At 44.9% G+C, this 72089-nt stretch overlaps 1 long non-coding RNA gene and 2 pseudogenes across 2 annotated transcripts; 2 read left to right on the forward strand and 1 right to left on the reverse strand.

The window, feature by feature from the left end:
* Positions 1 to 19010: 19010 nt before the first annotated feature.
* Positions 19011 to 21482, forward strand: LOC147000542 (DNA-binding protein SATB1 pseudogene; annotated as a pseudogene).
* Positions 21483 to 26905: 5423 nt separating this feature from the next.
* On the reverse strand, positions 26906 to 40706 carry LOC147000543 (uncharacterized). 2 transcript variants are annotated; one of them, XR_015045909.1, is made up of 3 exons: positions 40639 to 40706; positions 28644 to 28820; positions 26906 to 27302 (listed from the first exon to the last, which is right to left on the reverse strand). It is a non-coding gene; the product is annotated as an uncharacterized LOC147000543 (long non-coding RNA). The 2 variants fall into 2 exon arrangements; XR_015045910.1 differs by lacking the exon at positions 40639 to 40706 and adding an exon at positions 40479 to 40585.
* Positions 40707 to 42109: 1403 nt separating this feature from the next.
* On the forward strand, positions 42110 to 42650 carry LOC147000544 (calcipressin-3 pseudogene; annotated as a pseudogene).
* The last annotated feature ends 29439 nt before the right edge of the window (positions 42651 to 72089 follow it).

A 72089-nucleotide genomic window follows, 5' to 3' on the forward strand; every position in this document is an offset into this window, starting at 1 on the left:
CCAACACAGACACAAAAAACATCCTGATACAAGCAGACACAGACACACAGACACAGATAGTCCAGTAGAAAACATCAGGCTAAATCACTGTTGTAGGGTGGTAAAGGTCATGTATTAATTAGCTCTTACCATTTCCATGTCAGTCACCTAAAAGCTTTGTCTACACAGTCCCAATGTTATTCTTCCATTAATCATGACTCAAAGAAACAAGTTATTTCATACATTCATGCATTAATAGAGAAAGATTCTTTTGCTAAAATAATTTTGTTAGCCACTTCCTACAAATCACCAATAGGTTCCACTTTAACAATTATGTAATATGATAACCACCCAAAATGTTAAGAAATTCCACTTTCTCCCCAGATGTGGGTTGGACTTGCACATCTGCCTATCCTGAGTCCAGTCTCCGTTGGGAGCTGTTATAAACAGCCTACTTTTACTTGGGAGTGGTTTAAAAGACTGAGGCTCCTCCTCTTTCAGCAATTTTGTTTCCTCTATATGTCAATGGACTCAGGGAGTCTCTTTCTAACTGGACATGACCTAAGACTTACACTTTAGAGTTGGGACTCATTATTGCTCATTTCTGAATATCACACATGGGGACCACTGCTAACTCCCCTACACAGGACAAACTGCTGTATGTGACAGCTGGTTTAAAAGTTTATATGAGGTCCCAAATCCATCAGTTGATGCTTGTCTATTTCTGATCATTAAGTTCTACCTTTCTGAAACAACAAAAGATGCAACACCTTCCCTTTCCAATGACCAACACTACCAGCCACCTTCAACTGCCAGTGAAGTGCTTCTCCTTGTTTGTTGTGACTCCTTGAACCTTCTGACCATATTCCTCAGCATCATGAGTTCTAAGGTAGGATAAAGACTCCCCTTTATCCATGCTGGCCTGCAGCTATGTCTTTTGTTTTGTCACAGACTGTTGTGACTCTGAAATGCTGCACAAGAGCTGCTCTGAGCAGAAAAACACCAGCACTGTGATATATCACCTTGAGGACTGACTCAAACTCTCCATAATTTGAATCCTAAAATTATACTGCTAATGTCTAGCTACTGTAGAATCTCTCTATAATAAAGAGATTCTTGTGAGATGCAGTTCAAGTACCATAAAATCACCAGGTTGCCTACACAGTGTTTATAGAAAAACTATTTAAAATTCTGAACTTAGATTGTACGTGTATGCTTTTAAAAAAATCACACACACTAAATCTAAAATTTTATTCCTTATTTTCAATGAAATAAAACACTAGCTCAGCAGTTAAGAGCCCTGGCTGCTCTTCTAAAGGGTCCAGGGTTGATTCTCACAGAAATCGAGATCATCTATAACTCCAGTCTAAGGGGATCTGATGCCCTCTTCCAGATGCAGAGAGCACCAGGAACAGTCATATATGTTGGCAATATGATCAAACACATCAAATAAAACATGAGAAACTCTACTATATCCAGTAGGAAAGAATAAATTAGCCTGTTATGTTTGGGTTATTGGTGTCAGCAAATAATAAAACATCCCAGGAAAAAATGCTCTTCTCAAAAAGACAAATGAAGTTAACTTCTTTTTTTTAACAAAGTAGGTGCAAGTCTAAAGAGAAGTTGGGATTTTGAGTGGATTTTATAGCAGGCATAGACACTGGTTATGAAAAACCAAGGTTCAAAGAGACAGGAAAACCAAGGTCTTCACTGAGAACTTCAATGAGGGGGCTACAGCAAACTTTGCACACCCCAGAGGAGCCAATGTCAAAACGTAAGAATTTGGTGGTTAGGAAAAACTGGGGGAAACAGAACCACACAAGAGCAACAAAATCCAACAGCCCAGAAACCATCAAATGCTCAGAGAAGGCAACTGTACTGGCTGGTTTTGTCAACATGACACAGGCTGGAGTTATGACAGAGAAAGGAGCTTCAGGTGAGAAAATGCCTCCATGAGATCCAGCTGTAAGGCATTTGCTCAATTGGTGATCAAGCAGGGAGGGCCCATTGTGGGTGGTGCCATCCCTGGGCTGGTAGTCTTGGATTCTATAAGAGAGCAAGCTAAGCGAGGCAGGGGAAGCAAGCCAGTAAGGAACACCCTTCCATGGACTCTGCATCAGCTCCTGCTTCCTGACCTGCTTGAGTTCCAGTCCTGACTTCCTTTGGTGATGAACAGCAACATGGAAGTGTAAGCCGAATAAACCCTTTTCTTGCAAACTTGCTTCTTGGTCATGATGTTTGTGCAGGAAGAGAAACACTGACAAAGGCAGCAATGTAGGAGCAAAACCAAATCTACACTTGCCCTTCTCCCCAACTGAGCTCCTTCTGTTACCCAGCTGGAGAAGCACTGCACAATGGTTTAGCTAACAAGTTCAGTCACAGAGCTCAAATTCTAAGTGCAGGCTCACAAATATGGCAAGAGACACATTCTCTAAAACACATGGTTCTACATTCTCCTAGCTGGTGAAGTAGTTGTCCACCTTGACATCAGTCTCACTGTCCTGTAGTGCACTGACAAGCTGCCTAATGCAGTGAAACTGGGTATCTGACAGCTGTCATCTAATCAAGGCCAGCAGAAAAGCCTGGCAGACTCTGTACTAGTCTGTATTTCTCAAAGGTGCTTTCAGGTCAAACAAGTACTGCAGGTTGAGATTTGTGTGTATGTAGCTTCACAAAAGCATACAAAGGATGCTATTGTTAGTAAATTGTCAGCCATGCAAAACAAAATCACGACAGCCTTTACTTTTTGACATCTGACTCTGCTAGAGTCTATAGTATTTTTCAAAATAGTTTTCCAGTATAGGTATTTCTTTCTACAATTCAATCCCAATTTTAAGATAAAGGTATAAAACCTTGAAAGCATTAGATTCTTAAGAAAGATGTTTTGAACTGTTTATAGTCAGTCTTCTAGTAATCTAAGACCTGGGTTTAGAGCCCAGATTTGCAAAGGACCAGCTATTCCTGTCTAAGGAAAAAGCTCTATGTGTAGCATCAGAGCTCATTAGAAAACAATGATCCCTCTAACAGTGCCAAAGGACATGTTAAATAAAGGAACAACAGCACACAGTAATTCCTCTTAACAGTTTTTTTAAAAATTTGAATTCTAAGCTCGATTCCTAACACAGGGGCCCCAACATGGGCAGAAAGACTAAGAGGTCCAACACACATCTGAATGCTTTCTCTGAGGACTAATACTCTAATTAGGCTGGAGGTACTTAAGACAGCTCTTGATTCAACCCTTCCTCACCTTGGAGAACCAAAGTGTTATGCCTGAGCAGGCACTTCCTGTATAAAGGTCAATACAGCAGTGTAGCCTTGAGGGAGGCTTAACAGTGTTCTAAGTACAAGACAGAAGTGTAGCTGTGAGGGAGGCCTAACAGTGTTCTGACAATGGACAAAAGCCCCTGGAGTCTTTGGAAACATCTTTCCATGTGTATCACCCCATGGAGAAGCTCATTCCTGTGAAAATATATGTTTCCCAGGGAACACTGTGGCCCATTCATATGTGGTGAGAGGACACAGCTCAGACATGCTTTTGAGGGACAAACAGGCCAAGGGAGTATCTATCTATCTGATGGCCCAGAATGTCATTAATACACAGGAAGTGCTTTTGATGAAGCAGATAATGTGACAGGAAATGCTGTTCAGAAAGCAAACTCATGTTGGCTCACACATTGGGTCTGGATTTTTCCTTGATAATGGAAGATTTGTTATGAAGAAATATAAACAAGAGGCCTAAATATTTTATTTAATTTTAAGAGTTACATATTGAGCTCAATATCTTAGTCTCCAAATAAACACTATGGAAAACTTTGGTATTTTTGATATTTTTTGATAAGAAAACTCAAAATATTAGTGCCAAGTGGACACTTCTATACTTATGAATGCTGTGTATACTTATGAAGTTACTGTGGCTGCACTAGCAGAAGTCCTCAGGATATTGTTAGAGCACTGGGACCACATCCCACATAGGAACAGCAAGCTTACTCACCTGCTCCAGGATTGCATCAGTTTGTCTCTCTAGGAGACCCCAAGCAGAGGGGACAGAGAACCAGACTTGAGGGAGCTATCACAGCCATGCTTGTCCTCTTGCCCAGACCATACAAATTTGGCAAAGCTAGAGCTATGCCAGGCCCCTGTCATGTTCTGTCCACAGGGTCAGTGTGAGTCAGTGCAGCTTACACTATGTATTAACTGTGCTGCAGGTTGGTGCATATGGTGGGCTTTCCTTTAGCCTTTCCAGCCAGACTATGAAGTTCTTTTGGGGAGACTGTCATGGCTGTCTACATTCTGGCAGACACAGTCTGTGGATGAGTCTCTAAGCTATTGTAGAGGGGACCCCACTGAGGAATTAGTGACTTTGAGTCATTTGAAGACCCACTGCCTATGCCACTTGTTTGGTAGCATGTAGTACCTGCTCAAAGTGTAAGCAGGCACTCTCCATCCCTGTAGTTCCATCCTGGAGTGTGGGCAGACTCTCTCCATGCCAAGAGCTGTCTGCACTCACAAATGTCATTTCCATGCTTTACACCTGGCAGTTTTAATTTTTCTTTTAAAAGGCAGTGATACAAATTTACTAATTACTCTGTATGCATCCCCTGGGCTCACATATGGCTGAGACTCTATGAGGCCTAAAATTTGAGCTAGAGCTCGACAACTTGAGAGAAGACCATCTAAAAAGAGTCCTCAGCTCTCAGATGGGGAAGCCAGGGATGGGCCTTGCATGGGAATTGGATCTTCAGTGAAATATGCTTATTGTCATTGCTTTAATGTGTGTGCCTCTGCATGTGCACGCGTACGCGCACGTGTGTGTGTGTGTGTGTGTGTGTGTGTGTGTGTGTGTGTGCTCAGCAACACTTCAGACATAACCAGGTTTCTTTTCTACCTGAGTAGGCTGTTTGCTCTCCGAGGTTGGTGGTGGGCCTGGATGGGGCCTTATCACAGCTTTTCCCCACATCCCGTGAATCTAAGCTGATAGGGGAGGCAGTTGTCTGGTGGGGATACTCCTCCTGGATCAGGAGCTTGCCTGGGCCCACTCCTGAAAGAGTAGCTGAATTGTTGGTCAGAGGACAGGGAGGACAAGGTTGAACTTGTCACCTCAGGAGACATAATGAGGTCCAGGATCTACACATATATTGCAGAGCCATACATAAGCCCTGTCTGTTCCCAGCTCAATGTCCCAGTCAGGTTAAGGCTCCATTCCCATTCTTCCAACTGTGTAGGGATGGAGGCCATAGGGTTAACACAGGTCATGAGTGGCTTGCAAGAGTCAGATGGTGCCAGGCCCACAGGACAAAAGATGTGTTTATAGTACTAATCCTCTTTAGGAAGCAGGTGTTCCAAGCTGGGCATAAGTGACAAGAAGCCTCATATCCCAGAGAAATGGTGGCCAGCCCCGAGACTCCTCTCTGTAGAACTATGAGTAGCTATTACAGCTAAGTGAGCCTAGACAATAAAGAGGGCAATCTATTTCACCTGTCTCAGAGTCCAGCCTGTGTGCATTTCCAACATGGATGCCAGGGCCATTAAGGCCAGCTTCATTGTGACAGGCCTGGAAGAGGTCCAGTAGATCTACCTGCAGTGGGTATTCTGTATAGCTGAAGAGACCACAATGACAGGAAACAGTTTTGGCATCATAACTCCAATTCTGGTTCTCAGGTGGTCTGGGTTGTACCTTAGCTTTACCAAGCTGACACAGAACCCCGGATACACATCCTCCAGACCTGTGGAGAAAGCAGTGAACTGGCTGCCTATCATTAGCTGAGGGTTTGAATTTCCCTGTATCCTATCACTCAGGATGATTTCAAAGAGATGCAAACCAGCAGCATTGAGCCTGAGACAAAAGGGGAATCTGGAGTGGGACGACCTGAATGAGAGATGGTAGGACAACCAGAACTTTCAGGAAGTCTCCCACATGATCATGAATACCTTCCCTGGCAGGGACATTAGGAGCTAGTAAAGGATCAGGACCAGGGATTCAGCTTAGGACCCCAAGTACCCTCATGGATGGAACCAGGGTACCGGTGGACATCACCAGATGCTGACCCCTGTGTCTGACCAGTGGTACTGGCTTAACAACACATCAGTGTGATGCAGGAGAAGGGGTAAGAGGAAGATAAGACTATTGACAGGGTGGCTCCCTGCTCCTTAATTGTCTCTTTTCCTGATGGGCCCTGACCATGGTCAAGATGAAGCCCCCAGGTATTGGATCTGTGAAAAGATCCATGTGTTAATTTAGCCTTCCTTCATCAGACACTGAACACAGGGCAGGAAAGGTAGAGCTTAGGTCTCTGCCATTGTGCCTTATGTCCAGAGCATAGTCAGAGTGCCCAGAGCAACAAAGCACGCTAGATTATGACTGTGTCTCCCAGCTCTGCTCCCAATGTGTGGCACAGCTGTGTTCCTCCACATCACCAGGAAAGCAAGCAGCATTCAAGTGGTGATCTACGAACAGAGTGGTGCATGTTCCTGTGACTGGAGGATGATCCTTGGCTAGGTGGCAGAAGCTTAGATAGCTAGCAACCGGCCCCAATGGGCTCTAAATCTGACAGGGCCTAAACCCTAAATAGCAAGCCTATCAATGAGTCTGCATGCATGGATGTGGTGGATAATGGCACTTTACAATGCCTTCTGGCTAGAGCACGGCCAGCCTGCTCCTTGCTTTCATTGCTGTATCTTTCCTAAACTTCATAGTTAGGTCATAGGAAAAGGAATTGAGGTATTGAGAAAAGGAGACAGTTTGGGAAATTGAGAGGAGCAGTTTTCTGAGAGGAGTCCCAGCTGCTGGCTTTGGGGAACATTTGGTATGAATCTCTGGAAAATGCTTCTGGCACCCTAACCTGTTCCAGAGAGAGGAGGTATGTGTTCTAGGAATTAATGCAAGTCTGTGTCCTGTGTGTGGATGAAGGGAGGTGTGTGACATGGGATATCTACTCCTTCCTGATGTCTGCAGGAGCCAGAGTCAAAATAGCAGATGTTAGATATGGAGAGATAAACAACCAATAAGTCAGTCGGTAAGTGATAATAAGCAGCTGGATCATAGACAGATAACAGATGAGAGCCCCATTGGTTCTGTAGTTTCTACATTATTGTTCTTACACAGCTAATAGGCTGATCAATAAGTGGATCTGATCCAACCTCACACATCAAAACATTATAGTTTCAATAGGCAATCAACAGATAAAAAATATAGAAATGTTAGACACTTTGTGCTCTCTCACTGAGGTCTTCTGCATCAGTGTGCCATCACACCCACAACACTCACACACAGCACTCATACCCACCACACCTACCACACCCACACACACATTCCTCACACCCACAACACTCACACACAGCCCTCACACCACAGCCCTCACACCCACAGGATAGGTGCTTAATAGACAAATTTCACTGAGAGGAGAGGTGGATTGTAGGTATGTCACTCTGGAACTGTCCACACCTCCCTGACCAGGATGACCAGTATGCCCTAGGCCCTAAACTTCCAATCCCAAGCTGAGTGGCCTTAAATTTGCACACCTCTCCTGCCCTCCCAGCCCCTTCCCATAACTCTCCATGGCCTTTCCCAAGACACAGCTGTATCAGAGGAGTCATGTTGCCTTCAGTGGCCCCTAGGCTTGATCCTCTTGGAAAAGATGTAGAGGTTTAGCTGGTGAGCAGCTGGCCCCCTGCCCACTGACATTCACATGCTACAAAAGGGGTGTCTTCTTTCTCCTATCTTAGTGTTACTGCCTTAGGCCCTGTTCACAGCCCCCCACCCTGCCCACAGGCTGGGACTTGAAGCCCAGATGCCTAAAGGACAAAGGTCCCTGCCTCAGGGAATTACATTGGAACAAAGTCTGTTTAGCAGGCCTTCAGTACTCTGAAACCTTGACTTCTGGGTACCGCTTAGAGGCCTGAACCATTGGCCAACCCTACCCTGAGTGTCTGCTGATGACTCCAGAAGAAAACAATGGGATGCAACTAGATCCAGCTGCATAGGACACTAGTTCCATAGGTATAGACAAACTAGTAGGTCAGGACAGAGACTTTGAGCCAAGGCCAAGAATGTTGCAGAGAGCCACATGGAGGGTGAGCAGGTGAGGATCAAAGAAGAGCCAATAGCCCACAGCCTTGTACCTGGTAGCTAGAATCTGCTTCTGTATGCTGGTTGGGGCTTTGTGCAGACAAATGATTCAGGGGACTTGGTCACATGTCCCTGAAAGTCAGCTTCTCCACATAGCACTTGAGGCTCCAAGATTAGTGCTCATCTTCAACCTGATTTTGAGCCTTGAACCCTTCATAGATGGTCCCAGGGTAGTGCTCTTTTTGCAAGAAAGAATTAATAGGACAAATGCTATCTTTCAGAAGATAAATGAAGGCAAGATTAAACACCACCAAGCCCCAGCCTCTAAAATGTGGGTAAATAGGAACCAGACTCAGAGTGACCATGTCTTCTGTTTCATGTTTCTGGCGATCAAATGCTGGACCATACCTGTGCTGAGCAAGTAGTGTCACTGAGCTACTTGCCAAGCCTGACAACACCCTTATGATGGTCAGCAGCTCATAAGCAATGGCTTAATTTATTGCTCATTTCTGTGCTGCCTTTTGACCCTAGTTTCCTCTTGGTGTGGCCAATGTAGTTTCTTTCTAGAAAGTTTTAAAGTTTCCTTTTCCCTAAATCTTGTTGATTTGGAGGCTGGTACTTTTGTGTCCTGACCCTATATGGCCCCAATACCATATGTTCTGGCTTAGGGGCAGTTGACACATTGCCATCATGACTTGAGGTCTACACTCGTCTATCCATTCCAGAGTGGACTGATCCAAGGTGCCAAGTTCCAGCAAGCTTGCTGCCCTCAGTGAGCCAGAACACATCCAGCTGATGACCATCTCTCATATCCCTGAACTAAAGACATCTCCATCACAGGTCCAGAGATGGATCCTATCTGTGGCGGTCCCATAGAGCCACTGATCTCCAGACATGTGATGCTATAAAGTGAAAGCGAAGATCTTAATGACACCTGGCAAAAGTCTTAGTCAGCATGTTTTCAAAAGTACAACCATGACAATGTACTATTGGAACCCCAAAGCTTCATCTCCAGTGGTGCTCTGTTGTCCTGACTGTTCCCAGCCTCATGGCTTTGGTGTGGACAGCTCTATGAAACCTCAGGTCAGAGACATTCATAAGGCAAAGGAACTCCCATCAGAAGTGTAAAGTGGAGCAGTGTTCTGGCTTCCACTGACTAATGGGAGGGGGGGAGTCATCGCTTCTCTGTAGTCACTCTTCTCCGATGACCATGTCACAAAAACAGCCACCATTGCCTGCATACCCCATCCAGAGTTCCACATCCCCCTTACCCAGTGGGTACCAGGACCTAACAGTAGACTTTGGGGCTCTAGTCCCTGTGAATTCTGCAGAAATACTCCATGGCTGTAGCTGGACAATTGTGCTCCCAGGGGGTGTCTCTTTGCTGGACACCTAACTGTATCTTCAGCCTGATTCTATCATAGGACAAGCAGGCCAGTCTGTATGAGAGACCTATTAACAGAGTTCAAGCCTCTGTTCAGGGAACAGAGAGACTGTGAGTGGTGGCTTTCTCTCACCTGTCTCATCGACAAATATAGTAAGGAGACTCTGGGATTCTGCCTGTGCCCATCTTATGCCCACACCGTGCCCCCATTGCACCCTCTTGAGAAGAGGCTTGAGGAGAGCCTGATCTCTAATATTCCTCTCCATTCCCTAAGGATCATGACCACAGTCTGCAGCTCTCCAAAGTCTCACGGCCAGAGAAACTTGGCATAGTTCCCATGCCTCTCCACAGGCCCAGAGGAAGGACAGAAATAGGAATTTTTGGAGGACCCACATGACTTCTCATGGTCAGCCAATGGTCTTGGTTCCTTCTTGTCTATGAAGACACAGGACACAGGTCCTGACCTCCATTCAGCCTTAGCTGATGCACACACACTAAACTTGAGCTGAGTTGGCGTCTGGTGCTCTGGAAAGTATTGAAAACCACAATTCTAGGCAATTCCTGGATCTAGTGGGGGACAACTGAGCACAAGACCCCTGCCTGCTCCCTGAAGACCAGAGGCACCAGCTGGGTTCTTACTGCTCTATTCCCAAAGAAAATGAAGAGCAGCTGTAACAGCCAGCCATGCTCTGGTGGGAAGGGCTGAAAGGCATATCCAGGCCAAGAGAAGAATGTACAATGGCTTCTTGGGCCTATCTGTTCCTCACAGGCATACTTAGCTATGCTACACAGCACTTACCCAGCTCTGTCTGGAGTACTTTGGTCCCACAGGAGCTCTGTGGTGGTGAAGACACTGACAAAGCCAAGGACCTAGATTCTTGCCAAACACCTGTCCACACTTGACACCTGCTGCGTGTCAGCACTATGTGCAGCCATGTAAAACTGGGGACATGGATGACTTTATTCCTTGGGATCACCTGTGAAACCCAGGGCCAGGTGACATGCTTGAGGTCAGACAAGGATAAAGAGGAGCAGAGTGACCTTACCTGAGATTGTGGGGTAGGGGTCCCAGTGAAGGGAGGGACTAGCCCTGGCTCACACTCTTCAGGAACATATGTGGTAAGGGTAGGCATGCTGGACACATGGTAACCTTCCAACATACTAATCAGTGTATGTCTACATTTGTGTACGATTGTGGTGTGTATGTGTGTGTGTGTGTGTGATTGTGTGTGTGTGTACATGGTGTCTGTATATGCAACTGCATGTTTTCCTGTGTGGGTAGGACATATCCTGACTCCAGTGCTGACACATGCAGGGCCACCACAATTGGTACAGACCATACTTAACACCAGGGTTTTTTTTTTTTTCAAAGGTTTTCTAATGGAATATATTATGCCTCTCAGTCAGGTCAGGTTCACATCATGTTGTACCAATGAGGAACACTGATCTTTTGGGATTACAGGTGGAGCCAGGCATGAGGGGTATGGTGCCTTTCCCTTCCTACAGTTCCCAGTCTGTTCTATATCATACTGTCCAGGGAACAGAACCCTCAACTCAACCAGCGCCCCCGTGTGTTTCCTTGCACTAGCTGAAATCCTGACTGACTATCCCAAATTCACCAGTTCTGACTGAGTTGAGTATAACACAGAAGGCCGAGATGTGCTTCCACACACAGCCAGCCAGTCTTGAGCTCCACTCTGACAAATGTTAAAGGGTGTCCAGATGTGGCCATCCTACCAATGGGTGCAAGTTTGTCACAACTACCAAGAAACTGTGACAAGCAGTGGCATACAAGCCTCCTCTTGTCCAAGTAAACTGACATCAAGTACTTCTTGTATCTTAGGCAGTAAGGAATCCTGAGGGCTCCCTGGAAAGATAACCGATCCTATACCTTCCCAGAGCTCATGATCTGTTCTTGCTTAATGGACCCTGGACCTTATTGACTAAGGTGAGGAGAGGAGACCCCCAAACAGCCCTATCCTCTGTACCAGCAACACTGTCCTGCCAGGTGGAGGCAAACTCCACAGACAGAGGAGTGGGGTAAGTTCTTTCCCATTGCATACAATGGGGTCTTGTTTGCATAGCCAGTGGCAGTGTCTCCTGTGGAACTGAGCAATGCTGCTAGGGAGACCTCTGTGTTGTTTACAGGACTTATAAGCTAGACATGGGAAGAGGAACTAGAGACTTGTGATTTGGAGATCCTGCAGTAGCCTGCTCTGGGTCTGTGGAGCCTAGGCTAGCTTTGCAGTCATAGGGCTCCCTCTAATGCCCAAGACCCACCATGACACATTCTCTTGAAAATAAGACAGGAGTCCAAGTGGCTTCAGGGCTAACATTAACTCTTGTTTCTCTCAGATACTTTTGCTCCTGAGAATCCCAGGAGCTGGGAGCCCGGAACAGGAAGAATTGCACCTTCCCCATGCCCAGACTAGTGTCAGAGCTGGTTCCTCATCTCCTACCAGTGGGCAGACAAAACAGAATGATATGGTGGGAAGATGGGTTGAGGGCCAAGAACTGCCTTGCCCAGACATGGACAAAGGCTGGTGGTGCTGGAATGATAGCAAGCCACCTTCAAGGCTCACTAGCACAAACAGGACAGCTGTACAGATCTTCCCTACACCACAATGTCCTGCAGGGGTGGGTCTTCACCTGGCCAGTACAGGGAGAGGAAGCTTAGGAACTTCATTCCATTGAGAGGAGTTAACTTCTTGAAAACCAGCAGCTCCACCAGTGTGCAGCCTCAGGGGTTGCTGTGTGAGCTAGTCATGAGCTGTCTGGATGACTAGGCAGACATACTGGTCACCTATATGGTTATCCTCTGCCTCCCCAACATGCAGAGGGATATAAGAGTGTGGTGGTAGTCCTCCTGCATATGTGCTTTCAGTACTCCTACAGCCACAGAATCCAGCTCTACCCAGACAGTTCAAATTCTTGCATAGGCTATCTATGCTGGGTCTGATAGTCCATCCTGTTGGTTTGCCCTGTCTTAGCTCTCACAACACACTTTCCTGAAGGTGACCTCATGCTGTTTCCTGAGACCATCCCAGCATTCATCAGCTCTATATCCCACCCTACCTTAAAATCCCTAATAATCCCTGATACTTTAGGGTTTTTTCCAGGCTGGTCCGTGGGCCCTCGTGTAGCTCTGAAACATCCTAGATGTTCTAGGCAGCCTCCATGCCTTGGTATATGACCTCTTTGGGTCCCCACTGGAACGAAGGGATGCTGGCCAGAGAAGAATTCTCTCCCCATTGTCATCTATTTGCACTTATATCTTTCAAAAATGGCTCTGGATGTGATCACCATACACTACCCTGGAAACATCTGAGAATTTAAGGAGGGCCACCTTTCACTTAAACTTCTCCACTGACTGTCTGGGTTCCATCAGCTGACAGTTGTTCCACATTGATGGGCAAACTTATGCTTTTCAGCCATAAGAGAATTAGCCATGACAGGCTTTAGGTTCTGCTCTGAAGACCCTACACATACCACAGATAGTAGAGTCACCCACATTGTACTCTACCTGGGTTTCACAGGGCCTCTTGTGTAGTCTCTCTGGTGCCCTATGGTGGTAGTAACACAAGTTTCATAGGTCCTGAGGTGTCTGGTAGCAGCCCTTTATAATAAGAGTTAAAGAAAGGTGGAAATAATATTCTGCCGATTTGCATGTCCACCACTGGAGGGTGCAACACTGCTATGCACCTGGTGAGCCACTCAACAAGTCCACTCACTAAGGCTCTGAGCCTGAAGCAGAGAAGCACTGCTAAACCCAGTGTTCCCAAGAACCTGGCTGTCCCTCCAGGACTGCCCGTAAAGGATTCTCCAGAACCCTGAGGACCCAATTTGAAAATCTTAGGAGGGCAGGGTGGGAGCCAAAAGGACTGAATGGAAACCTTACCTGGGATGTGACCTCTGGCCCGTCATTCTGATTAGCATGACCCACAGTTCTGTGAAGGTCTCTGTGTGGCTGCTAAAAAAGGGGGAGGACAATATAGAGGATGAAGAAGAGATGAGTAAGCAGGGCCAAGACAGCATCACTGCCCATACACACTGCTGTGGGCCCATCCTGTCCTGGGCCCTCTCCTCCTTAACTCTGAATTAGAAACAAATACCCCTCCTCATAGGACTGTCTGAGATGAGGCAAGCTGGAGATCTAAACTGTCAGCCAGAAAGACATGAGCTGTCTGTGACATACACCAGTTTGCAGGGTCCCAGATGAGCCTATCTTCCTAGTGAGGCCATTTCCTCCCCAGAGACAAGGTGAGGAAAGGCAGAGTTTGCCTGCTCTTGAAAGCTGAGCTCTCCCTTCTTCTGCAGACACAGAAATGGTGCCTTCTCTGTGCCCATCTGTAGTGAGTCCTGGGAGCAACCAGTGGCCACACTCATGTGATTTCATACTCTGGCAGATATTCTATACTGTGCACCATAGAGTCTGGATTCAACTTCAGTGGCCAAGGCCAGCTGATTTTGTCTGGACAAGACCCTGAGAAGGAGGCCACCCACAGTGTTAGTGACACACTTCTTACCCCTGAGTGGCCTTCAGTGTAGCCCTGAGTTGTGGTTCCAGACTGAGCCTAGGGATTCAGATTAGCACTGGCCAGGTCAGGCGAATTGCTACCTAGTCCTATAGCTCACCTACACTGTAGTTCCATGTGTCCTGGATGCTGCAGCTGCTCCAGGAATCACTAGATGTCCTCCCACAGAACCTTGAGGTCCCTGTGGGCTCAATCACAGACATCTCACATTATCCCTGCTGGGAGTTAGGCTTGATGCCTGCTTGTATGGGAGTTGCCATGGCTTTTGAACAGAATGGGAGGCAGTGGAGGAGATTCTATGTGCTCCTCTTATTGTCCTCATTACCCAGGGAGTTCTTGCTGCTTGCCTCCAAGTCCAGGTTTAGCTCTAGCAGGTCACTGTATAGGATTCCTGATAGCTCTTCTTCTCTTTGTGAAAAGCCGCACAAGATCTAGTGTTGGAGGAACATGAAGTACCCCTGCATCCCGGGAGCCAGTGGTGATCAGTGTCCTGCCACCCTTGAGATACACAGGAGTCTAGGCGCATAGAGGAAAGCTGCATCCTTGGAGAATGAGCTCTGCATTCCCATGACAGCTAGGTAACCATGAATAGACTCACTCCCCAACAGGCTCCTAGCATCCCCTTGTGATGATTCATTTGGCTCTGAACTTTGTTTCTTAGCTACAGAGCCATCCTCAGCAGCCCTGGTGGTCTGTCATGCAGGACAGGAGCAGGTAAAAACAGAGCCTATCATTTGCTTCTGAAGTTGTATGGTCCTGGAATATGCATCTGGCATCCTTGAGGGCCTGCCATGTAACATAGACAGAGAGTTCTTCTTGCTCATGGCTCACTCCCACCCCCTTTCTCTCTCCCTCTCTTTCCCTCTCTGTCCATATGTCCGTTTGTCTCTCTGTCTCTATGTCTTTCACACACACACACAAACACATTCATGAACACACAATGCACACTGGTAGTGCACCCACACATACAAGTACTATGTGCACAAAGACACATGCACACACATGCATGCATAGCCACGGGCATGCACACATGTGCCCACACCCACATATGCACACACACACACACACACACACACACATGTATGTACAAACATACATGCACAGAGGCACACTCTCCTGCCAGTGCACTGTGGCTTCAATGTTCACCAAGTCAAGTCCTCTCTCAGTGGAGACTTTGAAAATTGGAGAGAGCCAGGCATAGTGGCACACACCTGTATCCCAGGACTCAGGAGGCAGAGGAATGCAGATTTCTGAGTTTGAGGCCAGCCTGGTCTACAAAGTGAGTTCCAGAACAGCCAGGGCTAAAAAGAGAAACCTTGTCTTGAACCCCCCCCCCAAAAAAAAAGGAAAGAAAGAAAAGAAAAGAAAAGAAAAGAAAAGAAAAGAAAAGAAAAGAAAAGAAAAGAAAAGAAGCCCTTGCATCCTCACAATCTCTGGGGTAGCTTGGGCATGGAGTCTGCTGACACCCACAAGCTACCCACAAGACCCACCATGGGATCTTTAGAACTCTGGTGAGTGGAACACAGCTGCTGCTCCAATCCAACCGCACGGGACCTGAGACTGCATTAATTAGGGAAGCAGAAAACCCGGCCTGATCAGAGGCACAAGCCCCTTCCGGTCCCTGTCAGCACCGGGTAGCTTGGGCATGGAGTCTGTGGACACCTGCAAGGTATACACGTTATCTTAAGACCTCTGTGAGTGGATCACAACTTCTACCAGGAGGCATTTTCGAACACCAGATATCTAGGCACCTTCCCTGCAGGAGGAGAGCTTACCTGCAGAGAGTACTATGAACACTGAAACTCAGGAGAGAGCTAGTCTCCCATATCTGCTGATAGAGGCTAACATAAACACCTGAGGAACAAGATCTAACCAGAGACAACTACAACAACAAACTCCAGAGATTACCAGATGGCGAAAGGCAAACGTAAGTATCTTACTAACAGAAACCAAGACCACTCACCATCATCAGAATGCAGTACTCCCACCCAAACCAGTCCTGAGCACCCCAACACACCTGAAAAGCTAGACCCGGATTTAAAAGCATATCTCATGATGATGGTAGAAGACATCAAGAAGGACTTTAATAACACACTTAAAGAAATGCAGGAGAATGCTGCTAAACAGGTAGAAGACCTTAAAGAGGAAGCACAAAAATCCCTTAAGGAATTGCAAGAAAATGCGACCAAACAGGTGATGGAATTGAATAAAACCATCCAAGACCTAAAAAGGGAAGTAGATACAATAAAGAAAACCCAAAGTGAGGCAATGCTGGAGATAGAAAACCTAGGAAAGAAATCTGGAACCATAGATGCAAGCTTCAGCAACAGAATACAAGAGATGGAAGAGAGAATCTCAGGTGCAGAAGATTCCATAGAAAACATCGGCACAACAATCAAAGAAAATAAAAAATGCAAAAAGATCCTAACTCAAAACATCCATGAAACCCAGGACAAAATGAGAAGACCAAACCTATAGATAATAGGAGTAGATGAGAATGAAGATTTTCAACTTAAAGGGCCAGCAAATATCTTCAACAAAATTATAGAAGAAAACTTCCCAAACCTAAAGAAAGAGATGCCCATGATCATACAAGAAGCCTACAGAACTCCAAATAGACTGGACCAGAAAAGAAATTCCTCACGACACATAATAATCAGAACAACAAATGCACTAAATACAAATAGAATATTAAAAGCAGTAAGGGAAAAATGTCAAGTAACATATAAATGCAGGCCTATCGGAATTACACCAGACTTTTCACCAGAGACTATGAAAGCCAGAAGATCCTGGACAGATGTTATACAGACCCAAAGAGAACACAAATGCAAGCCCAGGTTACTATACCCAGCCAAACTCTCAATTACCATAGATGGAGAAACCAAAGTTTTCCACGACAAAAACAAATTCACACATTATCTTTCCATGAATCCAGCCCTTCAAAGGATAATAACAGAAAAAAACCAATACAAGGACGGAAACCACGCCCTAGAAAAAGTAAGAAAGTAATCCTTCCTTATTTATAAGGAAACACTTTTTTAGCGTTTCTAAACAGAATCTACTTGGTTTGAGATCCAGTGGTTGAAACACTGTCTAGACTCTTTCTACAAGGTGCTGATTGAAGGATTCTCTGTGGAAGCTTTCGGTCAGCTTAATCTGTCCAATTCTGTAATGAGCACAGCACCTATTTTGAATTGCTATTTGGAGGGCCAGTGCTTATTTAACTGGATTTCGTAACCCAGTAGATTTTGGCTTGAGGTCTGATTTCCTTATTTGAAATTAAGAATCCTAATGTTGAGAATTGCATAGGTTTGTGTGGAACAAAGCCTAGAACAACTGTAGGTAAACTAGTGATCTAGTCTAATTACAGGTGGGGAAGTTTGGTGCCATAATTTCTCTTTGTTGGTGTTGGACTTTTAATCAGCTGAAATGTATTTCTGTACCACAATGTAAGCTTCATAAAAGTTTGCTTAATTGACTAGTAAAATAATAATAATAATAATAATAATTAGTAAGAATAACAATAATATTGGTAAACCAATACCTAGGAGTTAAAAAGTGCTAATTGCTAAACATATTTAGTTCATTATGAAAATCTCTGTCATATTTTGATGAAATTTTCTTAATTTCTAGGTTTTAAACAATAATACCAGTTGTAGTTATAAGTTTAGGATGTGTTTTCTCAAATCACAAAATAATTTTTATCCTTTTTGAAAGATGGTGGTCTACCTGAGATTTCCCCCCTAATTTTACCTTTGTTTATTGCTAGGATACAGAAAGGCTTTATTTCTGCTGACAGAGCTTGTATTCATTGGTCTTGTTTCACTCACTATTTGTTGCAAAGGTTTTAGCATATTCTTTAGGGTCCTTTCTACTTATAATATGGTTCCAACTTCAAGTAGACTACATTGTTCAATTTTCTTCCCAAAAAACTGGGCTATACCACTAGAACAATGCTGTACAGCAGCGCAGGAAAGACCTGGGTTGCAAGCATGTCCAAAGTCTGATACAATTAGAATGGGGCTCTGTGAGAAAGTTCTGTCTGTCCTCTTTGCTCTGACTCTAGAAGTCTCTTTCCAGTGCCTTTTTTGGTTATGGTGTAACCTGATTCATATGGTGAAGTATTAAGTTCAGGTCTCTCAGCAGGTGACACTTGAAGACAGTGCCCTCAAGGTGATCAATTCAAGGAAGACTTAAGGGTGGGTTCTCTTTTAATGTCATTGGTATCCTTCTGAAGGGAACCCTGGAGACATAAGACACGTAAAGATGTACTACAGAGCAGGTAGATCAATGGAATAGAATTGAAGATCCAGAAATGAATCCACAGACCTAAGGTCACTTGATCTTTGACAAAGGAGCTAAAATCATCCAGTGGAACAAAAGACTGCATTTTTAACAAATGGTGCTCATTCAACTGTTGGTCAGCATGTAGAAAAATGCAAATCGACCCATTCTTATTTCCTTCTAAAGTCCAAGTGGACCTCCACATAAAACCAGATACACTGAAACTTATAGAGGACAAAGTGGGGAAGAACCTGGAACACATGGACACAGGGGAGAAATTCCTGATGAGAACACCGACGGCTTATGCTATAGAATCAAGAATCGACAAATGGGACCTCATAAAATTGCAGAGTGTCTGCAAATGACACTCTCAATAGGATAAAAAGGCAACCAATAGATTGGGAAAAGATCTTTACCAACCCTACATCTGATAGAGGGCTAATATCCAATATATACAGAGAACTCAAGAAGTTAGACTGCAGAGAACCAAATAGCCCTATTAAAATTGGGTACATAGCTAAACAAAGACTTTTCAACTGATGAAAATTGAATGGCTAAGAAGCATCTAAAGAAATGTTCAATGCCACAGCAGCTGCCAGCTCTGAGGCAGGGAGGTGGCAGCAGCTGCAGCCACTGCCTGGGAATTCTGCAGACCAGCAAACCCCCCCGGGGAGCCGACCTGGCCTAGGCCCTCACTGCTGGCCCGCACTGGCCTGGTTCCACGCCTGATTCTGGCAGGTGAGCTGTAAGGCAGTGACTGAGTATGGATCATTTGAGAGAGACAACTCAGGGGAAAGAACATTCAGAAATGTCTAACAATGGGAGTGATCCGAAGGGTCCACCCACCAAGATTGCCCGCCTGGAGCAGAACCGGAGCCCACTAGGAAGAGGAAGGCTTGGAAGCACAGGTGGAAAGATGCAGGGAGTGCCTTTAAAACACTCGGGCCATCTCATGAAAACCAACCTTATGAAAGGAACCAGGTTCCCAGTTTTCTGTGTGCTGCAACATTATGAAAACACCATTGAGTATGATTGCAAGGAGGAGCAAACAGAATTTGTGTTGGTGAGAAAGGATATGCTTTTCAACCAGCTGATAGAGATGGCCTTGCTGTCTGTCTCTAGGCTACTCACACAGCTCTGCTGCCCAAGCCAAAGGGCACATCCAGGCTGGGAAGTGGAATCCAGTTCCAGTGTCGTATGTGACAGATACCCCTGATACCACGGTGGCAGACATGCTTCAAGATGTGTATCATGTGGTCACCGTCAAAATCCAGGTACACAGTTGCCCTAAACTAGAAGACTTGCCTCCTGAACAATGGTCACACACCAAAGTAGAGAATGCTCTAAAGGACTTATTGAAAGCTATGAACCAGAGTGCGTTTGCCAAGGAGTGCCCCCTTTCACAGAGCATGATCTCCATGGTGAACAGCAGGTACTATGCAAATGTCTCAGCAGAAATTGTCAAGCCTTTGGAAGGTGGGACAAACATTTCAAGAAGACAAAGGATATGAGGGCTGAGATGGATCTATCCCAGGAAGGTGCCAACCACGTCAATTTTGGCCAGCAGCCTGTCCCGGGAAACACAGCTGAGCAGCCTCCTTCCTCTGCGCAGCTCTCCCATGGCAGTCAGTCCTCTGTCTGGACCCCTCTTTCGAATCTGTACCCGGGGCTTGTGTCAACACCAATCAGTCCTCAGGTGGTCAACCAACAGCTGGTGATGGCTCAGTTGCTGCACCAGCCGTGTGCAGTGAACAGACTCTTAGCCCAGCAGTCAGTCCTTAATCCAACAGTACTTTAAACACCCTCCCCCTGTCAGTAGGTCTATGAACAAGCCTTTGGAGCAGCAAGTTTCCAGGAACACGGAGGTCTCTTCTGAAATCTACCCGTGGTGCGAGTCTCACAGGCAGTATTTGCATGCATGGTTTTTATCCGAACTCAGGGATTGCTTTCAGAAATCCTTCGAAAGGAAGAGGACCCCAAGACTGCATCCCAGTCTCTGCTGGTAAACCTTCGGACTATGCAGAATTTCTTACAGTTGCTGGAAGCCGAAAGAGACCAGATATACCAGGATGAGAGGGAAAGGAGCTTGAAAGCAGCCTCAGCCATGGGTCCTGCCCAGCTGCTGAGCACACCACCCACCCGCCTTTCCCAGGTGAAAACAGCTACCCTTGCCACTGAGAGAAATGGGAAGCCAGAGAACAAGCACTGTTTGCAAAGGTTGCCACCACAAAAAGCCAGAGATGGCTGTGTGAGCTGTTGCGCTGAAGAGAAGACCCTTCTCCAGAAAACAGGACCCTGTGAGAGAACCTGTAAATGATCCGAAGATTCCTCAGTCTGCCCCAGCCTTAACGCAAAGCCATCTATGAGCAGGAGAGTAATGCTGTGTATCACCATGGCAACAGACCTCCCCACATCATCCATGTTCCAGCAGAACAGATTCAGCAGCAGCAACAGCAGCAGCAGCAGCAGTAGCAGCAGCAGCAGCAGCAGCAGCAGCAGCAGCAGCAGCAGCAGCAGCAGCAGCAGCCACCTCATCCACAGCCACAGCCATAGCCACAGCCACGGCCACGGCCACAGCCACGGCCACAGCCACAGCCCCGGGCAGGCCCCAGGCTCCCCCAACAGCAGCCCACCATGGCCTCCTCTGTTGAGGCCGATGAGGAAAACCGGCAGAAGACCAGGCCACGAACCAAAATTTCCGTGGAAGCCCTGGGGATCCTTCAGAGTTTCATCCAAGATGTGGGCCTGTACCCAGATGAAGAGGCCATCCAGACTCTGTCTGCACAGCTGGACCTCCCGAAGTACACCATCATCAAGTTCTTTCAGAACCAGCAGTACTACCTTAAGCACCACAGCAAGCTGAAGGACCACTCTGGCTTGGAGGTGGATGTGGCCGAGTACAAAGATGAGGAGTTGCTTAAGGATTTGGAAGAGAGCATCCAGGATAAAAAAATGCCAACACCCTTTTCTCAGTGTAACTAGAGGAAGAGCTGTCGGTGGAAGGGAGCACAGACATTAATGTCGACTTGAAAGACTGAGAGAACAGTATTATTTTCAGCCGCACCACTGGTATTTCCTAACAACATGAGAAGTCCACCTTGTGTTCACTCAAACAAACCTTCATTGTTTATGGTTTGGCCAATGAATCTTCAGAAAATTGCACAAACAGGAAGGAAGTTGGAAGGACAGGACAGCAGGCACTCAAGGTTTTACTGTGTTTTACAAAACTGCTTGGCAGCCCTAGGTGAAGCATCAAGGATTGTTTTGTAGACTTTGTGTTCAAGGACTGCACCCAGGGGTTGTACCCTGTCAGCATGATACTAGAAATTAGTTTTCCTTTTGATTATTATTATTCTGGAGCCTCAAATAAGCATTATAAGTTCTGTGATTGTGATTGCCTTTTCTTTAATGATTCTTCTGTAACACTGCACACTAGTCTTGGAAACTGGCCCTTATTTTAAAGAGAAAAAGGAAGAGAGAGAGAGAGAGAGAGAGAGAGAGAGAGAGAGAGAGAGAGAGAGAGAGAGAGAGAGAGAGAGAGAGAGTTTGTTACTCAATTATATGTTAAAAAAAGAAGTATAGACTGTCGAATGCAGCTTAAAGATGACATATGCCAACAAATGCCTTGTAATGTATGGCACTGGCATAATTAAAATTTGTTTTTTATTTTGGAAATAAAAGTTCACTGTAATTTTTTTTCATCCTCATTGTTACATGATTTTTTTAAGGAAAAGAAAATGTGAAACACAATTTAGTCCTTGTTATTTATTTGTAGCTCCTGCAGCATCATGTCATAATTAAGTCTTTTGGAGAGTTCTGTTAAATGTAATGTTGCTTTCCCATCCTGATTTCCTTTCTATTTATAACTGTATTTTGCTGGGCAGTAAAACAAAGTGTCTTAAAAGTTTTAAGTAGAGAAAATGTGCTTTACACAGTTGCTTATACAAAGTGTATGTTATCCAAGCAATTCACTCTAGAAGCTTCGGTCTCATTGTTTTATGCAATTTTTACTATCACGCAAATAAGCGTAGGTAAATAAAACTAATAGATCACCTTAGAAAATTATGCAATTAATGTGAAAATAATTGATGTTTGCAATGTGTCTTTCTTTGGGTTACAATCAATTTTAAAGCGACATCTGTATAAAGTTTCTGTATAAAGGTGTCTTTATTTTTTATGAGTTTATGGCTATGAAAACACCAGCTATTTTGTTACAGCTGCTGTTTTTATAAGTGTATCACAGTTTTCTTTATGCAGAAATGTGCTGATTAGGAGTGGTCATTGACTGTAACTACATGATTAAAGTTGTTTGTATGGATAAAAAAAAAAAAGAAATGTTCACCATTCTTAGTCATCAGGGAAATTCAAATCAAAACAGCCCTGAGATTCCACTTCATACCAGTCAGAATGGCTAAAATCAAAAACTCAGGTGACAGCAGATGCTGGTGAGGAAGAGGAGAAAGAGAAACGTTCCTCCATTGCTAGTGGGATTGCAAGCTGGTACAACCACTCTAGAAATCAGTCTGGTGTTTCCTCAGAAACCTGGACATAGTATTACCTGAGAATCCAGCTATACCCAAAAGATGCTCCAACATGTAATAAGGACACATGTTCCACTATGTTCATAGCAGCCCAATTTATAAAGTCAGGAGCCAGAAAGAACTCAGATGTCCTTCAACTTAGGAATGGATACGGAAAATAAAGTACTACTCAGTTATTAAAAATGATGAACCCCATAGGAAGAACAACAATATGAACCAACCAGATCACCCCCCGCCCTCAGAACTCCCAGGGACTAAGCCATTAACAAAGGAGTACATATAGCTCCAGCTGCATATGTAGCAGAGGATGGCCTTGTCAGGTATCAATGAGAGGAGAGGTCCTTGGTCCTATGAAGGCTTGATAGATGCCCCAGTGTAGGGAATCCAAGGAGGGGAGGTAGGATTAGGTGGGTAGTTCCGATGATCAGCTTCAGTTGGGCCCTGCTCAATCTTCGGGACGACTCAGGGTTCTGGGCAAGTGGGCAAAGAGTTGTCGAGAAATGACAAACAAATTTGGGACACAAGAGAGTTTGCTGTATCTGAATGTAATTTGTCCAATCCAGCATCAAACCTTTTATACAGAAGAAACTAGGGAAGTTAGGTGACACATCAGCAAGGTACAATGAGATTACCGGATGCTTAATGACTCTAACACAAAACAGAGGACTGCAAACACAAAGACTGGCAGGAACTGGGAAATAAAACAACTGAGAAGAAGTCAGCTCTATCTAAGGACAGCCACATACTTAGAAGCCAGGTGTGAGGTCTTTACACTCCCGGGGCAAGGGCTTTCAAGCCCAAGTAATGTTTCTTATTAGGGAGTTCTGCTCTAACTAACCTTCTCATGAATAATGCAATACTCTAAAACCACTGCCCGATCTATTTCCTAAACCATTGTAAATTTCTGTATATGGGAGCAACTTGGTTTTTATCCTAAGTGGTAGTGTAGGGGGACTTTCTACTAATAAGTAATGTAGTCTACCATACATAACTATAATAAGAATTCTAAACTTACTTTGCTAAGCTTGCCCTGAGATTTCTAACTCTATGTAGTAGATAGTAATTCCTGATTTCTTTCACTATCTCGCTTACAATACTAGAGGCAAGTCTGAATGTCATTGAATAGGCAACATTCTTTTTTTTTGGTTTGATTTGTTTTTTCAAGACACAGTTTCTCTGTATAACCCTGGCTGTCCTGAAAATCGATTTGTAGACCAGGCTGGCCTTGAATTCAGAAATCCACCTGCCTCTGCATCCCACCGCCCGGCTAATAGGCAACATTCTTACTAAATTCCAAGCCCAGGGTTGGCTCAAGGACTACCTAGGACATTGGTGAAGGCCAGGAAGCAAAGTTCAATTTCGCTTAGGTATTTGGCAAGTCACTGCCAAATAAAACAATACTGAAAGAAAGCACACAGATCCATTTGCAAGGACCAGTTTGGAACATCCATTATATGGGACGCCATGGTTCCAGTAGAATAAGTTTCAATGAACTTTTTGCCTCAGGACTGGGTCCAGGTTTCTAGTCCTGTCCTGCCAGTCACCATTGGGGTGGATGTAGCAGGGTAGGTCGAGGAACACCCTCATAGAAGCAGGGGAAAGGAGGGTGTGATAACAGTGTTTCCAGGAGGTAGGGAACCTGGAAAGGGGTTAACAATTTAAATGTAAATGAAGAAAATATACAAAAATTAAAAAAAAAAAAGATGACTTCTGTAGTGTCCCCATAACTGTTTCAGTAGTCTTCAGGTGTTGGCCATTAGCCTGTGTGGCCTAAGCTCACATTCCCTAAGCCTCTATGTTGCTTCCAGTTTACCACAATGCCCTGGCTGGTCACATATCAGTTTCCAGAGAGACCTCTGTCTTCTAACCCACGATCTCAACAGATCCTTCTTATCACTGCAGTCCAAGCATGTACACTCAAACTTTTGGTGGTGGTTGGGGGGGCGTGGCTGGTTTTAGATCATGTAATGTTCAGAATCTCTGCTAGCAGCCACTGCCATTCATGGTATTTATATTTTTGTTCACTTTATTGATCTATTTGTTCTGCTGTGTGCTCTAAGAAGACAACAACAAGGATTATGTAAATACTTGCTATTAACAGCTATACTAAATATGCTCCATATGCAGTATGCAGATGTTCAGCAGAGCTGAGAGAGGTGCCAAGTCAGGAGACCCTGATATGTGGAAGGAGCAGATGAGAGGTCAGAGATATACCAAGCAGAAGGGGGAGGAAGGAGCCATAAGGGCAGTTGGGAGAAAACAGGTCAACTGCCCTAAGATCCTAAAAACAAAGCAGACCGATTTGGTCTCCATCCTACGGATGCTCAAGCTAAGACAAAACACAGTGCCAACAAGCCAACCCCAGATCTCCTAGGTTCTCACATCCCTCAGGGCAGAGAGGGGTGGTTTCAAACTCCTTTGGCTCTTGTCACCCTCATCAGCATTTGATGCTGAAGCTGCCATAACCTGTTCTGAAAAGCCCTTGAGTCGCCTAAGGTTCCCTGGCATTTCCTTTCCTTCTCCCAATGACTGAAGGGCATGGCTAAGTCCTGGAAGACATCTTTCACAGGCTCATATGCATGTGCTATGCCTACCAACAGCTGCTTTTGCTAGGCTAGCTCACTGGCTCACAGAACTGTAGACTTTGCTCCTGCCTTCTCAAGAAAAACAGCGTCCCCTTAGTGCTTGTAGAACACAAATCATCTTACTGTGGCCTTGAATACTCAGCTCACCTGGAGGATTCTCTTTCCCTATCCCAGGCAGGATCCTGCCTCCTGAGCCTCCCCATGATGGAGACCCTTCCCCTTTCCCTCTACCACCTCAAGAGAGCCCACTGTACCAATAATGTCTTGTAAGGTCATACAATCAACCCCCCACAACACCTGTGTTCATTTCTCACACCATTAATGGTTATAGGCGACCATGGGCTTTTTCTGACTTTGTGTTCCGCAAGCTGCCCTGTATGCGATTTCCTGGTATCACAGGGTGAGTGGGGGCAGTACCAGCTGTATACAGCTTAAACAGTTATGGCAATCTGAAGACTGTCATTTAGTTCCAATTTCTGTGAATAAAAAGGTAAAAATACTTCGTATAGGAACATAATCACATGAAACTTTAGGAGTATTTCTTCTGCCAACTCACACTTTGCTGTATTGTATCATAAATTCATAGGTATATGTGTGTCTGAAATCACTTCATTACATAAGACTGCACAGAGGAAATCATAGGTATAGTTTGGCAGAAAATGAAGTGGTACAGAGACCAGAGGACACAAGAGGCCAGAGCCATAATATCCCTAATAGGGAGATTATGCATAGGAAGAGATGGTCCTGGGTCAGCACCAATTCTTAGTTTCTAAGGGATGTCTGTACAGAGCTAAAAACCAAAGCAAATTAAAATATAGAAACAGAAACACTAATCCCAATATATAAATTTTACATTTCCAAAAAGTTTCCCACATGATCCTTTGACACTCAAACATGCCTTCCCACCCTTAAAGTTCCTTGGCATTTTTACAGGACACTGCTGAGCGTCCTACCTTACCAAGGCACAGTACTCAGAGTCATTCCCTGTTCATTGAAACTTTATATTCTTTGACTAGCGACTCCCCAACTCCTCCTTCCATTTCACCCACACCCTGAGATTTGGACGTTGCTTTGTCTCCTTGCTAAAGCACAGTAGGCATGAGGGCGAGGGCACACACCAGCCCACTGACCAGTTCCAGCTGGTCAGTGTACCTTGTGCCATGACAATAAAACACACGTTCATTCCAGCTATCTTGAGTGGGTTCATATACTTGACCGTGTATGACCAGGAGACTGTTTAGGCAATGAGCTTATCCGTGAGTATGTTCAGGGAGTCCAGGGACCAGGATGGGGTGGTGAAAGGAGACATGGTCCCAGTGCTCTTTTGGGATGCTGAAGGCATAAAAGGTAGACATGTAGATAGAGGTGACCAAGCTCTCACAAGGGACTCTTGTGAAAATGCCACCCTAGTCTTTAGCTGGTTGGGTCATCAAAGAACACTTTCCCACAGACAGAAAAACAACCAAGGGACAAAGGAAGTAATGACTCAGCAGTTTAATGAAGGAGTGACCGCTGGAAATGGGGAAGAGGAATGCCCGCATCACAAATATAAACCTTGTCAGCACTTTGAAAACAATAGCAAATACACTTAAATAGATACAAAGTTTATTAAAAATAGGCTGCAACTGAAAAACTGTAGAAATGAAAAACAATAGATAGCAGTTTGGGTGTTTCCCCACAGTAATGCACGCTATTCAACATGCTCTTATACTATGTTTTCACATCTGACCTCACTGTCCAGGGTTGGCCAAGTCTACTTCACTACAGGTCTTACAAACACACATGCAGAGTTTTCAGGTGGTAGCTGGCTCTTCTGAGCATCTGCCTTCCCATGTACTAGCAACAGCAGGTGACTGCTCTTCTCTAGGATGTATGATTATGACACCCGATGGCTTCCAGTATGCTCCAGTCACAATGAAATTGCACTTCCTAGGCAAGATGAGTATGTAAATCCTTCATAAACTCTCAGGGCCATTCTATTCTCTTACAGAGGAAACAGCAAAGACACACTTTCAAATAGGATACTGGATTAACATAAAAAATATTTACACTTGCATTTCAACAATTTATCATACAGCTCTTATTAAAACTGGTTTTTCAGGTTGCAAATACCTCTGTTCTATTTGAGAGTGTGCATATTTTCCTGATGTACAGGTTTGTAAGAGAATACTATGGTACAGAAAGATCATCTGGACACACATTAGGGGTTTCTCCTATAGAAAGTGTGCTTGAAATCATAAAATCAGCTTTCACACAAAACAAGCAAACTGAGGTCTGCCTCACACAACTCAGCTGAGGAATGACAGTGCAAAGTTTAGGAATTAAAATTAAATAAGTCTATTATGCTGAGAAAGCATGTGAGTCAGAAGAGGCATAGCAACACACTCCTTCCTTTCCTGACATTGGATCTACATCACTTTATTAAATGTATACGTTCTGAGACACCTAACTTTTACTGCCACCCATGAGCTCCCACTCTTCTCAGATGTCTCTGCTCATTCCTACATGAATGCTGTGTTACTAGAGAGCTCTAGATCCTTTGCAGCCTTTGAAATATTAGGTAATTTTCTAACATAACTGCTGTCTTTAATTTCCACCAGTGATTAGTCTAGTGATAATTTGGTATTTATAAAAATAAAATCCCTAGGCTTAAATCCTCAAATTTTTTTGAGAAATTTCAAATTTGAATTATTAATTAGATATTCAATCTCAAACATTTAAGTTGTTCAGGAGGCTCACATTTGTCAAGAATGTGATGTGCACCTTACATAAGAAACTCCATCTAGCCACCTCATACAAATGATAGAAGGTAAAGGAAGCATTTGCCCTGGGCTGAGAGGCCTGACTCCTGCAGACAGGGTCCACTGTGACACAGTAGTACTCAGACCTGCTCAGCTGTCACTGTCTGGTAACCAAATGGAGTTTAAAGGAAAAAAACAGAAAGATAATTTCTTGGCCTACTGCCCTTGGAATGACAATGAAAGAAGATAGGGTAGAAGAAATACCCCCTCATCTTTACAGCCCTTCATTCTGCCCTATGAGTCCAAGAGTCTCCCCAAAAGCTAACAGAAACAGGTAACTTCATGTGAGTCAGATCACAAAGAACTAGATAGGATTTTTCTTGGTAAAGTAAAACACAGTTTCTTGGAATTGAAACATCTCTAATTTGCAACCATTTCAGGTACAGAAAATAAACATCACTTAGAAGTAGCACTGTTCCTTCCTCTTCAGGCTCGCCCCCCACAAAGGCCCTGCCAAGGGCAGACCTACTTGAGTAAAGGTGTCCTCTCTTCTCACTTTGTGTTTAGTTCATTCTTGAGCTCTGTTAATTTAAGAGAAGCTTTCACTTTGTCAGACACATCTTGCTCTTGGGAAAAAAGGTGCTGATGCTCTTTAAATGTCAGATTTTCAGGGGCTCCAGAACTGCCATTTAAGTCTGCATCTTGGCTGGACAAGAGGAAAACACAAAGATAATGCATCAAAATACAAGTGACCAGGGTAAGTAAACTTTCATAAAAATTGTAACATTTCAGTGACACTTATTCATTGTTGCACATTACTGAAGTAATTTTATGTATTGAGGCTGAGAAAAACTATACCAACACTATGGTCTGAACAGAAATTTAAAAGCCAGTCGGAACTCATACAACTAAATGCAAGTTCAAAGAAAAGGGAGAGGCCAGCAACTTAGGCCCTTAACCACCTGGGCCAAACATTCATGATTAAAACTTAAAAAAAAAATCAAGAGAGTAATAAATCATCAAATAATTCCATGTAGAAAGGGGCAAAATATTCTCTTGACAGTGACTTTCAAAAATGTATAAGGGAACCAGAGATTGCTCAGTGGTGAACCAGAGATCATATAAATACTGGGAAGACATGGCAGCCTGCACAGCCATAGAGAGACCCTCTTTCAATGAGTTGGTAGAGTAAAGTGAGGATAATTTCTATCAATCTAAGGCCTCCACATGCACGAACATACATGATGTGTTTGTATGTCTGATGGCACATCCCCACACTAAAAATGGAGAAAGAAAATAACAAAGCCAGTGAGTTCAGTTTCAGTAAGCAGGCAACTCTTGCCAGCTAAGCAAGTTTAATTGTGAGGGTAGTTTAAATGTAGATAGAGCAATTCCACAAAACTTCCCCAGTTTTATACTGAGAGTCAGACCAGCACTGATAAATGCAATTCAATGTTACAAGATCATAGGACCTAAGGCAGTAACACTAAGGGAGGAAGAAGACACCCCTGTTGTAGGATGTGAATGTCACTGGGCATGGGGCCAGCTGCCCACCAGCTAAACCTCTACATCTTTTCCAAGAGGATCAAGCCTAGGGGCCACTGAAGGCAATATGACTCCTCTGATACAGCTGTGTCTTGGGAAAGGCCATGGAGAGTCGTGGGAAGGGGCCGGGAGGGCAGGAGAGGTGTGCAAATTTAAGGCCACTCAGCTTGGGATTGGAAGTTTAGGGCCTAGGGCATACTGGTCATCCTGGTCAGGGAGGTGTGGATAGTTCCAGAGTGGCATACCTACAATCCACCTCTCCTCTCAGTGATATTTGTCTATTAAGCACCTATCCTGTGGGTGTGAGGGCTGTGGTGTGAGGGCTGTGTCTGAGTGTTGTGGGTGTGAGGAATGTGTGTGTGGGTGTGGTAGGTGTGGTGGGTATGAGTGCTGTGTGTGAGTGTTGTGGGTGTGATGGCACACTGATGCAGAAGACCTCAGTGAGAGAGCACAAAGTGTCTAACATTTCTATATTTTTTATCTATTCATTGACTATTGAAACTATAATGTTTTGATGTGTGAGGTTGGATCAGATCCACTTATTGATCAGGCTATTAGCTGTGTAAGAACAATAATGTAGAAACTACAGAACCAATGGGGCTGTCATCTGTTATCTGTCTATGATCCAGCTGCTTATTATCACTTACTGACTGACTTATTGGTTGTTTATCTCTCTATATCTACCATCTGCTATTTTGACTCTGCCTCCTGCAGACACCAGGAAGGGGTAGAGATCCCATGTCACACACCTCCCTTCATCCACACACAGGACACAGACTTGCATTAATTCCTAGAACACATACCTCCTCTCTCTGGGACAGGTTAGGGTGCCAGAAGCATTTTCCAGAGATTCAAACCAAATGTTCTCCAAAGCCAGCAGCTGGGACTCCTCTCAGAAAACTGCTCCTCTCAATTTCCCAAACTGTCTCCTTTCCTCAATACCTCAATTCCCTTTTCCTGTGACCTAACTCTGAAGTGACACAGCAATGAAAGCAAGGAGCAGGCTGGCCTTGCTCTAGCCAGAGGGCATTGTAAAGTGCCATTACCCTGCACATCCATGCATGCAGACTCATTGATAGGCTTGCTAGTTAGGGGTTAGGCCCTGTCTGATTTAGAGCCCATTGGGGCCGGTTGCTAGCTATCTAAGCTTCTGCCACCTAGCCAAGGATCATCCTCCAGTCACAGGAACATGCACCACTCTGTTCACAGATCACCACTTGAATGCTGCTTGCTTTCCTGGTGATGTGGAGGAACACAGCTGTGCCACACATTGGGAGCAGAACTGGGAGACACAGTCATAATCTAGCGTGCTTTGTTGCTCTGGGCACTCTGACTATGCTCTGGACATAAGGCACAATGGCAGAGACCCAAGCTCTACCTTACCTGCCCTGTGTTCAGTGTCTGATGAAGGAAGGCTAAATTAACACGTGAATCTTTTCAAAGATCCAGTCCCTGGGGGCTTCATCTTGGCCATGGTCAGGGCCTATCAGGGAAAGAGACAATTACGGAGCAGGGATCCACCCTGTCTCTAGTCTTACCTTCCTCTTACCCCTTCTCCTGCATCCCACTGATGTGTTGTTAAGCCAGTACCACTGGTCAGACACAGGTGTCAGCATCTGGTGATGTCAAGCTGTATCCTGGTTCCATCCATAAGGGTACTTGGGGTCCTAGGCAGAATCTCTGGGCATGATCCTTTAATAACACCTATTCTCCCTGCCAGGGAATGTATTCATGATCATGTGGGAGATTTCCTGAATGTTATGGTTGTCCTACCATCTCTCATTCAGGTAGTCCCACTCCAGATTCCCTTTTTGTCTCAGGCTCAATGATGCTGGTTCGATCCTGTTGAAATCATCCTGAGTGACAGGATACAGGAAAGATCAAACCCTCAGCTAATGATAAGCAGCCAGGTCACTGTTGTCCCCACAGGTCTGGAGGATGTGTGTCTGGGCTTCTGTGCCAGCTTGGTAAAGCTAAGGTACAACCCAGACCATCTGAGAACCAGAATTGGAGTTATGTATGATGCCAAAACTGTTTCCTGTCAATGTGGTCTCTTCAGCTACACACAAAACCAACAGCAGATAGATCTATTGGACCTCTTCAAGGCCTGTCACATGAAGTTGGCCTTAAGGGCCCTGGCATCCATGTTGGAAATGCACACAGTTTGGACTCTGAGACAGGTGAAATAGATTGCCTTCTTTATTGTCTAGGCTCACTTAGCTGTACCAGCTACTCATAGTTCAACAGAGAGGAGTCTGAGGGCTGGCCACCCTTTCTCTGGGATATGAGGCATCTTGTCACTTATGCCAAGCTTGGAACACCTGCTTCCTAAAGAGGATTAGTACTATAAACACATCTTTTGTCCTGTGTGCCTGGCACCATGGTGACTCTTGCAAGCCACTCATTACCTGTGTTAACCCTATGGCCTCCATCCTCATTACAGCTGGAAGAATGGGAATGGAGCTTTAATGTGAATGGGATTTAGAGCTGGGGACAGACTTTGCTTATGTATGGCTCTGCAATATATGTGAAGATCCTGGACCCCACTATGTCTCCTGAGGTGACAAGTTCAGCCTTTTCCTCCCTGTCCTTGTGACCAACAATCCAGTTACTCTTCCAGGAGTGGGCCCCGTCAAGCTCCTGATACAGGAGGAGTCTCCCCACCAGGCAACTGCCTCCCCTATCAGATAAGGTTCAAAGGATCTAGGGAAAAGCTGTGTAAAAGCCCCATCCAGGCTCACCACCAACCTCAGAGAGCAAACAGCCTACTCAGGGAGGGGATAACCCTGGTTATATCTGAAGTGTTGTTGAGCACACACACACACAAGCACACACATTAAAGCAATGACAATAAGCATATTTCACTGAAGATCCAGTTCCCACACCAGGCCCATCCCTGGCTTCCCCATCTGAGAGCTGAGGTCTCTTTTTAGAAGGTCTTCTCTCAAGTTGTCGAGCTCTAGCTCAAATTTTAGGCCTCATAGATTCTCAGCCATGTGCTTCAGCCCAGGGGATGCATACAGAGTAATTAGTAACTTTGCATCAGTGCCTTTTAAATGAATAATTAAAAATGCCAGGTTTAAAGCATGAATATGACATTTGTGAGAACCAGACAGCTGTTGGCATGGAGAGAGTCTGCCCACACTCCAAGATGGGACTACAGGGATGGAGAGTGTCTGCATACACTTTGAGTAGATACTACATGCTACCAAACAAGTGGCAAAGGCCCTGGGTCTAAAAATGACACAAAGCCACTAATTCCTCAGTGGGGTCCCCTCTCCAATAGCTTAGAGACTCATCCACAGTCTGTGCCTGCCAGAATGAAAACACCCACGACAGTCTCTCCAAAAGTACTGCATTGTCTGACTGGAAAGGCTAAAGGAAAGCCCACCATATGCACCAACCTGCAGCACAGTTAATACATAGTGTTAGCTGCACTGACTCACACTGACCCTGTGGACAGACATGGCAGGGGCCTGGCAGAGCTCTAGCTTTGACAAATTTGTATGGTCTTGCCAAGAGGACAAACACGGTTGTGATAGCTCCCTAAAGTCTGGCTCTCTGTCCCCTCTGCTTGGGGTCTCCTAGGGAGACAAACTGATGCAATCCTGGAGCAGGTGAGTAAGCTTGCTGTTCCTGTGTGGGATGTGGTCCCAGTGCTCTAACAATATCCTGAGGACATCTGCTAGTGCAGCCACAGTCACTTCATAAGTATATACAGCATTCATAAGTATAGAAGTGTCCACTTGGCACTAATATTTTGAGTTTTCTTATCAAAAAATATCAAAATACCAAAGTTTTCCATAGTGTTTATTTGGAGACTAAGATATTAAGCTCAACATGTAACTATTAAAATTACATACAATATTTAGGCCTCTTATTTATATTTCATTTCTTCATAACAAATCTTCCATTATCAAGGAAAAATCCAGACCCAATGTGTGAGCCAACATGAGTTTGCTTTCTGGACTGCATTTCCTGTCACATTATCTGCATTTCTTCTTCTTCAAAAGCACATCCTGTGTATTTAGGACATTCTGGGAGGTCAGATAGATAGATACTCCCTTGTCATGTTTGTCCCTTAATAGCTTGTCTGAGCTGTATCTCTCACCACATATGAATGTGTCACAGTGTTCCCTGGGCAACATACATTTTCACAGGAATGAGCATCCCCATGGGGTGATACACATGGAAAGATGTTTCCAAAGACTCCAGGGGCTCTTGTACATCGTCAGAACACTGTTAGGCCTCCCTCAAGGCTACACTTCTGTCTTGTATTTAGTCAGAACACTGTTAGGCCTCCCTTAAGGCTACACTGCTGTCTTGACCTTTGTACAGGCAATGCTTGCTCAGGCATAACACTTTGGGTCTCCACAGTGAAGAAGGGTTGAAGATAATGTTGAGAACAGTGCAGAAGATGGAGACCTGGCTTGTAAAATTTCAGAGAGAAGATTAAAGACTTTTTTCAGGGCCATTGTTGGTTTAATTATGAAGATTCTGTGGTTCTTGTTAGCTGGCGCTGAAAAATAAGCTGTGATTAACAAGATACCAGAACTGGTAAAGCAAAAACTTTGTATTACTGGGACTATTGATGCTGATTAGCTGGAGCTAAGCAATTAGTGTTGATTAAGAGGAGACCAGCATCATTGAGGTGACCTCTTCTGGGAAGTGTTTTCTATGAGCACAGAGGCTGTGTTCCAGAGATACCCAAGGTTGTACCTTGTGCTGAAGCTGGACTTGATAATGTATAAGAATCATTCGGGTGGTACTGGTTTTGAAAGCATGAATGTGTCATGAAGAACAGCTGCGGCTTCACACTGTGAGAGGTCACGGAAGGCCATTGGAGAAGGTATAGCCTTAGCTGTAATTGATGGCTCAGGATGGAAGGGGTCATGCAAAGGATTTGAGGCTTGGCACCATGAAGAGAACCTATGAGAGGCTATTGGTGAAGCCTAGTTCGAGTGGAAAACCCCAGTGTATTGGAGATGTCCGTAACATGGGATGATCACTAAGAACAACAGCCGAAGTGGAGTGGATCAACCTGAGCTTAGAGTGCTACAGAGGGCAGAGCTGGAGAAGTGATGCCAGCCCTTAGGAGGAGTACAAAACATCAACTGGAATCCCAGACAGTGAAACAAGAAGCTGTAACATTGAAATTGCCTTGGAGACACAAAGATGTTAAAGCTGCTAGAGTCATGGGATACATTCTGAGGAAAGCTGCTAACAGGGAGTAGAACCAGCCCAGGAGAAAGCAGTTTGTTGCAGTCAAAAAGATGAAAAAGGAGTGGAGATCTGAAGACCGCTTTGACATCACCCATGGAGATGCAGAGTTTGGAGTTTGCCCAGCTGGTTCCCTGTCTTTCTCTGGGGATTACAGTTAAGTGATTAGATGAATCTCAGAAGAGACCTTGAACTTTGGACTTTTAACATTGTTGAGACTGCTATAGACTATGAAGACTATAAAAGTGGGACTAAACATATTTTGCATTATGCTATGTTTAAGTATGCCCGCCCCCCATAGACTCATGTGTTTGAACAAGTCTATGGGGGCCAGGTAGTGGAATGTGATGGTATGTATATTAATGGAACAGGGAGTGGCACCACTTGGAAGTGTGACCTTGGAATAGGTGTGACCTGGTTGGAGTAGGTGTGTCACTGTGGGTGTGGACATAAGATCCTCAGCCTAGTTCCCAGTCTTTGGATGAAGACATAGAACTCTCAGCTCAGCTCTGCCTGTACAATGCCTGCCTGGTTACTGCCATGCTCCCACCTAGATGATAATGGACTGAACCTCTCTGAACCTGTAAGCCATCCCCAATTAAATGTTGTTTTGTATAAGTCTTGCCTTGGTCATGGTGTCTTTTCACAGAAGTAAAACCCTAACTAAGACCAGTGCCAAATGACACTTGCCTACAGGAGAATGGATATGCTTCATGGGTCACTCTTGTGAAACCTGGACAGCTGAGGTCAGGTAGAACCATAGTGTCTTTCTATACAGATGAAAACCGACACACCTTCCATACTAGTATTTCTCAGTTGTTTCAGCCCTTTGCTTAGCTGCTTTACATCTAGTGACTGATGAGAGTACACTGGATGATGCTTCTGATCACAGGGGATTCCAGAAGCCAGAAATGACTTAAGCTCCCCCTGGAGGTTTGAAAATGCTTGGCTCAGGCAATGTCACTATTTGGAGATGTAGCCTTGTTGGAGTAGGTGTGGCCTTAATGGAGGAAGTGTATCACTGTGGGTGTGACCTATAAGATCCTTGTGGTAGCTGCCTGAAAGCCAGTTTTCTCCTAACAGCCTTCAGATGAAGATGAAGAACTCTTAGCTCCTCCTGCACCATGTCTGCCTGGAACCTGCAAGCTCCCACTTTGATGACAATGAACTAATCCTCTAAACCTATAAGCCAGAACCAATTAAATGTTTTTATGAGAGTCGTTTTGGTTGTGGTATCCGTTCACAGCAGTAAAACCCGAACTAAGTCACTCCCTATCACAGATTAGATGGTTAGATGAGTGAGGTCTAGCCCATCAAGCTCTTTTTAGAGCACTAAAACACTTCTAGTTCAAAGTTCCAAAGTCTTCCATGTTGCTCAAAACAAAACCCACATAAGCACAACCTGGTATGATCAAGTGTCACACTAAGAGTCCACTCCATTGCATCAACTTCTGCATTAGTTACCTTTGTATCTTTGGACAGAAATGCCATGAGCAGAGAAAACTATTAAACAATGAGGCTAGTGGGACTCAAGTTCTAGAGGTCACCTGTAACCAGAGGTTAAATTCATTATCTCCAAGGCATGGTGGAAGGAGAAGGAAGCTGTGGGCTCACATCTAGACTCAATTTACAAAGCAGAGTGCACTGGGTGTGGTACAAATATCTAAAACCTCAAACCCCAGCCCCAGTGACATTCTTCAGCAAGGCACACCTCCTACATCTACCCAAACATAGTCACCTACTGAGAACTGAGTACTCAAATGTCCAAGACCATGGAGTAGAGCTTATTCAAAATGACATAGGAATTCAGAAATTCATGTCAGTAGCAGAGAGAAGCTTCAATGTGTGTCAATAGGTGTTGCTGAAAAGCCAGCAAGCTGCTCTCCCTCCAATTTCAAATAAGATGTGGATTAGGTAAAAAAAAAAAAAGGTAAACAGGCATCTCCAGGGCAAGAAAGCTTTGAACCTCTTTATACCTACAAGGTAACTCCAGATGTGCTGGTCAGGAAAATCACAAGAGGACCCAACCCAAATTCAAACCCTTCAGGCTTCAGGGTAAAAATACCACAAGAGCCAATAGGGACAAGGTCATTAATCAAACACTCACTCAGCAGATGAGATTATACCGAGTCATAACTCATAGACCTACTTGTTAAACAGCTTACATTCTGCAGTTACCTCTTCAACACAATCCTAAATGCTACAATCAAAACAAATAGTATCTTATTTTTTCAGCATGACTTGAAAACACTAAATACCTCTGAAGGTGGTGAGTGGAATCTGGCAGGACATGGGGAAGTCAGCTAAGGGAGTACAAATAACAAAACAACAAAACCCAACTTCTCAACAAGCTAGCAGCAACCTGCCTGATGTCAGTGGAAAGATTCTGAGGGTTGATCAGAAGTCTGCAGACTTGAAGGACTGTTGCTCTAAAAGCTCATTTGAGGAATGAGATGGGTAGCAACTGCAGAGTGGTGTGTGTGTGTGTGTGTGTGTGTGTGTGTGTGTGTGTGTGTGTGTGGTGTTTTGTTAGGTTTTTTTTTTTTGAGACAGACTCTCACCATTAAAGTTCTGGCTGTCCTGAAGACCACATACACCAAGGGTTTCTAAGACACAGAGAGACTCTTTCTCCAAGTGTTGGGATAAATGGAGTGTAGACCATCTATGAGTGTCTTTAAATCTCAAACTGTGAAGATTTTTAAAGTCCCCTTCAGCTTTTCTTAGTGATGTTGGTTTTGAGGCAATACAGCAAGCACTGAGGACAGAAAAGAATAAACCTTTGGGGTTGTCCAGATGGATCAGAATTGAAAGGAACACACTGATGATCTGAGCTTAGTTCCAAAGACACTATAAATTTTCAGAAACAAATATAGTCAAATTTTACCCTTTGTAATATTCAGTAAGGACATCAAATCATAGATTAAACTATTTTCAGTGTGGTTATCCTACACAATCATAAGGCTGATCCCTGTGAACCAGTCTTGTGGAACAGACAGTAATAAACAGCACATCAAAAAGCCTTCAGAGCAGGAAAGCACTGGCTGCCCTTGCAAAGGATCTGGGTGAGTATCCCAGCACCCAAAAGTCAACACACAGACTTCTCCAACTCCAGTTCTAGGGTACCTGACTCTCACGTGACCTTTCTGGTCATTGTGTACATACACACAGCGCACACACACACATGTAGGAAAACCAATCATACACACAATTAAAAAACATACATCTAAAAAAAATCCTTCAGAGCAGACAAACTGATTCATGCTACCCAAGTGGCCACACTGACACTTGTGACTTGAGACAGTGGCCAGCTTTGCTCTTATGACTTGGGAGAGCACCTATATCAACTAACCCTCATGACAAGAGAGAGTGGACCTACTAATCCTTATGACCTAAGAGAATGGCCACACCAAACAGGTGTCCTGAGACTTTAAATTAAATTCAAAACTGCAAATATTAGCAGTCAGTGGTTTTCTCAAAAATTCATTTTGTGGTGCCTTCAATAAATAAGAGCAAAATATAATCCCAACCTGACCCAACATAAATTCATTCCTGGAGACATTCTGACATGTACACCAACAGAGAAGTGATAGGGTTAGTACTGTAGCCTGGTACCAAACAATAAGCCTGCCCAATCTGAAGATATTCGTGGACAAGCCAACTTCTTTCTTCTGGAACATTCACAATTGAACTAGGCCATCTCATTCCACCTCTAAAGCTGCAGTGTGCCTCCTCCTCTCACAAGCACTCTTAATACATGATCACATGACAGCAGCCACACCTTGTGAAATGAGGTTGTTCTCAGGGTGGCTGAGAAAGTCCACTTTCTTCTGCAAGAACAAAATGACTGAAGCTGGCTTATGCATGAAGAGGTTAGTTTGGGTCAGTTTTGATATAGAAAGCTCGGGTGACCTCAATGGTCAGTCTTTGTCATCGTCCTATGTGACATCTTAGTTGGATTGTGTGCAGAAAAGAAAGATTCCCATGGCAGGATGAGAAGTGAGAGGTATTTGCAAACAGTTTGGCTCTTTTCATGGAAACCAGTTTTTGCTAGACAGGATCCATCTGTATATGACCCAATCATCCTGCAGTAGGCACCACCTCTTTGTGTGTATGTGTGTTTGTGTAGATGGTGTGTGTTGTATGGTTTGGGGTGATTGTGTTTGTATCTATGTATGTCTGTATGTGCTTGTGTGTGTGTGTGTTCCATGTGTGTAATTGTGTGTGTGCCTGTGTGGTATGGGCTGACATGTATTGTTGGTACAAATGTATGTGTGTGTGCATCTCTGTTGTGTGAGTGTTGTGTGTGTTTATTTGTGTTCCCTGTGTATTTGCATATGTGTAGTATGGTGTGTGTGTTCCATATATGTATGCAGGAGTTTGCTTATGTATGCATAAGTGTGTCATGACTGTATGTTCATGTGTGTGCTTTCCTATGTGCTTGTATGTATGAATATGCCTGTGTATGTCATGAGAGTGTGTGCATGTATATGTGTTTGTGTGTATGTGTGTGCTTCTGTGTATCAGTATGAAGAGACAAAATGAAAAGATTAGATACTTTTTTCATTGCTCTCTCCCTTATGACCTCAAGTCAGGTCACTCGCTGAAACACAATTCTGTCATCTCAGCTAGGCTGAGAATCTTGTAAGCTACAGGAATATGCTGATTTACCACTGTCCCTCAGTGTAGGATTACGGGCACACACAGTCACACTTGGGTGGTCCTAAGAGTTCAAACGTAAGTTTACAGCACAAGGTCCTTGGGGGATGTTCATAATCAAACCACAACAGTGACAGATCTTACGACCCTCAAGCATGCTATCTTGAAGGAGGATCCTTCCTTGTTAAAAGCACTGGAGAATAGCAGACACAAGGACACTTGACATCCCTTTCCTCCTGAGATCTAGGAAGGAAGCCACACATAAGGCTAGTCTTCTCATTGAAGAGAGGTCAGTTTTGGGTTCTGTTTCTCCAAGTCTGCAGATGTCGCCAATACCCTACCCAGTCATGTCTGATAAAGCCACATGGAAACCAATGTGTAATGGAATCCTAGTCTATTGCATCTTTCTCCTTCACTCTATCCTTTTTTATAGAATGGACATTTGCTAGAGAAATCATATCCTTTGTGTAATGACACATCCCACACTGTTTAGATGTGGCTGATTGTTTCTTCCTCAGCATTCTTGCCTGGAGATATAACTGTATGCAGGTCCTCTGGTAGCAATAGGACATGAGCTGTGACAGCTCTACCTCTCTGTATGGCACACATTCTCAAAGATGACACTGTCAGCCCCAGCTACATCCACAGAGGAATTCATCTCTTTTCCTGTATAGGATGGCACAGTAAGTGTCCACCCCGCTGGGTGTGGTGGCCCATGCCTTTAATCCCAGCACTCCTGAGTCAGAGGCAAGTGGATTTCTGAGTTCGAGGACAGCCCGGTGTAAAAAGTAAGTTCCAGGACAGCCAAGGCTATACAGAGAAACACTGTCTCCAGAAGAAAAAAAAAAGTGTCCACCTCATTGGATGGGACAAAAATCAAAGGAAACCCGCCATCCTTTACATCCTTTGCAAATGAAGTAGCTGACTCAAAGCAAACACTCACATGTGGCTAGCTGGTCAATCAGTCTACAGGACAGAGCAAAACATTACTTCTGACAATCTCAGGTGTAGATTATCATTTTCTGGTTCCAGTTCAACTATCCTTTCTTCTTTAACCTACAACAAAGTATTCAGAAGGAAAAATCCATCAATGCAGCACCTACCTGCACATACTGAAATACCATGAATGAACAGAGTGCAAGAAGGGATAGGAACCCTCTCAGCAAGGAGAAGGTCAACTGTCAACTGTCAACTGTCAGGTTGCTCACTCTCCTTCACATACTACAGAGACAAGACAAGCTGGCCTTAGCAAGGACTGGTGTGCTATACACCCACATCCCATGGCTCTAAGCCCCTGTCAGCATCAGCCCCAAGAACTACAAGGGGTGCAAGTCTTACAATCCAGACTCTTTATCCTTTGGTCAGTAAGATGTCAGTCAGCCTAGCTGGGAAGCAGAGAGTTTTTAGAGAGGTCCATAGAAACATGACAGCTCTAAAAAATCAAAACCAGACCCATACAAAGCCAAGTGTGTGTTTGTATGTGTGTGTGTTTTGTGTGTGTGCATGTATGTGTGCCCTTGAGTGTGTATAGATGCTCATAAGACATCAGTAGTCTTGGAAGTTCAAGGAGAGAAAGGATTTTATATGAAGATGAGTTAGTGGGGAATGGTTGGATGTAGGAAGGAAGATAGAGCATGGTGGGATTTTATGAGCCAAAGAAGTGAACTGTATATTTAACTCCCATAGACAACTGGGACAGGAACAGTGTTCATGCTGGTGGCTCAGGGTTCCAGCTGTGGATTCAGGGAATTCAGACCATTGTGCTGAAAATACAATGTCAGACTAAAGATTCAACATCCCGCTGGTGCTCCTGTCTCTTCAGACAAGAAATTAAGTCCCTCCTTCTAGGGATCCCATCATTCTCTCCTGCAGTAGATTCAGCCTTTCCTTTTTTTGGGTCTAGTCATTCATGCAGGAGACACAGACCCTCTTGAAGGGAATTCTGTCTCCAGATAGGGATGCAGTCCCTCCTTCTAGGGAATTAACTCTCCTAATATTCACACAGAGAATCTCTTATCACCTGGAGACAGCATTTTTCTGCACTTAAACTCTGACTGGTAATGGTAACCCAATACCTAGGAATTATAAAGTGTCAATTGCTAAATTCCTTCAGTTCAATTATGAAAATCTCTGTAGTATTTTGATAAAATTTACTTAATTCCTACATTTCAAACAATAACAGCAACTCTAGTTATAAGTGCAGTATGAGTTTGAACAAATTTATTTCAAAGTATTTTTTATTTTGTTTTAGAGATTGTGGTCTACATGGAACTTTCTCCCTACTTTTACTTTTGTTTATTACTAGGAGACAAAAAATGCTTTCTTTTGAGGAACCCAGGGAGGGCACGAGGCGCATGAGCCCTGGAGCTCAGGAGATGTGGGCAACCTGGCTTGGCCCTAGGTCACCGCAGGAGTCCCCGGCTGAGGCGGCCACTGTGGCAGGCGTTGAGGGCATGGTGGCTCCGGGTGGTGAGGGTCTGTCCACCCCAGGCCGCGCTCATGGACAGCCCCCCCTCCGGCCTCTCCCCTCGAGCGCACAGTATCTGGCAGGCATCCTAGAACTTTACAGAGAAGATGCTCCGAGACACCTTGAAATCTTGGAATGACCGCCAGTCAGACCTCTGTAGCAGCGACCAGGAGGAGGAGAGGAGATGGTCTTCGGTGAAAACAAGGACGAACTGGAAGAGATGATGGACCTAAGTGACCTGCCCACCTCACTTTTTGCTTGCAGTGTCCACGAAGCAGTGTTTGAGGTCCAAGAGCAAAAGGAGAGGTTTGAGGCCCTGTTTTCCCTCTACGATGACCAGGTCACATTCCAGTTGTTCAAGAGCTTTCCCAGAGTAAGGATCAACTTCAGCAAGCCCGAGGCTGCTGCAAGAGAGCGGATAGAGCTCCACGAGAGTGAGTTCCACGGCTGGAAGCTGAAGCTTTACTTCGCACAGGGGAGAAATGCACGCGGGAACCGAGTCCACCCCCAGTGTGGTGGTGCACGTCTGTGAGAGCGAGAAACTGAAGAGGAAGAAGACACAAAAAACCCAAAACAGAAAATCACGCAGACGCAGCGCCCGGAAGCTCCCACACGGCACTGAGTGGGCGGCTGGACTGTGCACTCTGAGCTGCTGTGGTACCTGACGCACCTGCCCTTCCCACTACTACAGCAGCGCCTGTCTAGGAGCACAGCCCAGGGATGCTGCTGCATCCATCAGGCAGTTGGGCCAGCCTCCCCAGGCCAGAACGTGGGGTGAAATAGCAGATTCGGCCAGCTGTTTGAAATTCTGAACAGTATTCTCAATGGCACTTTAAGTGACAAGGTTAGCCCTGACCATGTGGCACCTGTCTCCTCTCCCAGAAATATTAGTTCCCTTGAACCTGTAGAGCATTGGGTACCACAGGACAGAACTGGAGTCACCCAGTGCATGCCATTGTTACAGATTTAAAAATTAGTCTTACGATTTCAGTACTTTGGTGTGGGTATTTTTGTACAGGTGTGGCAGTGTCTTAACTAATATATCGAGCAAAGGCTGAGTGTTGTTGAATAGACATGACTTTTTGTTGTTGTGGTTGCATGAGAAGAAACCTGAGATCCAAAATCATTTGTAGAAGTCATTTCTCTCAAGTATTTTTTCACTAGTTTTGAGGATGAAAGGCCAAATGACTAAGATTGTTAGATCCAGATATCGTGGGCAGATGTGCTCTTGGCTCTCCTGTCTGTCTGTCTGTCTGTCCTGCCTCTCTTGGCAGTCAGTGACAGTGATGTACAGGACTCTGCTCCCAGCTCAGCCCTTCCCAGCCTAGGCTCTGCTGGAGGAACCCAGCCTTTGCCAGTGGGATGTGTCACCGGCAAGCTTGGCTGAGGACTACAGAGTTGGAGCCTGTGCAGCACCTCTTCAGTTATTCTCTTGACCCTCCTAATGCTGGCCTGCTACTGCTTGAGGTTTCCTGTGCTGTGCGTGTAATCATGGACATTAGTCGGTCTTAACTTTAGAAGATAATGATAAGACTTTGTGAAGACCGCTTTAAATTGGGAGAGCCAGTTTGCTTTTGTTTTCTTCAAAGACAGGGTTTCACTTTGTAGCTCCTGGACCTCAAGTCCTCTGTGATCCTCCTGCCTCAGCTTCCCAAGTGCTGGAATTAGAGGGGTGAGCACCATGCATTTCAAAGTTTTCCATTCAATTATTTCAGCTGTTCAGAAAGAAAAATCACCTGTCCTTTCCCCCATGGATTAGGGAGAGTAATTATTCTTTCGGGGCTGTTGAGTTTGGTTGTTTGTGTGTTTGTTTGTTTGTTTGGTTGGTTTTGAGATAAGGTTTCACATTGTAGCTCATGCTAGCCTGTGACTCATTATGTAGCCCAAGCTGGCCTTGAGGCCCAGACCACTCTCTTTCCCTAGGCTCTCGAGTGTTCGCATTGCAGGCATGGGCTTGTTGTAGTCCATGCTTCCTCCTTTAACAAACATTTCGACCTTTGCTTGCAGTTGGACCTCAGGTAGAATTGCTTCTTACACTTGAAGATGTGTTGTTGGGGCCTCCATAGGTCACTCAGCATCACTGGTCCCTTGCAGGCTTTCCTGCCTTTGAGTGCTGGGCTACAGGTACATCAGCTGCTCCACTCATCTGACTGTTCTTGCACAGCAAGTATTCAGAGCTGGCTGGCCTAAGTGAAGGGGCTGGGCATAGAACAGAGAGGAACATAGCTGCAACTGCAAAGAAAAGAACGTAGAGAAATGAAGCCATGAGAGCTGTGTACTTTGGGTGACATGTTAGGGCTGAGTCCTTTTGTGGTAGGATTGATTTCATGAGCATGCATGCATGAACTCACAGGCAAACACATGCACAAAGGTGCATTGTCTGTCATCAAAACAGGGTCTCATGTAGTCCAGGTTGACCTCAAACTTGCTGTGTCCCAAGGATGACCCTGAACTCCTGCTCCTCTTGCCTCTGTCTCATAAGTGTTAGGACTGAGGGTGTGTGCCACCATAGTGACAAGAACAGGAGAGTGTCCCTTGCCTTCAGGTCCTGTCAAATGCTGAATTCTGCATTTGCCATTGGGAACCCTCCGTGCAGATTCAGTTGCAGATTAGGATTCCACCCGCACTGGTTTTTAGATCCAAGTCATCTGTCAGATAAAGTGAGTTTTGTTTTGAGGTGACAGCTCAGTGTGGCCCAGGTTGGTCTCAAACACCAGGCCTCAGTGGGTCTTCCCACTTGACTGGATGCAGGCACACACCACTGTAATCCTGAGACTTTGGAGGCGAATGCAGTAGATCAAGAGTTCAAGGTCATCCTTGGCTTACAGTGCTTTGCAGTGCTGAGCTCATCAGTTTGCTTCATTTGATTGTAAGGTAGACCCTAGCTGCCAGCAAGTGTGTTCTCAACAGTTGGGGAGTTTGTGTGTTCCCCGTTATACAGTACCTGTTCTCTCTAATTTTCTAAGTGATCATAACCCAGTTTTAAAATTTGTCTTGGCTTTCATTTTCTACCCATCGATTAAAGAACATTTTTTTTTTAAGTCAAGAAGTTCAAATCTGCGTACTTGATGTTACCTTGGCCACTGGCAGTTGTGTTGCCACCTTATCTGGGTTCCATGGATAGTCACATTCGTGATACCTGTTAGAATTTACATGTTAGAATGTAAACAGTAGTGAGAGCAGAGCCAGGCTCAAAGGATGCATGGAGTTAACGGTTCTCTATAGAAAGTGTCCCTCTCCCACGGCTTAGAGAATCAAGTTCTATTCCAGACTAATGGTGGGCCTGGGCTTTATATTTTTATGTTAACTATTTTTAGACTCGAGGATTTGGTTTTCAGAGGAAAGCTTTCCGCATAATTAAACATGGAAGTGTCCTGGATTCTTTGATGCCTTGGGTTCACACCTACTTGTTTGCCTTCTTTTCTATGGAGCCCGAGACCTCACCTATCAGGTGAACACCTTCTGCCTCCCTCTGCATTCCCTAATACATCTGTCTTCAAGGAAACCGTTGTCTGGGTGTGGTGGCCCTGGCCTGTAATCTCAGCCTGCAGGAGACTGAGGCAGGAGGATTGAGAGAACAAGGCTAGCCTGGGCTACATGAGTCAAACCGTCTCAGAGTAAGGTATTTCCTTTTTCTTGGTGTGACAGTACAGAGCAACTGGGAAAATATTTACTTCTAGCCAAGAAGTCTGTATTCTGGATTCATTCTACACAAACTTAAGTACACAAAGAGAGTACGATGTATGAACCTTGAGCAACCACATGACAAATGACTGTTAGTGTTTCAAACTCCCCTCAGAGTGTGATCTCCAGAAAAGCCATCCCTCTCAGAGTGCCACTGTTTCCCTCAGTCTTGAGTAGAGTGCAGTTCATAGTCAGGATTACCATGTATTCAGCACAGTGACATATGCTGTCCTCTCAGCGCTTGGGAGGCAGAAGTACCAGGGCTTGGCAAGCTTAAGGCCAGCCTGGGCCATGTACCAAGACCCTGTCTAAAAACAAGGGGATTCCTGGGTGTACAGGTATCCCAGTGACAGATAACAGCGACTGTGCATCTTTGTCCATGGCTGGGAACATGCCATATTCCCTGTGGTTTCTGGTCAAGGCTAGAAGTGATCCCAGGTATGGTCAGCATGCAGACACCACCTACTCAATCGGGTTAGCGTTTTCTCTTGGAAACCTGCAGTTCTTAAAGTGGGTCCTGAGACCCTTGCAGGTCCCACGTGGCCTGGCCGGATGTGCGTTTATGACACAAGGGGGATTTCACTGTAGTATGCTCGCTGCACGTGTGGAAACTGGTCAGTGAGCCTCGTCCGTGTGTCCTGTGATTTCAGTATCGTTGATCTGTTGGGCCATAGTTCATTATCAGCTTCAACTGTCCTGTATCCTGAGGCTTTCGAACATTCCTTGTCCTGTAAGGAGGTGACAGAGGCAGACTGTGACCTGGAAGACACTTGTGGTTACCTGTAACAAACGTTGATATTGAAACTAATAAAGAGTATTGCCCGCGCTTTTGTGTCCCCCTGGTAAGAACACGCTCAGGGCAACCGGAATCTTCTACAGCACAAACTTTATTGCTTACCCCATCAGGAGCCAGTGGAGAAGAGAGCCAGAGAGAGAGAGAGATGGCGGAGCCCCCTCCCTTTTATGGAGGACTGTCCTCCGCCTCGGACGTGTCACTCCCTGATTGGCTGCAGCCCATCAGCCGGAGTTGTCGTCACGGGAAAGGCAGAGCACATGGCGTGGAAAGCTACCCCGGCACATGCGCAGCTTGCTTGTTTACTACTTAGAACATGGGTGTCAGTGCCTTCAGCGCCATCTTGTAATGGCGAATGTGAAGGCGGCTCCTTACATCTCCCCCTTTTCTTTTATATAAGAGCAATAGGCCACCCATATTAATGAGAGTGGAGATAGAGGTCAAATCCCCAGTGTGTAAAATAGGGGCTTTACACAAAACCTCCTCCCAGGCTCATCACCCAAAGGGGTCTTGGTCCGCTCCCGTGTCGTTTTTCCTGAGGGAAGGACACTTGGACACTCAACCTTCTTGAAAGATGACATGTCTCCCTAGAATAGGCTCATATATGCCACAGAGCCCTTCTACTGCAGTGCTTAGCCATGCAACTCTCTCGGGCTGCTGAAGCACACTCACTCTATCCCGTGCAATGAGACTAGCCTCGTGGGGTGCAAGAGCTGAGTGGCCAGCGACCTATTGCTTAAGCATAGATAACCATATATCAGGGGAAGCACCATGTTCTAGTGCTGCAAGCGCCTGGGAAATAATCACCATGTCTCTCCTGGTTTGGGCCTTAAGCTTACAGACCAATCAAAGAAGCAACACTAATCCACAGCAAAGAACAGCTCCAAATAATTCCACCCCCACCCATTCTTTAAAGAAGGAAAATGTTGAAAAGATAGTCCTTAGGTCAGGGACAGGTCCAAGTGCGTGGGGCAAGTCTCAATTTTCAAAGGGTCTGTTCAAATTTAGCCGTCCAATTCTGTATCTCCCAACGCTGCTTTCCCTTTGTTGTTGTCGCACTGGACATCACCAAGACGAGGGACATCAGTATTCCCTTGGTCAGTCTGGATTTTTCGGGTGAGTCTTTCTGGTATCCAAAATGGGTTGTCTTCATTCTGTGGAAAAACACAAACAGCTCCCCTGGATCTTATCAAAATAGGATCCGGGCCTTTCCATTTGTTATTTAAAACATCTTTCCATTTAACCATCTCTTTGGGCCTATCTGGCTCTGAACAATGTCGTTCAGCCGCGGTATGGCCATGAGAATCAAGATTTAAAAAATTGAGTGTAAAGAGTGCCGTAGACACAGACACTCTTGGTACTCGGGGTAGAGCCTCCTTGACTCCCCCTTTCTGTTTTATTAGATGGAAGTCCAGTCAGGTGGGTCACGTCCATCTGACGGCAGAACTGTTGGAATTTTTGAGATGTATAAGCTGGTCCATTATCAGTCTTAAGGAGTTTGGGTTTCCCACAAGCACTCCATGCCTCAAGACAATGTTGAATCACATGTGAGGCCTTTTCTCCAGTTAAAGGAGAGGCAAACATGATGCCAGAGCATGTGTCAATGGACACATGGAGATATTGAAGTTTTCCAAAGGAAGAAACATGTGTAACATCCATTTGCCAGACCTGTAGAGGTCGAATACCGCGTGGGTTAATTCCCACCTGAGGAACTGGCAAGAACTCACAGCAGCTTTGACATTGAGTAACAATGTCACGGGCTTCTTTTCTCGTCAAGGAGAAACGGCGGCGTAATGTTTCAGCCGTCACATGAAAATTGTTATGAAAATTTCTTGCAGCCTCTACCGGGGATGTTAGGGCAGCAGCCACCACTTTAGTGGCTTTATCTGCCAAATCATTCCCCAGAGCCATGGGGCCAGGTAGGCCTGAATGGGCTCTAACATGAGTAATATAAACAGGAAATCTTCTAGATAACAAAACTAATTGTATCTGCTGAAAAATATTGGCAACTTTACTGGAAGGCTTAATCACTCCAGCCACTTCTAAAAAATTGAGGGGTTCTAAAAAGGTTTTTAAAACTTCTAAAACCACTAAACATTTTACCACTTGAGGTGAATTTTCATTATATTGTTTGGATACTACTTTACCATTAGCCACATAGGCACCTATGCCAGTTTTTAATCCATCAGTATATACCACAACCCCATTTTTAAGTGGGTTTCTTACTGTTATTTGTGGAAACACAACAGATTGATTTTGGGCAAACTGTAAAATTGGATGTTTTGGATAATGGTTATCTATTTGTCCTGAAAAGGAGGTAACTAAAACTGCCCAATCATTGGATGTGGCTGCCAAGGTTTGAACCTGTCAAAAGTCCAATCTCTCTGCTCTGGAGTCAAAGCAGCAGCGTTTGCTCGGGCCTGCGTTTGTGCAGCCTCTTGCCATAGAGCTCTCCATTCCGTATATTTGCCCATATTGGGGAGAGCGGCTTTTGCAATCATTTGCCAGTCGGCAGGAGTTAGTGCCATGCCGGCAAGCCTATCTAACTGCACCAAAGTAAAATTAGCATTGGCTCCATATTTACGGACCGATTCGGCAAGCTCTTTAACCGGAGCGTGAACACGCCCACCCTCGGCTCCTTCAAAGACTGGAAATGCCTGTTGCATCTTCCTTTGTTCCTCTCTTGGAATGAACGAGTCTGCGCACTGCCTCTCTGCGCAGGGCTGATGTACTACGCAGGGTGGGGGCTCCACGTAGGGCGGAGGTGCACTATGACCTTGAAGCCAACTGCCCTGAGGCCAAGCAGCAAGCTGGCCTTTGCCAGCCGCTTTTGGCTTTTTTCTTGACTTAAAAGCTCGAATTTCTCTCTCATAATGAGCTGCTCCCTCCTCCAAGTCTGTTTTCTCAGAAGGGCTAATTTCTTTATCCGATTCACAGCTACTAAGAACTGGCTCTTTAAACTCATCTCTTTTCTCCTCTTTCCTTCTAATCTCTCCCCAGGTATTTTTCCCTGACATTAACTTTTCTTTTTTCCTTTGTTTTTTCTCCTCTTTCCTTCTAATCTCTCCCCAGGTATTCTTCCCTGACATTAACTTTTCCTCGGGTTCAAGACCCGTGGAAAGGCCTGTATACTTATTTCGCGCGCCATGCTTTCTCTTTTTTCCTGCTCTCTCTCCCCGCTTTACTTCTGATAGACTGTCTTGAATTTTGTCCAGAATTCTCCACCCTGTCTTAACTGCTTGTTGACATATGAAAAGAAATAAAAGGGCTTTTAACACTAGAGAAAGTTCAAGGCCAGACATACCTTGTAAAGCTGTAACAAACGTGCATCCGTTCCCCAGCTGACGAGTTCTGAACCCACGCCGGATCCTTCTCAACAGTCTGTTTCCGGGAACACTTCATTAACCGCTCCTTCTCCATGATGCAGTAGCTCGTGGGTTCCTGCACCATTTATTGCCCGCGCTTTTGTGTCCCCCTGGTAAGAACACGCTCAGGGCAACCGGAATCTTCTACAGCACAAACTTTATTGCTTACCCCATCAGGAGCCAGTGGAGAAGAGAGCCAGAGAGAGAGAGAGAGATGGCGGAGCCCCCTCCCTTTTATGGAGGACTGTCCTCCGCCTCGGACGTGTCACTCCCTGATTGGCTGCAGCCCATCAGCCGGAGTGGTCGTCACGGGAAAGGCAGAGCACATGGCGTGGAAAGCTACCCCGGCACATGCGCAGCTTGCTTGTTTACTACTTAGAACACGGGTGTCAGTGCCATCAGCGCCATCTTGTAATGGCGAATGTGAAGGCGGCTCCTTACAAAAGAGTTGTTGTTTTTTTAAGTACAAAAAAATGCTTTCTTTCTGTTGACAGAGCACGTATTCATTGGACTTGTTTCACCCACTATTTGTTGCAAAGCTTTTAGCAGATTCTTTAGGGTATTTTCTACTTATAATATGGTTCCAACTACAAGTAAAATGCATTGTTCTTTCTTTCTGATGAGATGACATGGATTCAGTGTTCTTTTCCAACTGACTGGGCTATACAATTAGAACAATGCTGCACAGCAGTGCCAGAAAGACCTGGACTGCAAGCATTTCCAAAGTCTGGTCCAATTAGAATGGAGCACAGTGAGAAAGTTCAACCAGGTTTCGTCTGAACCTAGAAGTCTTTCTTCAGTGCCTTAGATTGGCCATGGTATAACCCAATTCATATGGGAAATATTAACTCCTATTCTCTCAGCAGGTGACAGGTGAAGACAGTGCCTTTAAGGTGATCAATTCAAGGTAGCCTTAAGGTTGGGTTCTCTTGTAATGTCACTGGTGTCCTTCTGAAGGGAACCCTGGAGACACAGACACTTGAAGAATACACAGAGAGCCCACAGAACACCATGGAGACGCAAAAATTTACAGAACAAGGAAAACGGAATACTACCTAGATTAAGGGAAACAATTGGGGGCTCCGATTATATGCTGTGGGATACGATCATGGGCTAAATTTTAGAATTTGCCTAAAGATTGAGAGTCCTCCTCCCAGGCCTGTGGGCCCTAACCTAGTTCTGCCTAATCCTCCCCCAAAACCACTAGCTCCCCCACCTCTGCCAGTCCCATTACTTCCCACTCAAGTCCCTGTCTATAGTGGTGTAACCCCTTATCAGGAGACCACCACACCTCTTCTTTTGAGAACAGGAGATCATATGCTCACTGTGCTAGACAGGGCCTTCAGTGCGCTAAACCACACCAACCCAAATGTGACCCACTCATGTTGGCTCTGTTTTGCCTCTAGTCCTCCCTATGAAAAAGGCATAGCCCAGGTACGGTCTTACAATCAGACCTCAGATCATTCAGCCTGTTCCTGGGGAGATACACATAAGTTGACCCTCTCCGCAGTTTCTGGAGAGGGCCTCTGCCTAGATAAGGTCCCCCAGGGAACATAGATCCCTCTGTAACCAGACCATCTCCACACTGTCCATGGATAAAGATCTATACTTAGCTCCCCCCTCTGATACTGTATGGGCCTCTAATACTGGGCTCACTCCTTGTATTTCTACTTCTATCTTTAATGCCTCCAGAGATTTCTGTGTCTTAGTCCAGCTAGTGCCCCGGGTTATTTACCATGAGGACAGTTCTTTTCTTGATGAGTTTGACCACCAGACTCGGTACAGAAGAGTGCCGGTCACTATGACATTGGCGGTCCTATTAGGTATAGGGGCTGCTGCTGGGGTAGGTACAGGCTCAGCAGCCCTGATTCAGATGCCTCATTACTATGATGAGCTTAGGGCAGCTATGGATGCAGATTTAAGTGCATTAAAACAATCTATCTCCAAGCTTGAAGAATCTCTAACTTCTTTGTCTGAGGTAGTGCTACAAAATAAAAGAGGATTAGATCTGCTTTTTCTAAAAGAAGGAGGGCTCTGCTTGGCCTTAAAAAAAGAATGTTGTTTTTATGTGAGTCACTCCGGGATAATTAGAGACTCTATGTCCAAACTCAGGGAGAGGCTAGATAAGGGCAGGAAAGAGCAAGAAATTAAAAAAGGATGGTTTAAAAGTTGGTTCGACAAAGCTCCCTGGTTTGCTGCCCTTGTGTCTACATTGGCAGGTCCCCTAATAAACTTGTTACTTTTGCTCACTTTTGGACCTTGTATTCTTAATAAGTTAGTGACTTTTATAAAAGACAGGGTTAGTGCTGTACAGGTAATGGTGCTCCGACAACAGTACCAGACTTTGCTGAAAGAAGAAGAGGGGTCGCTCTAAGATTAGAGCTACTCACAAGAAGTGGGAAAATAAAGAATAAAAAAAAAAATACTGACTGCCCTGAAAACATGGGCCCCGGCCCCCAGCCAGATGGCCTAATTCCCAGGAACTTTTGGGAAAAACAATCACAAAATGTTTCAATGTCCCAGGTGCCTTGAAGTAAATATCTGCCCCTAGAGTTCCCCTATTTCCTCTCTGATCCTCCCCCTAGGTTGTGTTTTTGCCTTTATAAGCCTGCTGGAAAATAGGGTCATCATCAGACTCCTCTACCCCTGCGTGGTGTATGTGTCTCGACCTCAACATGCTGGTTTGTGTGCCATTAAAACCTCGTGTGTTTGCAGCAAGCTTGACTGTTGTGGCTTTCTGGGCTCGCTACCCCTAAGACTTGAGTGAGGGTCTCCCTTTGGGGGTCCAACACTACACCTTCCCAGAGCTCATGATCTGTACCTGCTTAATGGCACCTGGACCTTCTTGACTAAGGTGAGGAAAGGAGACCCCAAACAGCCCTATCCTCTTCACCAGCGAAACTGTCCTGCCAGGTGGAGGCAGCATCCACAGCCTGAGAAGTGGGGTAAGTGTTCTTTCCCATTGCATCCAAAAGGGTCTTGTTTGCATAGCCAGTGCCAGTATCTCTTGTGAAACTGAGCCATACTGCTAGGGAGATGCCTGTGTTGTTTACAGTACTGCTAACCTAGACTTGGGAAGAGGAACTAAAGACTTGTGATTTGGAGATCCTGCAATAGCCTGCTCTGGCTCTGTGGAGCCTAGGTTGGTTTGCAGTCATAGAGCTCCCTCTAATGTTCAAGTCCCACCATGAAACATCCTCTAGAAAATAAGACAGGAGTCCAATCGACTTCAGGGTTAACATTGACACTGGTTTCTCTCAGACACTTTTGCTCCTGAGAATACCAGGAGCTGGGAGCCTGGAACAGGAAGAATTGCACCTTCCCCATGCCCAGACTAGTGTCAGAGCTGGTTCCCCATCTCCTACCAGTGGGCAGACAAAACAGAATGATATGGTGGGAAGATGGGTTGAGGGCCAAGAACTCCCTTGCCCTGACATGGACAAAGGTTGGTGGTGCTGGAATGCTAGCAAGCCACTTTCAAGGATGGCTGACACAGAGAGGACAGCTGTACAGATCTTCCCTACACCACAATGTCCTGCAGGGGTGGGTCTTCACCTGGCCAGTACAGGGATAGGAAGCTTAGGAACTTCAGTCCATTGAGAGGAGTTAACTTCTTGAAAACCAGCAGCTCCACCAGTGTGCAGCCTCAGGTGTCGCTGTGTGAGGTAGTCATGAGCTGTCTGGATGACTAGGCAGACATACTGGTCACCTATGCGGTTGTCCTCTGCCTCCCCAACCTGCAGAGAGATATAGGAGTGTGCTGGTAGCCCTCCTGCATATGTGCTTTCAGTACTCCTACAGCCACAGAATCCAGCTCTACCCAGACAGTTCTAATTCCTGCATAGGCTATCTATCCTGGGCCTGATAGGCCATCCTGTTGGTTTGCCCTGTCTTAGCTCTCACAACACACTTCCCTCAAGTTTACCTCGTGCTGTTTCCTTCAACTATCCCAGCATTCATCAGCTCCATATCACACCCTACCTTAGAATCGCTGATAATCCCTGATACTTTAAGGTTTTTTCCAGGCTGGGCCAAGGGCTATTGAGTACCTCTGAAATATCCTAGATATTCTAGGCAGCCTTCATGCCTTGGTATATAACCTCTTTGGGTCCCCACTGGAACCAAGGGATGCTGGCCAAATATGAATTCTCTCCCCATTGTCTTCTTTTTGCACTTATATCTTTCTGAAATGGCTCTAGATATGGTCACCATACACTACCCTGGAAGCATCTGAGAATTTAAGGAGGGCCACCTTTCACTTAAACTTCTCCACTGACTGTCTGGGTTCCATCAGCTGACAGTTGTTCCACATTGATGGGCAAACTTATGCTTTTCAGCCATGACAGACTTAGCCATTACAGGCTTTAGGCTCTGCTCTGAAGGCCCTACACATACCACAGGTAGTAGAGTCACCCACATTGTACTCTACCTGGGTTTCACAGGGCCTCTAGTGTATTCTCTCTGGTGCCCTATAGTGGTGGGAACTCAAGTTTCATAGGTCCTGAGGTGTCTGGTAGCAGCCCTTTATAATAAGAGGTAAAGACAGGTGGAAATAATATCCTGCCATTTTGCAGGTTCACCACTGGAGGGTGCAATGATGCTATGCACCTAGTGAGCCACTCAAGTTCACTCACTAAGGCTCTGAGCCTGAAGCAGAGAAGCACTGCTAAACCCAGTGTTCCCAAAAACCTGGCTGTCCCTCCAGGACTGCCTGTAAAGGATTCTCCAGGACGCTGAGGACCCAATTTGGAAATCTTAGGTGGGCAGGGTGGGAGCCAAAAGGACTAAATGGAATCCTTAGCTGGGATGTGACCTCTGGCCCCTCATTGAGATTAGCATGACCCACAGATCTGCAAAGGCCTCTGGGTGGCTTCTTTAAAACGGGGGAGGAGAATATAGAGGATGAAGTGGAGACAAGTAAGCAGGGCCAAGACAGCATCACTGCCCATACACACTGCTGTGGGCCCATCCTGTCCTGGGCCCTCTCCTGCCATAACTCTGAAGTAGGAAATAAATACCCCTCCTCATAGGACTGTCTGAGATGAGGCCAGTTGGGGATCTGAACTGTCAGCCAGAAAGACATGAGCTGTCTGTGACATACACCAGTGTGCAGGGTCCCAGATGAGCCTATCTCACTAGTGAGGACATTTCCTCCCCAGAGACAAGGTTAGGAGAGGCAGAGTTGGCCTGCTCTTGAAAGCTGAGCTCACCCTACCCCTGCAGACCCAGAAATGGTGCCTTCTCTGTGCCCATCTATAGTGAGTCCAGGGAGCAGCCAGTGGCCACACTCATGTGATTTCATACTCTGGCTGATATTCTATACTGTCACCCACAGAGTCTGGATTCAACTTCAGTGGCCAAGGCCAGCTGATTTTGTCTGGACAAGACTCTGAGAAGGAGGCCACCGACAGTGTTAGTGACACACTTCTTATCCCTGAGTGGCCTTCAGTGTAGCCCTGAGTGGTCGTTCCAGCCTGAGCCTAGGGATTCAGATTAGCACTGGCCAGGTCAGGTGATTTGCTACCTAGTCTGATAGCTCACCTCCACTCTAGTTCCATGTGTCCTGGATGCTGCAGCTGCTCCAGGAACCACTAGATGTCCTCCCACAGAACCTTGAGGTCCCTGTGGGCTCAATCACAGACTTCTCACATTATCCCTGCTGGGTGTTAAGCTTTATGTCTGTTGTGTGGGAGCTGCCAAGGCTTTTGGAGCAGAATGACAGGCAGTGGAGGAGATGCTGTGTGCTGTTCTTATTATCCTCATTACACAAGGAGTTCCTGCTGCTTGCTTCCAGGTCCAGGTTTAGCTCCAGCAGGTCACTGTATAGGATTCCTGATAGCTCTTCTTCTCTGTGTGAAAAGCAGCACAAGAGCTAGTGTTGGAGGAACATGAAGTACCCCTGCCCTGCATTCTGGGAGCCAGTGGTGATCAGTGCCCTGCCACTCTTGACATACATCGGGGCCTAGGCGCATAGAGGAACGCTACATCCTTGGAGAATGAGCTCTGCATTCCCATGACAGCTAGGCAACCATGAATAGACTGCAGGCTCCTAGCATCTCCTTGTGATGTCTCTTCAGGCTGTGACTCGCTTAGCTACAGAGCCATCCTCAGCAGCCCTGGTGGTCTGTCATGCAGGACAGGAGCAGATAAAAACAGAGCCCGTCAGTTGCTTCTGAGGTTGTATGGTCCTGGAATATGTACCTGGCATCCTTGAGGGCCTGCATGTAACATAGGCAGAGAGCTCTTCTTGATCATGGCTCACTCCCCCTCCTTTCTCTCTCCCTCTATTTTTCTCTCTGTCCCTCTGTCCATCTGTCTCTGTGTCTTTCACACACACACACAAACACACACACACTCACTCATGCAGACCCACAGACATCTGTGCACACATATCCATGAAGACACATAAAAATATGTCTATACAGATCCATAGATACATGCACACACAAACATGCAGATACACACAAACACATATCCACGCAGACACTCTGCTATACACACATATGCACACATTCGACCATGAAACACACATACACACACACACACACACACTTACCCATGCAGACCCACAGACATCTGTGCACATATATCTATGCAGACACATATAAACATGTCTATACAGACACATAGATACATGCACAAACAAATGTCCATGCAGACACTCTACTATACAAACATATACACACATACAAGCATGAAACACACACACAGACACACACACAGATACACACACACACACACACACACACACACATATACACTAGTATCAGTAGCACCAGTACAATAGGGCAGACTCAGGGCAGAGCTGTGTCCACCTTTTCTCTGAGTCAGTATAGTTTGTCCACATGTTTTTGGGTGTCACATCTTAACCATATAAGTACTTGTCATGATGTGTCTGTAACCATGAACTGGCAATCACTGAGCTTCCGGATAAGGGTGGGCATGTGTGCAGAGCACTGATGGGTCTCCTTTCAACAAGGATCCGCAAACCAGGAGGAAGAGGACCAGTTCTGTGTAGTGTCACATTCCTGACCTAATGTGGTTATCTTCGTGCTGCTGTTTAGAATAGGCCTAGGCTGTGCTGAAACCTGGTCCCATTTTCGCAGGTGCTCATAGAAGTGCACACTTGGATAAAGCACTACAGTGGAGGTGAGCCATAGGACCAGTTCTGTGGGTCATGCTAATCCGGATGAAGGGCCAGACAGAGGTCACATCCCAGGTAAGGACTCCATAGAGCCCTTGTGTCTACTTGCACCCTGCCCATGTAAGATTTCCAAATTGGATCCTCAGGGTCCTGGAGAATCCTGTACAAGCAGCCCTGGAGGTACAGCCAGGTTTGGGAACACTGGGTTTAACAGTGGTTCTCTGCTTCAGGCTCAGAGCTTTAGTGAGAGGGCTTGCTGAGTGTGGTTCACAAGGTTGAGAACAGTGTGGAGCCCTCCAGTGTTAGAAATACAGAATTGCAGGACATTATTTCCACCTTTCTTTACCTCTACCTTGTTCTAATGGGCTGTTACCAGATGCCCTGGAGACCTAAGAAACTTGAGTGCCCACCACCATAGAGGCCCAGAGAGACTGAACCCATGGCCCTGCAAAACCTAGAGAGAGGACAGCATGGGCTCTGTGTTACTGGACTGGCTCTAGACTGGCATGAAGGCTGACTGACCAGGAAGCTTGCATGGTGCTGGATTCACAGAGAGTTAGGAACAGATAGAGACTGGGAGGAGAGAGCATGAGAGTCAGTCACAGCAGAGTCCAGGCCCAGAGTGATGCCAGCCCATTTAATAAAGCTGCATATGCCCTCCAAAAGGGCTCTCAGCTCCAGGCAGTACTCTGAAGAACTGACCAAATAACAAGTCTTGTGTGTGACTCTCCACCTGTGGTAAGTGTAGGGTCCTGAGACCAGAACTTAGTCTGTCATGGCTGAAAAGAATAAGTTTGCCCATCAACGTGGAGCAAATGTCAGATGATGGAACCCAGGCAGTCAGTGGAGAGGTTTGCTTAAGTTCAAAGTGGCCCTCCTTAAATTCTCACATGCTTCCAGGGTTATGTATGTTGACCACATCCAGGGCCATTCCTCAAAGAGGGAAGTACAAAAAGACAATAATGGGGAGAGAATCCTGGTCTGACTGGAATCCCTTAGGCCAGTGTGGAACCAAAAAGGTCATATACCAAGACATGGAGGATGCCTAGACCATCTAGTATCTTTCTGAGTCACACAAGAGCCCACAGCCCAGCCTGGGAGAACACAATTGTATCAGGGATTATCAGGGATCCTAGGGAAAGTTGGATATGGAGATGATGCATGCTGGGGTTGTTGGAGGAAACAGCATGAGGTAACACAGAGGGAAGTGTGTTCTGAGAGCTAAGACTGGGCATACCACCAGGAAGGCCTATCAGGCACACGACAGGTCACCTATGTCAGACTTAGAAAGGTCTGAATAGAGCTGGAAGTCCTGGGATTGTAGAAACAACAAAAGTTCAGGATGAAAACTAACACCACACTGTTGTATCTCTGCAGAATGGGGAGGCAGAGAATGACCACAGGGGTGATCAGTATGCCCTCAGCCTGTATGGACAATATGTGTCTGCCAGTCATACAGACAGCTCCTGACTAGCTCACACAGCGAGACCTGAGGTTGGACACTGGTAGAGCTGCTGGTTCCTCCAGAGAGTAACTCCGCTACATGGAATGAAGTTCCTAAGCTTCCTCTCTCTGTACTGGCCAGGTGAAGACCCACCCCTGCAAGACATTGTGGTGTAGGCAAGAGCTGTACAGCTGTCCCGTCTATGCCAGCCAGCATTGAAGGTGGCTTACTAGCATTCAAGCACCACCAGCCTTTAGCCATGTCTGGACAAGGCAGTTTTGACCCTCAATCCTTCTGCCCACCATATCAGTCTCCTTGGCCTACCCACTGGTAGGAGATGGGGAACAATCTCTGAGATTAGCCTGGGGCATGGGTCAGGTCCTATTCTTTTTGTCTCTGGCTCTAAGCTCCTAGGATTCTCAGGAGCAAAAGTGTCTGAGAGAAACAAGTGTCAATGTAAGCCCTGAATCCACTTTGACTTCTGTCTGACCTTCTACAGAAGGTGTCATTGTGGGACTTGGGCATTAGAGGTAGCTCTATGACTGCAAAGCCAGTCTAGGCTCCACAGACCCAAAGCAGGCTACTGCAGGATCTCTAAATCACAAGTCTCTAGTTCCTCTTCCCATGTCTAACTTAGAATTACTGTAAACAACACAAAGATCTCCCTAGCAGCATGGCTCAGTTCCACAGGAGATGCTGTCACTTGCTATGCAAACAAGACCCCATTGGATGCAATGGGAGAGAACACTTAGCCTTCTCCTCAGTCTGTGGAGGCTGCCTCTACCTGGAAGGGCAGTGTTGCTGGTGCAGTGGTATAGGCCCACTTGGGGTCTCCTATCCTTGTCTTAGTCAAGGAGGTCCAGGAACCATTAAGCAGGTGCAGTTCATGGACTCAGGGAAGGAATAGGGTTGGTTACCTACCCATGGGGCCCTCAGGATTCCTTTACTGCCCAAGGTCCAAAGAAGTACTTCTTGATGTCACTTTACTTGGACAAGAGGAGGCTTGTATGTCACTACTGATCACAGTAATTGTGATCAAACCACGGACCCATTGGTGTGTGGGCCACATCTTGACATCCTTCTCACATTTGTGAGAGTGGAGCAGAAGATTGCCTGGCTGGGTTGGGCACATTCTCCTCATATAGGCCTTGATAGCCATGATAGACTCCCCACAAAAAACTTTACAATGTGTCTGGAAAGACAAGAGCAAAGTCCACCATGTGTACCAGTCTACAGCACAGTTAATACATGGTGTAAGCTCTAGTGACCTACAAAGACACTGAGGACAGAACACAGCAGGGGCCTGACAAAGCTGTAACTTTGCCAGAGGTGGTATGGCTGAGGCAAAAGAACAAGCATGGCTGTAGTAGTTCCTGAAAGCCTGGCTCTCTGTCACTGCTATTTTGGGGTTTCTTAGGAAATCAAATTGATGGAATCCTGGAACAGGTGAGTGAGCTAGGTGTTCCTATATGGCATGTGGTCACAGTGCTCAGACAAGGCCCCAAGGACATCTGGTAGGACAGCCAGACTCCTGTTGATGATAGAGGTCTCCTTCACTGCCAATCCAGTGACCCTAGACAGAGCTGGAAAGTATGGAAACCAGCCATAGGTGAGCATGCCATTGGGACAGGAACCAGGCAGGCAGAGATGTGTCTTAGAAGGGACCATGTGACTCTGCACAGTTTCTGGAAAAGCACCATGGCCTGATAGTTATTGAGTCCCCTGGTTGGTTAATAAATTCCTTTTAACTGTGGGTAGACACTCTGCTAGACACAGACCACAAGCATGAAGGCCCATCAGAGGGTAAGAAAAATCTAACATGGACTTCCATGCCAGTTTACAATCTGCCTCCACTGTGTTGGCTTTGCTGATGCTGGCATTCATGGAAGAGCAGATCTAGTCCAAACTCAGCTGCCCACTCGCTGCTGGCCAATCTATGAGTCCAAGGCCAGAGCTGTCCAGCATGGACTGCAGAGTCCACTAGAATGGTTTGCAGACATGAAGCACAGTGTGGCATGATCCACTAATTACCAGAACCTGCTTTCTCATGTAGGGAAGCTCAGCTGCACTTTAGGCCTGGGGTCAGGAGAGTAGAAAACAGAGGGTCACAAAGGTCTCCCAAGCCTCACACGTAGCTGAAAATCTATATACTCTTGGGACACCACTTCTCATTTTACTCAAAAATACAGAGAGATTAGGGTAACAGTCCTTGCCCCTTTGGGGGAAAACAAAATATGTTACATGGAAGAGGGTTGAGGCAGTGTCTGATCAGTACCCACCAAATAAAATGATGCTGCTGAAAAGTACTTGTGCATGTGTAAACTAAAAACTCACACAACATTTGTCTGCCCTATTTCAAGCAAACCTGATATTCTTGTTCAATAAGTTCTCAGAAACTCTGTATGGGCTCTTCTGCTCAAGGTAGCAATTTGTCCACCTTGCTATGTGCTTTCCCCAAGTGAACCTCTTAGAAACACTTTTCAAAACTTAACCAATGTACCCTCATTGTGCAAATAAAGCAAAACTCCCATGTCAAAGAAAGAAAGAAAGAAAGAAAGAAAGAAAGAAAGAAAGAAAGAAAGAAAGAAAGAAAGAAAGAAAGAAAGAAAGAAAGGAAGGAAGAAAGAAAGAACAAACCACAATAGACAGGTAGTTTCACTAAATAAAGAACAGACTTCTGCACATAGTCTGGGAATCCCTTAGTATACAACTGGGACTCTCTACGCACCATGAAGCAGTCATTCCCCAAGCCCTGACTACAGTGAGCACGTCTTGGAACAGGCTGTTGCTAGTTAATAAACTATGGTGCCTTTACCAGTTTCTTCCCTTGCAGAAGTGTCACCATGGCAAGACAGATTATAACTCTCTATACTGCCTTTTCATGAGCGTGAGAACTAGCCTGCATTGGGACCTGCTCTGTCCAGGGTTCTGCACTTCTGCAGAAGGATATGGAGTCCCAGGGTAGCAGCTGTCCAGCATAGCATGTGAGGCCATGAACTGCCTGTGTTTAAGTCCGGGAGTGACTCTCATATGGTCGAGTACTGTATGACTTAGGTGGCTAACATCTAACCTCCTTCCCTGTATGTCACTGGCATTTCCAATTTGGGGATTGGCTTCATGGATGTGTTATATACTGGACAACTGGCAACTAGAGCTTGTGTTTCATTTAGGATGCATCTGTGTCCTATCTGTGTCCTATCAAAGTCAGAAAGTCCACCATCTTTTCTGACTTCCTTCCCTCCCTCTCCCCATCCAAAGCCTGGTATCACAAGGGCCTCCTTGATGTGGGCTCTAGACCATCAATGCTCACTGCATTGCTCACTTTGGTCCTCCAGGAATGGACTACTATACAGGGAACTGTCCTGGCACAGGTGTGAGCTTACCTTCCTTACTGCCTGCGGAGAAAGCTGGGATCACAGTAGCATTGATATTCAAGTGAGACCTGCAGAGTTCTTGGGCACCAGGGTGGGGTGTTGTACTCTGAGCTGCATGCCTCTATGAATGAGCCCCACAAACTCCATGGCACTGGTGACAGGCCTGGCAAAGGACAGCACCAGTCAGAAGAATCCCAGGTTGATCTGGCAAAAGGCAACTGCTCTGTGCTCAAGGGAACCTAAATGTACTCAGCTGACAGACAGCTCTCATATTATCCAAGGATGCTCAAGAAAGTAGGCTGGGGATGGTCAGAAAGTTAAGTGGTTAAGAGCCTGGCTGCTCGTCCAGAGGTCCTGAGTTCAATTCCAACCACCACATCATGGCAAACAATCTCTAATCTGATCTGATGGCCTCTTCTGGGACACAGGTATACATGCAGGTAGCGCACTCATATACATTAAATAAATGAATGAATAAATAAATAAAGCATTTAAAAACAAATAAATCTATAAAGAAAGGAAGGATAAATGATGGAAGGAAGGAAGACTGACAGGGAACGAAGGAAGGAAGAAAGAAAGGGAGGAAAGAAAGAAAAGAAATGAAAAGAAAAGAAAACCAAGAGAGAAAGAAACAAAGAAACAAAGAGAGGAGAGAGGGAGGGAGGAAATAAGGAAGGGAGGAGGGAAGCTTGCTAGGCCTAGAGAAATAGGCTTGAAAAGTAGATACTCAAGAAGCACATGAGGTGTAGTTCAAGGCTAGTCTGGTCTACAGAATGAGTTCAAGGCCAGCTTAGACAACTGAGTGATACCCACTATCTAAAGTTGAGGAGGATCTAGGCTCATAGCTCAATATAGAGCACTCATATAGGAATCAGTTAGCTAGCCACTGGTGACTTGCTCACTCTGAAATGCACAATGGTGTTAGAATCCACTACTCTATTTGCTATATCCTTAAGGATTCAGTTTTTAAGATATGTTGGGCAGCGGATCAAATCTATGAAACAAAACTTAAGCTACACTCTCATTGTTGTCAGAGTGTCAGGTGGATGATGAATGCTTGCCTTAGCAGAGCTACATGTTAACCAGGGCCCATCAGCAAAAAGCTGATTCCTAGTACTTCCTGCATTACAGTTAAAGGTGTGCCTTCCTGTAGGCTTTTCCAGCTCTGTACATAGCCTGGAAACCTTCCCTCTATGGACCCTTGAGTGGGCAGCCGGCCTGTATTCTCAGAATTGAGCAAGTCAGGTCTAGTCTGGCAGGTCTGGTGCCTCTTGCATCCCATGGTTAATAACACTGGCACAGCTGCACTCATCTTGAAGAATGACCATACTGACATTTAACGAATAAGTTGGTTCTCATTTTCCCCTAATGATCCATTATGGCTTCCTATAAAATACTGATATGTACACTTGTTCTTAACCTAGTGTGTGTATGTGTTTGAGTGTTGGGGATGGGTGTCTCTAAGACCCTTCCTCAAACCTGGATGATACCCATTGGCATTCATGTAGACTTTTAAAACTTATACAGTTATTTACATTTTTTAAAGGTTTTAAAATTTTTTTCCACACTTCCCAGGGTGTGTGTGTGTGTGTGTGTGTGTGTGTGTGTGTGTGTAATTACATATAAATCGCAGGGTTAGTACCTGCAACCATAGAGCTCACCCAACCTCATTTTTCTTCATTTTTTAAACAGCTTGATTAAGATATCTTTGATATATAAACCCTATACATGTTGGGAGTGAGCATCTTGATGTTCTGATAGACATGTACATTGTGAGATACAGCATTCCAGCTGGCTAAGTTCCCTGTTGCTTCTGCATATTGGCCTTGATATACACTGCACCTATGAGCCATACATTAAGCAAACTTCATAAACTCCTTCATAGATAGGTTGATAGCATTGACTCCATCCCAGGCACAGATGGAGTGGGCTGCTGTAAGGTTGAGTTCCAGCCTGCAGGACACAGGTCCCCAGGAGCACTTCACCTCAAGGACAGCATGAGTACCTCTGAATGTCCCTCCTGGGTTGTCACCTTCTGGCACTTAAACCAAGAGATCACTGTAGAATTGTATTTGGCCAAAAGGTCAAAGTCTTTGTTGTTATAGATTTCTACTATGGAAACAACCTTTGGGCTTCCTGAAGGGTTTTCTGAAATGAGCCTTGGAGAAACACAAGACATAAGGCATGAAGGAAATCCAGAGCTCCTCACAGAAAGCACTATAAGAATAGCATTCAACTCAAGAAGCTGGACTCCAGAAAAACCAAATAACCCAATTTAAAAATGGGATACAAAGCTAAACAAAGAATTCTCAACTGAGGAATGCCAAAGGGCTGAGAAGCACCTTGAAAAAATGTTCAACTTCCTTAAGAATCAGGGAAATGCAAATCAAAACAACCCTGAGATTCCACCTTACACCAGTCAGAAAGGCTAAGATCAAAAATTCAGGAGACATCAGATGCTGCCAAGGATATGGGGAAAGAGGAACACTCCTCCACTGATGGTGGGATTGCAAGCTGGTACAACCACTCTGAAAATCAGTCTGGAGGTTAAACAGAAAATTGGACATAGTACTTCCAGAAGATCCAGCAATACCTCTCCTGGGCATATATACAGAATACGTTCCAAATTGTAATAAGGACACATGTTCCACTATGCTCACCGCAGCCTTATTTATAATGGCCAGAAGCTGGAAAGAACCCAGACGTCCCTCAATAAAGGAATGGATACAGAAATTGTGGTAGGTTACACAATGGAATACTACTCAGCTATTGAAAACAATGAATTTATGAAATTCTTAGGCCAATGGATGGATCTGGAGGAGATCATCCTGAGTAAGGTAACCAAATCACAATAGAACAAGCATGTTATATATTCACTGAAAAGTGAATATTAGCCCAGAAACTTAGATTACCCAAGATACAATTTGCAAAACACCAGAAAATCAAGAAGAGGGAAGACCAACAGGTGGATACTTCTCTCCTTCTTAGACTGGGGGACAAAATACCCATGGAAGGAGTTACAGAGACAAAGTTTGGACCTGAACAGAAGGAAGGACCTGCCAGAGAGTGCCCTACCTGGAGATCCATTCCATAAACAACCACCAAACACAGACACTATTGTATATGTCAACAAGATATTGCTGAGACAGGACCCTGATATAGCTGTCTCCAGTGAGGCTATGCCAGTGCCTGGCAAATACAGAAATGGATGCTCACAGTCATCTATTTGATGGAACACAGGGCCCCCAATGAAGGAGCTAGAGAAAGTACCCAAGGAGCTGAAGGTGTCTGTAACCCTATGGGAGCAACAACAATATGAACTAATCAGTACCCCCAGAGCTCCTGTCTCTAGCTGCATATGTGGAAGAGGATGGCCTAGGCGGCCATCAATGGGAGAAGAGGCCATAATCTTGCGAAGATTATATGACCCAGTACAGGCAAATAACAGGGCCAGGAAGTGGGAGTGGGTGGGTTGGGAAGCCGGGCGGGGGGTGGGGGTTGCAGGGTATAAGGGACTTTCAGAGAGGAAACTAGAAAAGAGGATAGCAATTAAAATGTAAATGAAGATGATATCTAATAAAAAATGTAAAAAGGATAGCATTCAAGGGCAGATGGTTGCAGTCCTGGGAAAAACAAGGTACATGAACTAAGAAATAGGGTGGCCCCATTGGCAGCAGGGCCACTGCAGAAAGAAATCTGGTATCCTGTAGATGAAAGCTGTCTTGAGAATAAGGCTACCTCATAGGAGCTGTGTGTCATCTGCTACCATATTAACAGGTGCCATTGGTATTCTGCACTCAGTATATGAGGTTATAAAGAATATAGCATAAACCCAGAAGCCTACAGCTGCTCTTTGTAGCCAGCAGGCAAGTCGGCTTCTTACCAGTTCTCCCAACCCAGGCTCTTTCATTTGAAAGTCAATTTGGTGAGGAGAAGACTGGGGCCAGAGCTCCTTTCTTACACCCATTCCATCCACTTGGGCTACTAGCCTGTGCCTCACAAAGTCTGCCTAAGAACACCTCAGGCTCACAGACAGTAACTTCATGCCTTAGAGAGAAAACAACAAAACCTAACATGGCAAAAGTAGCTAGCAACACTTGCCTTTCTTCTTCCCTCCCCTATGTCTCCCAGCTCCCACTCCAGACTTTCACCCTGCCCACCTAAGATTTCCAAATTGGATCCTCAGGGTCCTGGAGAATCCTGTACAAGCAGCCCTGGAGGTACAGCCAGGTTTGGGAACACTGGGTTTAACAGTGGTTCTCTGCTTCAGGCTCAGAGCTTTAGTGAGAGGGCTTGCTGAGTGTGGTTCACAAGGCTGAGAACAGTGTGGAACCCTCCGGTGTTGGAAATGCAGAACTGCAGGATATTATTTCCACCTTTCTTTACCTCTACATTGTTCTAATGGACTGCTACCAGATGCCCTGGAGACCAAAGAAACTTGAGTTCCCACCACCATAGAGCACCAGAGAGACTAAACCCATGGCCCTGCAAAACCTAGAGAGAGGACAGTATGGGCTCTGTGTTCCTGGCCTGGCTCAGATTGTCTTGTGACTAATAAATTGTTTTCATTAAAAGAACTTTCTTAAAATATTTTTAACTTTTTTGGGGTTGGGGGTCCTATTTACACAGTTCACAGAGGCTATCAAGGAAATGACTATTAATACAAACTAAATGTTTCCCCATCAGTAGTGACACTCAGAGCTTCTATCTCCATGGGACAGAAGTAACAGAGAAAAATAACTTCTCTCAAAACACACAGCAACATACAGTCCCTGAGGTAGGGAAGATCCCAGACCTGGACTCAGGGTAGCAGCCTCCTCACCCAGCAGGTCCTCAGACTAAGACAAAAGATGCAGAGAGATCCTAGAATTACACCTTAAGTTGTTCTTTTGTAGAATGTCAAAATCAGCTATCATTTTAAAATTCAACAATGGAAAGTATCTCAGTTAAAATACACATGTAGAAATCACTAGAATGTGTGTTGTGTTATATTATTAATTTTTTGTGTTTTTTTCAAGCCATCTACACTCTTTACCATCAGTCAGAATTTAGTGATTTTAGTGGATAAGCTAATTGACATGGCTAATGGGAGCTGAATGCCTTCCATGGTAGTGTTACCTCCCACGGAACTCATATGCAATTCTCACCATAATTGTAACAACTTCGTAAAAATGACCTGAACCTTGGAAAACCAGACCACTATCCTACCCCATACTCCTTCCTCGGGGACATGTTGCTCAAGAATTTGAGGGAGTCAGATCTGAAGGCAAGGGAGTCTGAAGATAGACTGGAAGAGAGGTAGGCAGGCCAGATGGGGATAATGTTTTTAGTCCAATAATAATTTGGAAGATGTAGCCCTCTTCTGTCTTTTGCATCCTAGATACACATAACTTCTAGCCCCCCTTTACCCTAGCCAATCATTTGTGTTCAGGCTAACTTGGTAAAAACTAGCTGCCTTTAGAGAACCATAACCTTTTCTTCAGCACCTCTCTTTACTAGCTCTTCTTGCTGATGGCATCCAGTTTTCTCTTATCTTTCTCCATCCTCTGCTTTTGGTTGTGAATCTTGTCCAACTATTGTGGGCACCAGTGCTCCTCATCCTGCAACTAGCAATAAAAGGAATTTATTTTTCACCCAGTTAACCCCACCAACACAGACACAAAAAACACATCCTGAGACAAGCAGACACAGACACACAGACACAGATAGTCCAGTAGAAAACATCAGGCTAAATCACTGTTGTAGGGTGGTAAAGTTCTTGTATTAATTAGCTCTTACCATTTCCATGTCAGTCACCTAAAAGCTTTGTCTACACAGTCCCAATGTTATTCTTCCAATAATCATGACTCAAAGAAACAAGTTATTTCATACATTCATGCATTAATAGAGAAAGATTCTTTTGCTAAAATAATTTTGTTAGCCACTTCCTACAAATCACCAATAGGTTCCACTTTAACAATTATGTAATATGATAACCACCCAAAATGATAAGAAATTCCACTTTCTCCCCGGATGTGGGTGGGACTTGCACATCTGCCTATCCTGAGTCTAGTCTCAGTTGGGAGCTGTTATAAACAGCCTACTTTTACTTGGGAGTGGTTTAAAAGAATGAGGCTCCTCCTCTTTCAGCAATTTTGTTTCCTCCATATGTCAATGGACTCAGGGAGTCTCTTTCTAGCTGGACATGACCTAAGACTTACAGTTTAGAGTTGGGACTCATTATGGCTCATTTCTGAATATCACACATGGGGACCATTTCTAACTCCCCTACACAGGACACACTGCTGTATGTGACAGCTGGTTTAAAAGTTTATATGAGAGCAGAAAGCTGGCCTGAGTGGGGCCACAGGCCTCTTCCTGTCTGACCAGCACCGGGGTGGCTGGGGCGCAGGGTCGGCTGACACCCGCCAGCAACCCACGACACCCACCACAGGATCTTAAGACTTCTAGTGAGTGGAACACAGCTTCTGCTCCAGTAGAGTTGCGCGCGGGACCTGAGACTGCATTGGTTAGGGAAGCAGAAAACCGGCCTGAGTAAAGTCACAAGCCTCTTCCGATATGACCAGCACAGGGGTAGCTAGGGCGCAGGGTCGGCTGACAACCGCCAGCTACCCACGACACCCACCACAGGATCTTAAGACTTCTCGTGAAGAGAACACAGCGCCTGCTCCAATCTTTAAACAGAGACAACGATAACAACTAACCCCAGAGATTACCAGATGGCGAAAGGTAAACGTAATAATCTTACTAACAGAAACCAAGACCACTCACCATCATCAGAACCCAGCACTCCCACTTCGCCCAGTTCAGGGCACCCCAACACACCGGAGAAGCTAGACCCGGATCTAAAAGCATATCTCATGATGATGGTAGAGGACATCAAGAAGGACTTTAATAACACAATGAAAGAAATACAGGAGAACACTGCTAAACAGGTAAAAGACATTAAAGAGGAAGCACAAAAATCCATTAAAGTATTGCAGGAAAACCAGACCAAACAGGTGATGGAATTGAATAAAACCATCCAAGACCTAAAAAGGGAAGTAGAGACAATGAAGAAAACCCAAATTTAGGCAACACTGGAGATAGAAACCCTAGGAAAGAAAACTGGAACCATAGATTCGAGCATCAGAAACAGAATACAAGAGATGGAAGGGATAATCTCAGGTGCAGAAGACTCCATAGAGAACATCGGCATGACAATCAAAGAAAATACAAAATGCAAAAAGATCCTAACTCAAAACATCCAGGAAATCCAGGACAAAATGAGAATACCAAACCTACGGATAATAGGAGTAGATGAGAATGAAGATTTTCAACTCAAAGGACCAGCAAATATCTTCAACAAAATTATAGAAGAAAACTTCCCAAACCTAAAGAAAGAGATGCCCATGATCATACAAGAAGCTTACAGAACTCCAAATAGACTGGACCAGAAAAGAAATTCCTTCTGACACATAATAATCAGAACAACAAATGCACTAAATAAAGATAGAATACTAAAAGCAGTAAGGGAAAAAGGTCAAGTAACATATAAAGGCAAGCCTATCAGAATTACACCAGATTTTTCACCAGAGACTATGAAAGCCAGAAGGGCCTGGACAGATGTTATACAGAAACTAAGAGAACACAATTTCCAGCCCAGGCTACTATACCCAGCCAAACTCTCAATTACCATAGATGGAGAAACCAAAGTATTCCACGATAAAACCAACTTCACACATTATCTTTCCACGAATCCAGCTCTTCAAAGGATAATAACAGAAACAACCAATACAAGGACAGAAACCACGTCCTAGAAAAAGCAAGAAGGTAATCCCTCAACAAACCTAAAAGAAGACAGCCACAAAAACAGAACACCAACTCTAACAACAAAAATAAAAGGAAGCAACAATTACTTCTCCCTAATATCTCTTAATATCAATGGACTCAACTCCCCAATAAAAAGACATAGACTAACAGGCTGGCTACAGAAACAGGACCCAACATTTTGCTGCTTACAGGAAACTCATCTCAGAGAAAAAGATAGACACTACCTCAGAATGAAAGGCTGGAAAACAATTTTCCAAGCAAATGGTAGGAAGAAACAAGCTGGAGTAGCCATTATAATATCTGATAAGATTGACTTCCAACCCAAAGTCATCAAAAAAGACAAGGAACGGCACTTCATTCTCATCAAAGGTAAAATCCTCCAAGAGGAACTATCAATTCTGAATATCTATGCTCCAAATACAAGGGCAGCCACATTCATTAAAGATACTTTAGTAAAGCTCAAAGCACACATTGCACCTCACACAATAATAGTGGGAGACTTCAACACACCACTTTCACCAATGGACAGATCATGGAAGCAGAAACTAAACAGGGACACAGTGAAACTAACAGAGGTTATGAAACAAATGGATCTGACAGATATCTACAAAACATTTTATCCTAAAACAAAAGGACATACATTCTTCTCAGCACCTCACAGTACCTTCTCCAAAATTGACCACATAATTGGTCACTAAACAAGCCTCAATATATACAAAATTATTGAAATTGTCCCATGCATCCTATCAGATCACCATGGACTAAGACTGATCTTCAATAACAAAATAAATAATAGAAAGCCAACACACACGTGGAAACTAAACAACACTCTTCTCAATGATAACTTCGTCAAGGAAGGAATAAAGAAAGAAATTAGGGACTTTCTGGAGTTTAATGAAAATGAAGCCACGACATACCCAAACTTATGGGACACATTGAAAGCATTTCTAAGAGGAAAACTCATAGCTCTGAGTGCCTCCAAAAAGAAACTAGAGAGAGCACACATTAGCAGCTTGACAACACACCTAAAAGCTCTAGAACGAAAGGAAGCAAATTCACCCAAGAGGAGTAGACGGCAAGAAATAATCAAACTCAGGGGTAAAATCAACCAAGTGGAAACAAGAAGAACAATTCAAAGAATCAACCAATCGAGGAGCTGGTTCTTTGAGAAAATCAACAAGATAGATAAACCCTTAGCCAGACACACTAGATGGCACAGGGAAAGCATAGTAATTAACAAAATCAGAAATGAAAAGGGAGACATAACAACAGACCCTGAAGAAATCCAAAACACCATCAGATCCTTCTACAAAAGGCTATACTCAACAAAACTGGAGAACCTGGATGAAATGGAGAAGTTTCTAGACAGATACCAGGTACCAAAGTTAAATCAAGATCAGGTTAATGATCTAAACAGTCCCATATCCCCTAAAGTAATAGAAGCAGTCATTAATAGTCTCCCAACCAAAAAAAGCCCAGGCCCAGATGGGTTTAGTGCAGAGTTCTATCAAACCTTCAAAGAAGATCTAATCCCAGTTCTTCACAAACTATTCCACAAAATAGAATCAGAAGGTACTCTACCCAACTCATTCTATGAAGCCACAATTACTCTGATACCTAAACCACATAAAGACCCAAAAAGGATAGAGAACTTCAGAAAAATTTCCCTATTGAATATTGATGCAAAAATCCTCAATAAAGTTCTCGCTAACCGAATTCAAGAACACATCAAAACAATCATCCATCCTGACCAAGTAGGTTTCATCCCAGGGATGCAAGGATGGTTCAATATATGAAAATCCATCAATGTAATCAATTATATAAACAAACTCAAAGACAAAAACCACATGATCATCTCGTTAGATGCTGAAAAAGCATTTGACAAAATCCAACACCCATTCATGATAAAAGTCTTGGAAAGATCAGGAATTCAAGGCCCATACCTAACGATGATAAAAGCAATATACCGCAAACCAGTAGCCAACATCAAAGTAAATGGTGAGAAGCTGGAAGCAATCCCACTAAAATCAGGGACTAGACAAGGCTGCCCACTCTCTCCCTACCTATTCAACATTGTACTTGAAGTCCTAGCCAGAGCAATTAGACAACAAAAGGAGATCAAGGGGAAACAAATCAGAAAAGAAGAAATCAAAATATCACTTTTTGCAGATGATATGATACTATACATAAGTGACCCTAAAAATTCCACCAGAGAACTCCTAAGCCTGATAAATAGCTTCGGTGAAGTAGCTGGATCTAAAATTAACTCAAGCAAGTCAATGGCCTTTCTGTACACAAAGGATAAACAGGCAGAGAAGTAAATTAGGGAAACAACACCCTTCTCAATAGTCACAAACAATATAAAATACCTTGGCGTGACTCTAACTAAGGAAGTGAAAGATCTGTATGACAAGAACTTCAAGTCCCTGAAGAAAGAAATTAAAGAAGATCTCAGAAGATGGAAAGACCTC

The sequence above is a fragment of the Mus caroli genome, unplaced genomic scaffold (assembly GCF_978045245.1).
Source record: "Mus caroli unplaced genomic scaffold, Mus_caroli_1 scaffold_18, whole genome shotgun sequence".
Taxonomy (NCBI): Eukaryota; Metazoa; Chordata; class Mammalia; order Rodentia; family Muridae; genus Mus; species Mus caroli.